Source organism: Camelus bactrianus, chromosome X (assembly GCF_048773025.1).
Source record: "Camelus bactrianus isolate YW-2024 breed Bactrian camel chromosome X, ASM4877302v1, whole genome shotgun sequence".
NCBI lineage: Eukaryota > Metazoa > Chordata > Mammalia > Artiodactyla > Camelidae > Camelus > Camelus bactrianus.
In genome coordinates, this window is record NC_133575.1 from 31,180,214 (window position 1) to 31,251,442 (window position 71,229).

Genomic DNA, 71,229 nt, shown 5'->3' on the forward strand with positions numbered 1-71,229 from the left:
GCCAATAATCAGATAGAAGTTGTTTATGAAAATCACTGTGGAATGTCATTACTCATAGTAACAATAGCGAACATTTATTAAGCATTTATTACATGCCAGGCACTGGATGTGCTCGTGGGAGCCCCACAACCACACTCTAATTAGGGGACAGGCCTGTCATTCCCATTTTACAGATGAGCGATCCAATGTGATCCAAGAGGTTGAAGCAATTTGCACAAAAGTCAAATACAAGCAAAGATTTGTCTGACTGATCTGCCTTTGCCCTCAATCACTACGCTGCAACATTTGTGAATGTGAAAAAGTTCAGCTCACCAACAGTGGCATGGAATGGTTAAGGAATGAGTTTCGAAGGTGAGGAGGAGGCAATGGTAGGGGGAAGAAAGTCCTGCTTATCCCCCCGAAAATAATTGTCATATCCATAAAGAGACCATTCTCCCTGTTTCAATGATCTACTATTGTATAACAAACAAAAAAACAAATTACCACAAACTTAACAGCATAAAACCCCATCCATTCACTAGCCACAGTTTCCATGGGTCAGAAATCCCGGCAGAGAGTGGTTCAGATGGATTCTCTGCTTAGAAACTCACAAGGAGGTAGGGGTATATAGCTCAGTGGTAGAGTGTGTGCTTAGCATGCACAAGGTCCTAAGTTCAATCCCCAGTACCTCCATTTAAAAAAAAATTTTTTTTTAAAGAAGCTCACAGGGCTGAAATCAAGGTATTAGCAGGACTGATTTCCTTTCTGGAAACTCTGGGAAAGAATCCACTCCAAGCTCCTTCAGGTTGTTGGCCAAACCTAGTTCCTCCTCACATTTCCCACCTGCCCCCTCCGTCGTCAGGCCAGCCAGGGTACATCAGGTTCTCCCCCTGCTTTGACTCTCTAGGATTTTTTCCTTCTTTCTCTTCTACCACCACCCAGAGGAAGTTCTCTACTTTTAAGGGCTCGTGTGATTAGATTAGTCCCATCGAATCATCTCCCTTTTCTAAGGTCAGCTGTGCCACGTAACATAACCCAATTATAAGAATGAAAGCTCACTACATTTACTGCTTCTGAGGGGGCATGGGATCTTCAAGGGCCATTCTTAGGAATTCAGTGTCCCTCATCCCCAGACCCAGGGGTCAGCCCTGAGAGTCATGTCAGTGAGTGTTTCTGATGTCCAGCTTCAGCCCAGAGCCAGTGAGATAGAAGAATATGTTTGCCCAGGATTTGGGAAAAGAACTTTTTCTCTTCTACAGGATTGGGTGCTATCTGGGCAGAGGTTCGGAGGTACCACCATCAGAAAGCCACAAGGGGTGGGCTGGAAGCCAGCAGGGGCAACCACAGAGAGCCAGAGGCGGAGTCTGCCCAAGGGTGCAAAGCCAAGAACTGGGGTGGGGGGGCTAGCATCACAGCCCTGAATCAGGCTGCTCTGGAACCCCACTCTCCTTGTTGATTTTTCACTCACAGTGGCCCAAGAAGTTTGAGTAGGTTTTTCCTATCAATTTCAATTGAAACATTCGTCACTGACTCAGGAGGTGACGTCACTAACCTGGCTGGAGTGTTTCTAGCTCCTGGTAAACTGTGTCGAACAAGCTCCAAATAAGTCCCTCATTTACAAAAAAAACGGGGCTCTGAACCCGTGCTTGGCTACCAACAATCCAACGGCAGGAAAGATTCTCTCCTTCAAGGTCGGGAGAGAGTGACGCACTCTCAGAGAGCAGCCAGTCTCCTACAGATGCCGAAAGCCTGCCCCGCTAACGTGTCCACTCCCTTCAGATGGGGCAGCCAGGCTGACCCGAGGATTAACAAGCAGAAGAAAAACAGTGTGCTTGGCCTGGCTCGCCGTCCTTTCTAGAACTTCCTCACGTCTTTCGATCGCTTGCCCATTCTCTTTTCCAGGGCAGCTTCAGGAAGAAACTTCTCTCGGAACTTGAGCCTGGTGCTGCAGCTCTGCCCGTCCCTATGGGCACTGATGGCTCCGGGGCAGGGGGCGGGGGTAAGGAAAACAACACAAAACAACAGATGACTCTTGGGGTGCTAAAACCTCACCTCTAAACAACCAGGCTCTTCATCTGCCCAGAATATGAACTGGTTCAGTGTAGAGGGAATCCCCATTCATTGAGCATCTCTTACACACCAGAGGCGCTACGTGATGGGAGAATGCACACACTTAAAGTGCTAGAAACACACAGACACAGCAAATCCCTACAGCCCCTGAGTGAGGACGGGATGTTTTCCCACTCCTTTTACAGACGAGGAAATGGAGACTCAGAGAGGTGAATTAACTTGCCCTGGGACTCAAAGCAAGCAGGGGCCAGAGCAGGATTCACACCGAAGGCGATCTGACTCCAAAGATAGTAAATTCCAGTGCCCCACTGTGGCAAGTTACTCAATTTGCCTAGTTTAACCCTCCCAAGAGCCCTGAAAACTAGGTGTTATGATTGCTGGCCCCGTTTTACAGATGAGGAAACCGCTTACATAGTAATTTTTCCAATATCATTAAATGAGTCAAGTGCAGAGTTGAGTTTGAGCCAAAGGCTGGTATTTTTTCCTCTGGGCAATACATGATGGGAGAGGAGGATCAGAGCAGAGCTAGACAGGAATCTGAGGTCAGAGATCAATCATGCTCAGGCATCATTCATCCACACATTAATTAATTTGCTTGGTTAGGCATTGAGTTATTTATTGAACACTTCTGGTGTGTTCTGGGAGAAAGGCTCGTATCACTGGTCTTTGCCCTCAAGAAATTTACAATCTATTAAGGAAGATGATTTATTTTTGTGCCCAAAAGGAGCTGGAATTTGGAAAGAGTCATAAAGGAGAGGTAGGATTTCTATAGGTGAGAAAGGAGCCTGGGGTACGTGAAAAACCAAGGACAGAACGTTCTAACAGGGTGGGAGGCAGGGGAGGGATGGCAGGAGCAGAATCCAGGGGCAGGGGGATGGCAGAGTTCACTGCAAGGAACAGAGGATACAGGGAATGGGGTGCTAACCACATCATTGGAAGTGCTAAGAAGATGCTGGTGCAGGAGTGACCCCAGGACACCACAGAGTTGACCCTCTAAGGGAGCTACTCCTTCGGTCACAGTGAGGAAAGTGGGAATCAGGAGGTGCTGCTGGGACTGCTGAGTTCAAGGACATAGCTGGAGTTTTGCTCTAAGGATCAAAAAGCCACTGACACCTAGTTCAGGAAGTTGAAATGTGGAACCTGACTGCCACCACCACTTCCCACCACCCACAAAGCAGAAGACTGGATAGCGGAATGCCACCACAGAAAACCACGTCTCCACAATCTTGCTTGCATACAGAAAAGCAGCCAAAGGCACAGGAATACAACTGCCAGCTCACTTCCATTTTCCAAACCTTGAGCAGTCAGGGTATGTGCATCTAATTGGCATAACCAGAACCGAGCTGCAAGGGATTCTGGGAAAGGTGTCTTTGTAGCTTTCGAGCTCCCGCTCTCCGGGGAGGCTCACAGATGGAGGCGGTAATGGATGCTGAGCACCGACAGACAGTGGTAGCTGGTAAATCACCAATCCCTCAAAACAAATTTTTTTAAAGCCTTGATTTGTAGCATTTGCCAATTTTCATGGTGTAAATCCCCTCTTGGTGGCTGCTTTTAAGCAACCAACATGACATCACTGGACTCAGAGGTGGAAAGAGATGGATACACTTGGCTTTCTCAAGTTGGTATACACCGCTCCAGCACACCACTGCTGACAGATCATAGCCAATGTGCGGCAGAGGCAGTGGGGAGAGGGGACAGACGTGAGGGAAGGACTCAGGAGGCCATGTTTGCTCCAGTGAAAGCAGTCTCCCCACTCTTGTCCAACGTCCCCCTATTATGGCTTCTTAACTACCTTACCTTTGGTCTCAGCTGGCTTAGTTCTCAATGCTAAGAATCTGATCTGTGTGGAGTATAGCCCTGAACAAGGACAGGAACACAGCCAGTGAAATCAGAGCTTCTCCACAGATGGAGGACCGTCTCCATGGCCCTGGCAGCTTACATTCCCTCATTCTCCATTCTGCTCTCAAATGTTCACAAGTTGGCACCACGAGGAAGTGGAGGACCCCCAAGTGACAGAGCCAAGAAGAAGGCCGTGTGCTGGCCAGTTTGAAGACTCTTAATCAGAAGGGGCAACCTTCTGGACTCTTTTTTTGGTGGAGGGGAGGCTTTTATTTTATATTGCATTGGTGAAAAATCCTCCAGTTCAACCACTGTGAAATATTGAACCAAAGAAGATAAATTTCAAAAGGAACCCCTTTCCGAAAGGAGCATGAAAGGCATGGGGAAAGAGGGGGAAAAAATGATAAAAAAAAAAAAAAAAGAGATCTTAATTTAAGTTGGACCTGTGATCAGAGGGAGAGAAGGCAGTGGCTTTCTTTTTTAATTGAAAACACAAACCCTTTGTGGCCGGAAGCAAGAGTTAACACAAGATAAGATGGGACCTTGCTGAGGCCTTCCCGACTGACTGGCCACGGAAAGACGGCCTGGCCTCCTCACTGCCTTCTAATTGGCTTAGGCCAACAGTAGTGTGGGAACCAAAGAGGGGGGTGCCATATATAAAAAGTTACGGGACAGTTCATCTACTTCAAGTATCTGACAGCGCACACCTCTTGAATTTTAACGACCAGAGTTACGACTGGGCAATTAACCCCATGTGCAGTAGCCCTCCACCCAAGACAGCCGGAGACAAAAGGCAGACATGGCCGTAGTTCGGTCAACGGTCAGGCCTCTACCCTCCTCCGCCCGGGCAGAAGTGAATGGCTTTTCTTTTCACACCAGGATCTCCAAAAAAAGCACACAGGCAAGGGAACTACTATATACCCTATTGTCAGGGGAAAAAAAAAAAAAACTATACTGTTTCATTCAGATGTAATTTTAAATGTTTAGTGGACAAGTGGTTTTAAAAAAAAAAAAAAACTTTAAAAATCCGAAAGACCCGAAGCAGGTTTTAAGCTGTTAAGCATGTTGGCTACTTAACGACCATAATTAGCTATTCAATGCAAAAATCACTTTTCTCTCCAGGCTGGCACAACAGTGAAGAACTGAAAGAAGTTAAGAACCTAGTTTCCAAGGAAATCCTTCTGCTTGCTGGAAGGCCGCTTTCTGGAGGGTTTGTACAACATTTTGGAAAAGCGTAGCATTTTACCAATTGTGCTTCACCGACCCCAGCTCCAATTCCCTTCTAATCAAAGTAGGAAAAGGGAAATGGGGACTGCCCGCTGCTGACCAAGCGCCTAGGAGCAGAGGGCAGCTGCAGCTCTTTTAAAACAGGGGCGACAAGGATTTGAGTGGATCATTAAGATGGAGTTGAAGATGCCCTCATTGCTTGGTACCCAAGCTGTCATGAAAGCAGTCCCCGAGATGGAAGGAGTAGGACCATGTGTGATCCCAATTCTCAGGAAGGAAAAAAAAAACAAAAAAAAAACAGAGACATTAAATCGTGATTCCAACCCCCTCAAGTCATGTACCATATGCTCTGGAGTCTTTCTTCAAGGCCCTGCCTGCTCTTGTCCTTCTTGGTTATCCACCACCAGAGACTGTTGGGGAGGGGGAGGGGAAGGTCAGTAAATAATTTATGTGATTGTTTTAATGAAAAGCTCACTCTCTATAGGAAAATCAATAATGGCTACATCATGTCCTACTACTGTCCAAGCGCGAGCTGAATCTATTCTCTTGGACCCCCGCTGCCCATGATGGGTATTCAAAGTGGCTGGGCCAGAACTCTGAGTTGGAGGCCAAATACTGAGGGCAAATAGGCAACCCCTCTAAAAGCAAGTTTTGCAAAACTAAACCTTTGGAGCATTCATCGTATAAGCAGGCAGGGCCGGTTCTGTGTCCATGAGGCCAGTGCTGTCACATAGGAGCCTCTGGGCTCAGAAGGGTCCTGTGTTAGGGATTTAAGGCTCTGCAGTGGCCTTCTTGAAATTCTGAACAATTACATCTTTGGATTTTTGTTTTGGAAGTGTCTGATAGGACAATAAAGCATGAGTTGGGGGACTTGGAGCCTCAGTTCACACACAGTCTCCCTTTCTTGCCCATCGCCCAGCAACCACAGCGGCTCTCCATCCCTGGTGGGAAGGCCGAGGTGAGATGGGTTCTCCCAGGACAGAAGGTGGGGCACAGTGGAGGCCATGCCCACCCCAGGCGGGTAGCACCACAGGGTGTCCAGCAGGCCAATGAGGCTGGGGAGAGCTCTTTACCTATTGCCTTCTGGATACCGAGCACATCCCCGCATGGAAGCAGCTTAGGGTATTCCTGTGGGAAGAGGACACTGACTCCCCTGCCTGAAGATCACGTAGGTCTGGCTGAAGAAAGGGGGAACCCGGTAGCTGGTGGGCCAAGAGTGCAGAACCCGGAGGCAGGATCTCTTGGCAGGCACCTGTGTTGGTGCACTCTTGCCCCAGAGCGTATCCCTGTACCCAACGGCACACAACATTAAGTAGCACATAAAAAACATGATTGGTTGAAAGAGAGACTGCCGAGGAAAGAGAAAAATTTCATATGTTCGTACCTTTAATGGCACCTTTTTTCCTGCTTTTTGAATAAGGGAACTTGAATTTTCATTTTTGTACTGGGTCCCCCAAATTATGGAGCTAGTCCTGTCACCATGTTTCAGCCATAGTTTGATCCCAAGTTTTAGAACCGATTCTAGATTGGCCATCACTGACTTCAATCAGCATTGGGCCCTCTGGCCTGGGCCCTGACCCTCCCTGTCTGGAGCCTCGCCTGGGTGCTCCAAGCGGGGTACTGGCTGATTAACAAAGTTTCTCCAGGGTGGATAGGCACGATTTGTAGCCCCAACTTGTGCCCATTTCTGTGATGTAAACACTCCCACAGTAGGCAATTTCAAGAAGAGATGCCCAGTATCTGCCGTGTGTGTGTGTGTGTGTGTGTGTGTGTGTGTGTGCAGGTGGGAGCTGCCTCCGGCACCCCATGCAGCCTCTGAATCCTTGAGGCATTAAAGCAGGGCCCCAGGAAGCACAGGGAGATAATGGAACAAAAGAGCTTTCTCCTAGATGCAAGGTTTTTCATTTGGAATCCCCCAGGGAGCTTTAAAAATGCGTAGACCCAGACTATATCGCAGGCCAATTACATCAGTATGGGGATGGGGGGGGTGGATTGGGCTGCAGTATTTTTAAATCCCCAGGTGATTCCAAAATGAGGCCAAGGTTGTAAACCTGGATGGATCAGTGGTTCTCCAACCTTAATGTGCATCAGGGAGGTGGGTCTAGCTCAGTGGTAGAATGTGTGCTTAGCATGCACAAGGTCCTGGCTTCAATCCCCAGTATCTCCATTTGAAAAATAAGCACTATGGGGTGAGGGGAGGGGGAGGGGGAGGGGGAGGGGGCAGGGTATAGCTCAGTGGTAGAACGCCTGCTTAGCATGGGTGAGGTCCTGGGTTCAATCCCCTGTTCCTCTACCTAAATAAATAAATTAAATAAATGATTACTCCCCCCTCAAAAATTCAAAAAAAAAAATAAGCACTACAGTGTTAACATAAATAAAAATGAGGATTTTGTTGGTGAAAAATATTTTTTAAAAAAACAAAAAACAAAAAAACTTAGTGTGCGTCAGTATCCCCCGGAGGGCTTGTCAAAACACCCATTACTGGGCCCCAGGCCTCGAGCTTCTGATTCGGAGGCCTGGGGTGTGGCCCAGGAATCAGCATGTCTAACCAGTTCCCAGGTGATGCTGAGAACTAAGGCTGCTGGCCCAGCGACCGCACTTTGAGATCCACAGTTTTAGAGGGAAAAAAAAAATCTGCCTGGCGTCAGCCACCTGGGGTTCACCCTGATTAAGAAGGTGCGAGGTAAAAAGTTCTTACTTAATTGGAGGCCCTGGAGTTGGGGTTTACAGACAGCCTCCCTCCCGTGAAGAAGCTATTTGTTAAGAGTGAGAGGCAGGAGCCCGGTAGTGAAAGGCAACTCAGCTGTGACATGCCACCTGCTTAATTAAAAATGCCGACGCAGAGACAGAGGCCAGGGCGCTCGGCCCTAGATGGTCACCTTGAGGGCTTCGCTGCTGGGTGGGCAGGGGCCAGAGGAAGACGCAGAAAGAGGGGCTGCTGGCTGCTTGGCTTGGTCGCATCCACTCCAAGGGCGTGTCAACCCCAGGACACGGCTTCTAAGCTCCCTCCGTGAGTCCTCTCCTGCCCGTGTCTATCTCTAATTCACCCTCATCAGCTTGTGCACTGCAGCCCCTTTCTCAGACTAAACTAGGGAGCCTCGCTTGGGAAACAAACGCTGGTTTTTATTAATAATAATATCAGCTTTTTTTAAAACTTCGGGACTGGAATTCCTGCTGTCTTGTGTCTGGAAATTCGTTCAGGTGAGACTGGGGAGGCAAACATGGGGAAACCTTGGTTCATGAAGCAGCTGACTCAGCCTCATTCTGTACAGAATCCAGCTTTTAAAAGGTAATTGGAACTAAATGTAAACACAGGCAAATATTCCAATCCAGGAATTCCGCACCTAGGCATATCCTAGAGGAAGGAGCTGATACACCCACCCGAAGCCATGTATATGAACATTTGTGGCAGCTTTCTTCATGACAGCCAAAAAGATGCAAGCAATCTGAATTGCCATCAACAGGAGAACGGGTAAATAAATTGTAGCGTGTTCATACAATGGAGCAGCACCTAGCAAGGCCCGAGAAAGAGCTGCTGACACGTGTAACAACGTAGATGAACTTCACAGACGTTCAGACTGAAAAAAGCCAGGCATGAAAGTGTACCTACATTCTGATTCAACATACATGAAGTTCCAGAACAGGCAAAAATAATCAATGTGATAGAACAGACGGTGGTTTAAAAGGTGGGGTACTATTGACTGAGAAGGGGCAAGAGGGAACTTTCTGGAATGCTGGAAATGTTCTGTATCTTGATCCGGGTGGTGAGTACAGGAATCTATACCTATGTCAAAATGTATCGAGTTGTACCCTTAAGATTAGTGCACTTTATGACACATAAGTTAAACTTTCAGTTAAAAATAATTATTTTAGGCCATGTGACCTCAGGCACTAGATTTTGATACCTGAGAACTGAGGTTTGAAAAAGTTTGACAAATTAGCAAAGATTATTTTTCTTCTACTTCTTCTTCTTTCTCTTGAATTGGCCCAGATAAAGAAATGGCTCTCACCAACCCAAGACCCCGAGGGCCACTGGGCTTTGGCCACTAACACTAGTATGTATCGAATGCTTACCCTGCGCCCAACCTCCATCCAACACTGTATGAATGACCTCACCTCGCAACAGCCGGGAAAGGTGGGGACAATTATTATCCTATTTCATGGACAAGAAATCTGAAGTTCAGAGAGCTTGAATAACAGCTGAGAAGGGAACCCAGTCCTGTTGTCACCAAGGCTGAGTGCTAACCATCCCATCAAACGGAGACTACACTGGAAGGCGTACTGTGTGCTATATGGAGAGCCATCCCTAAGAAGGGGTCCAGGGACTGGGTTTAGCTCAGCGGCAGAGCACATGCTTAGCACGCACAAGGTCCTGGGTTCAATCCCCAGTACCTCCATTTATAAATAAATAAATTAATTAAGTTAAATTAAATAAAAAAGAAGGGATCCGAACGTCTTACACCATGGTTCCCTTTGGAAGCCACAGACTGGCGAAGCTAATGAACTCCTCAGAATAGTGATTTAAATGCATACAATAAAACACCGTGGATTGCAAAGCAAGCCAATTATATTGAAATAGGCATCCAAATATTTTGTGACCTAGCCATGTATGTGCTTACTCAATACATTAAGTAGTGAGGCAAAATAACTGCTAGAATTTCAAAATAATGATGAGGGTAAAGGATATTTGGAGCTATCTGCAAATAACTGTAATGTGATATGAAAATATCTGTGATTTTTGTTGGTGACAAAGTTACAGCAACTGCCAATATCACTGTGGTTTCTCTCCTCCGACCATTAAAGGCAATGCTAGATTTCAGCTAGAAGTTAGTGCAAATAAAGATGTAATTTTTTTCCCATCCAAGTTCACGGACCTCCTGGCGTCTATCAGTTTAATAATCCTGCCTTCCAGGAAGCAGCAGGAGGCCCTGGAAGGAGCAGGGGCAGCTGGGCTGGCCTTCCAGAACTCGCTTCCTCCCTCTGACTGGTCCCCTCCTCTGTGGAAGAAAGGAGGTCGCACTTTAGGCACTCTTCGCAGCCCCCGGCTGTGTGCTCGTCCCCAGAAGGTCCACAGCTGCCTCTGGGGCTGTCTTCAACCCATCAACACATGTTTCATGTGGGCTCACCCCGTGCTAGAAGGCTGGAACCCCCTGAGGGGCGCCCCTCTGCTTCCCAAATGCAATCGGGCCGCCCCTCCTGAACCTGGGAGCCAGCGAAAAGCCCCAAATGCACTTCCTTCCTTCCTGGCCAGCTCCCCTCCAGGAGTCTGGTGCTGCTCCAGAAACCCTCATTGCCACCGGCCTTGTGGCCTTGCGGCCTTGCAGGCCTTGCATTCGAATGATCTTTGGGCGGCTCTCGCCTCCCCCAGCCCACCTGGGAGGACCAGGAACGTCCTCCTCATCTCAACGCCCTTCCTTCCCAAGCGGCAGCATTTTGCAGTTGGAAATTCTTTGTCGCATTGATCCTGCACCCAACGGAAGCGGGGTTAAGTGAGAGGAGAGAGTATATAACCCGACAGCAAGTCAAAGCAGTAAACACCCGGGGAAGATAAATAATAATGCAAGGGTCAGATCAGGCCCAGGAAGGGGTGATTAATTACCAAACACCCACTTCCAAAAGCTAGCACGTGGCCAGAGGGAGCGCTCAGTGGAATCAGACCCTGCGTCCAGAAGCCTTTTGCAAATGGAAGGGCCAGAGGTGGGCCTTGAAAGCTGGCAAGATGTGAACTGGTCAAGGGAGGGGCGAGGCCCAATGGCAAAGGTCAGTGGGTCAGGACCCAGGGCACAACGGTACCTCCCTCCATCGGCTGCTGCGCTGGTTCCCCTGTGGGCCTCAGACCTGGCCGCACAGCAAGGTCACCTGTTTTGTGTTTGTGTTGAAGCCAGAGCTGCCTGGGTCCCATCCTCAGAGATGCGGATTTAATTTGGGTGAGGTCGGGTCCAGGCACGGGGATTATTTTTAAGCCCCACCGAGGAGTGGAAAGCAGGGCCGGGCCTGCGGACCCGTGCCAGCGGTGAGGCCCCCGCCGCAGCAGACCGGGAGTACGACCCTCTAACACGGCGGGCGTGGGAGGGGCACTTCCAGGGCGAGATGGCCCTCCAGAAGAAGAAACGTGCAGGGAGGCCAGGGGGCCGGCTAGGGAGATGAGAAGCGAATTCAAGTGAATTCACTCTGAAGTAAGACTGCCCTTCCCGCTTTCACGGGTATCAGCCAGTGTAGACACACGGTGTCGTGTCTTTTTCCCTTTCACTCAACTAAAACGGAGCTAAAACATCTGCAAGGGCCTGGGTTTAGGGGTTGCGGTGGATATAAAAGGGTCTGCATGTGTCTGGCCTTATCTGCCAGTGTACATAAAGAAAGTAGCCGCAGCAGCAACAGCAAAATGCCACAGTCATTCCTCCACCCAGCCCTCGGCTGAGTGCTGGCCAGCGTTCCGCGGGGGGCCTCCCGAAACCCCCAGGGGGCCTCCCCAGTGCCCAGCATTGAGCTGTCTCGTTGAGCTGTCTGCTCTGCTTGGGGGCCCTCCAGCCATGGTGGGAAGAGGGGGGGCCTTCCTGCCACCACTGCATACAGGACACCTGGGGCCCTCAGGGCGGCCAGGCAAGGCCTCTGTCAAAGACATGGGGCCTGGGGGCAAGGGGGTGGGGGATGAGGGAGTTGGAGGCCTGGGTGTGAGTTCTTTCTCCCACTCTGGCCCCACTTTATTACCAAGGTGTAATGCCAGTCTTTGCCCCAAGTCCCAGACATTAATATATTCAACAAATGTTGAGCACCTACTGTGTGCCAGCCACTGAATTAGACGCTGGAAATACAGTAAGAAACAACACAACAGCTTTTTTTTAATTAAAAAAAAAAAATCTGTCATCATGGAGGCCACCATTCTGGTGAGAGTAAGGCCAGAAACAAGATAACCGAGTAAACGATACAGGGGTTCAAAAAGTAATAAATGGCAAGAAATACAAGAAACAGGGAGGGGGGACAGGGTGTACATTGTCAGGGTGGGAGGCGGAGGGAGATGGCCAATAAAATCCTCACTGAGAAACTGACATCTGCACAAAGACCTCAAGGGAGGAAGGGAATCAGTCAGCACTGTGGGGAAGAATATTCCAGGCACAGGGAAGAGGAGGTGCAAAGGCCCTGAGGCAGGAGCTGGCCAGAGCAGGCCTGCTGAGTTCTGGGCAGTGTGCCCAGAGCAGAGATATCAAAGAGGAGAGACCAGATGAGGTCAGACAGGTGGCAGCCTGAGTCATGTAGGCCTTATAGGACACCACCAAGGGACAATAGAGTGGCCATAAGGGCTGCTCTCACTCTGAGTGAGCCGCGAAACTTTGGACGGCTCTGAGCAGAGGACTGACATAACCTGACAGGGGCCTGCTGTTTCTTCACTGAAACTCAACTGCAGGGGGCAAGGGTGAAGCCGAGAGGCCAGCGAAGAGTCACAGCAGAGAGAGGATCAGGGCTCGGCCCAGGCTGGTGGCAGCCACCCATGAAAACAGTCTGGGAGTGTTTCGGAAGTGAGGCCAACAGGGTGTATTAACCAAGCAGATGTGGAGTGGAAAGAGAGAGAGAAGCGAAGGGAACTGCAAGGGTTTGAGCCTTTAATGCAGGAAAGGGGACCTGTTTCCTGAGATGGGGGGAGACTGCAGACAGAAGCAGAGGTGCTGGGGAGGGGGGGGCACCAAGCCACGCTGGAGGAGCCTTTGCGGCCTCCTCTTCGCGACGCCCAGGGAGTTGAGCGGGTGGATGACTGGGCTTCCACGCCCTGTTACTGAGCTTAGGACCCTAAAACCACGCTCCCCATCCTGGGCGGGGACTTCGGTAGCTCACACCTCTCCATCCACCCGAGTCTTTGCTGCTTCCCCCACCTCCAAAGAAAACAAAGCCCCCAGACCCATCAGCTCCTACAAATACTGAAGACTTGTCTCCTGAGCTCAGCGGACACCGGGAAAGCCTACTCACCGTGAAGCCACTTCAAATGGAGATCAACGTTCCCATGTACATATGGGGAAAAAGTTTTAACTGGGGCTTGATCTCAAACATGACACTTGAATCATAAAAATAAGTTATTTTACCTTTGATTTAACCAAACAGAGATTCTAAGTGCAACTGTGCACTAATTTTTAGCAGTAACAAAGTGCCAACAAGTTTGGTTGGGTGTTCAAAGCTTCTCTCGTGCCCCCCCTCCCCCTCCTCACCGAAACATCTAGCGGCCCGATGGCCTCCAATTCACCCTTGACTTTCACACGCCGTCCTAAAGACGGTCATTTGGCAAAAAGGTCCAAGGCCTCCATGAGTTCTCCCAAGTCTCTCTTCCGAGTCTTTGTTCTTTGAAGGGTCCTCTTTTGGAAACTCCCATCGTGCTCCCTGCTTCTGAATCATCTCTCCGCTTGAGAATCCAGCCAGCTCTGCCAGGACCCCAATTAGTGGCTTCTTGTGTGATAGGAGCAATTCTCTGGCATCATTTTCATTGACTTCAGGAAATCCAGCCGCTCTTGACTTCACTTTGCAATTGCCCTGCGCTGTATCCAGTGACGCAGGAGAGACCTAGCTGATAAGCAGGGAGGGATGGATGCATACGTAGGGACAGATTTCCTGCGGTCAGTTCATGACTGAATATTTCTCTAATATGTGTAACAACTTCTGCTTTCCTGCCCAGTCACACAGCTGCAGCGACCCAGAGAGTTCACATTGGAAGAGTGAGGAGCCCCCGTACGCGACCAAGGGCGCTCTAAAATGCCTGCATCTGTATCCCATTTCTCACTGCGCTAGGCCACCTCAAAGATTTACCATCTAAGACGTAGAAAAATGCACGGAAGTTTCCCATCCGGCAGCTACTATTCTGCAACCCCGAGTCTTTCGAAACCACAGGCTGCATTTTCGCCTTTGTTTTGCTGTGTTTTTCTTCGCAACTCCAGAGGCAGGGTATTACCCGTGCAGAGCTCTGCCCCCACAAAGCCACGTTTATGTAATCATTCCAAAACTCACAACTCCTGAAAACTTTGAGGAATGTTATTAGGCCCTGTAGGCCAGAAGGGCCGTTTCCAGGGTAACAGCAGCTCCGCACTTAGGAAGCAAGGCCTTTCCTGTCCTGCACGCCTCTTGGAGTTCAGGCCACTTCGCAGAAACACATGCCTGGAGCCCAAGGGACACTTCCTGTGGTCCTTGCCCAAGGGGCCAGAACCCACGGGGAGGACACACCACTGGTCCCTGTGCACCCGAGGACCACACCCCTGCTTCTCATATCTCTTCCTGTTGATTTGCCAGAAATCCACCCAGTCTTCTCCGTCAGCACGTCCCAATTTGTGGTCTGGAAAAGTCGGCGGAGATTTGAAAGGGACTCCTGCGCAGAGTTTGTTTTTCCACCATGTAGCTCGAGGCCAGCCGCCTGGCTTTTGTTTGGAGCAAGGTGGAAATGAAAACTGTCTCTAAGGCAAAGAATGCTCCTTCCAGGTGCTTGAGCGACTCCAGGCCCGGAGAGCTTGACTGCGCCCTTTTGACCTTGGCGCGGAGATAAAAGATCGGTGTCCTTCTAGCCTGAACAAGACACATTTCCCCCATCTGATAAGGAACCTTGGAAATGAAGAGCGAGGCCCGCAGGCGAGCATTTGGAATCACTGTCCATGTAAGGCTTCCTCCCCTATGCTTGCTGGCTTTCTGTACTGCTTAATGCAGCCCAGCTCTGGCAGGACCATGAAGGGGGGCCACGTTCAGCCGTGTGAAAGACCCCCCCACCGTGGGACGCCTGACTTCTCGGTGAAGTGCAGGAATAGGGCGATAAAGCCCATGGGGCCAAGGCAGGTCATGGCCACCGGCTGTTCCACCCTCTCCCCCTTCCTGTCTCTCTGCACCCCACCTCCCCTGCCCCCATCGACACCAAACTCGGCCTTGGCCTTGCCTTGGCTTGTAAGTTTCTTACTCAGGAAAAGTCTGAGCGACAGCTGGAAAAACAGATGTTTCTGCCCATGACAGTGAACTTCCCTGATTCATATGGAGTCAGACCTTCTGACTCCTCGCGCGTGGAGAAGAAATGACTAACAGGAAACCCTTGGGCCTTCACCCTTGGGAATGGGAGAGCCCAGCGGAGAGAGAAAATGAACACAGGTGACAAATAAGAGGCAAAGGCAACGCTGAATGGCGCTATTTAAATTCAATAGCGATTCAGAGAAGGCAGCTTTCGGGGTAAGCCAACCTGAGAAGGGAGGGCCAGGCGCAGCTGGGAGTGCCCGTGGCCTGTGTGAGCAGAGAGCACAATCCACCAAAAAAACAGGCTTTGCTTACTTCATTTAGAGGATTTTCTAACACGGACTGGAGCCACTCAACATTTACCAGGCAGTGACTCCAGGGGACCAGCGGCAGGGGTTCCGAGGCTGGTTCAGCAGGACCAGAACACACCGAACAAGGACAAAGGACTGGAACAAAGTGACATGTCATCTGAATGTGGGTCCCCTAGTCGCTGCCACTGAGACAAGGACCTGAGTGCAAATGGTTAACCTGGTAATAGGCAGGGGAACTGAAGGCAGCCAGGAAGCAGGTTACCCTGCGGGCAACTGAGACAGTCCCACTGAGGATCTCTGCACAGGGCAATCCCTCCGGAATGCTTCACCACAGGGTGAGGGAGCTGGGGTGTTTATGCACCAGCTGGCAGCAGTCATTGGTTGAGGGCTGCTCCCAGGGAGCATTAATCCCCCGGCCCTTCCTGCCTCCTGGGTGGTTAGAGACAGCCTCCAGGTGTGGGGACACAGGCGCTGGCAGCTGGGTGCACAGATGTGGTGAGCACAAGGGGCTGCACGTGCGGTTGAAAGTGGGAAAGAGGATGTGGATTTGTGGCCTCAATAAAGACATCAGGACAGAGACGGGTTCCCAAAATAGTCCTCAAAAGATCCTCCGGGATTCCATATTTCAGTAGAAGCGGGTGGGGACGAGGAGCACCATTTCGCATAGATGGAGCAGCAAGAACAAAGACAGTCAAGCCAGGGTCACATCTGGGGAGGCCGAAGGGTGCAACTTAGCTGATGCACAGTGGCTGGGAAGGGCGGACAGGGGGGACCTGGGTCACCTCATGGAGAATGCAAGGCCTTTATGCCAGGCAACAGCTTTATTCCTCATTCCATAAGCAATGGGGGAGCCACTGAAGGTGCTGGGGCAGGGACGGCATTGAATTATGTTTGGGGAACGTTAACCTGGCCAAACAGCAAAGAAGTGGGGTGACGAGGTAAAAAGTCGCCAAATGAACCATTTGTTTGCCACAGCGGTGATTATTTCGCTGGGAAGAGGGATGAAGAGGGCTCCCTGTGGCTCTGGCCCCAAGAGAAAGGCCCTGAAAAGAATCGCGTGGGAGTCGCTAAAAGGGGGACAAGCCCCTCAGCTGCCCGGCCTGATTGTTCCTTCTGGCAGAGATGTGGGCCCACTCATTTCTCTCCTATTTTCTTTCCTCCAAAAAACACTTTTGGCCTCTGGTTTGCAAAAGCTTTGCTCCGCGAGTTTAAACAGCATCTCACAGCATGGCCGAGCAATAACAAATGGCGCCTGGTGGCTCGCCTGCTGCTGGCTTAAAAAACAATTGATGACTTTTAATCAGCTGAATGAGCCTGGGACAAATGACAGCATGGCCTGAATGCGGCCCAGACGTCATCGACTGACATCAGTGGGGAGGAGGGAGGTGTCCTTCTGGCGAGCTTGGGAACAAACAGGAGCAGTTCCTGGCCCAGGTCCTGGCTCCGTGGGGAGCCCCGCCCACACCCCAAAGCCACAGCTTCTTTCACGCCTTTTGGGGAGACCGGGAGAACCGGCTGCAGAGCAGGAAGGGTAAGCCTCCGGGAATTACAGAAACCTGCACATGTGTCACGAGACCTGGTGGGCAAAGGGCCGGGGCTCTGAAAGGCAGGGGCTCGGGGCCACCAGCTGTCCTTTGTAACCTGCATGAGTCAGTTTCCCCCCAGACCTCAGTTTCCAGCTCTGGAAAATAGAGGCGATCAAGGCAAGCCTGCTTCCACTGTCAGGCTGCTCCCCACGGGGGACGGCTTGAGGAGAGGGCAGAATCTCCAAAGGACTTATGGAGGGGTCTGTCTGCAGATTCTGTCCCCACCACCACTACCAACAACCCCGGCTCCCCCAACCCACACACTAAATGGATACTCACTGATCAAGGGGTACAAAGCAGAGCAAGCGAATCCCCAGTGGCAGGACTGAAAATGAAGGTAACTAGTGAGTTTTTACCACGTGCCAGGCTTTGTGCTAAGCATATATAGCATCATCTCATTACCTCCATGTTCCAGGAAACAGACTGAAGGGTGAAGGTGTTTGCCCCCTAGTTCCACTGCTACCAGGTTGGAGTGTGAGGGATCTGGAGCCACACCTACCTGCTTTCAAAGCCTCGCTCTTCCTCATTTTTCTGGCTCAAATCAGGCACAGCAGCAACCTAAGAAAGTAAGAGGCCGGGGGGTGCTCAGCTCACTGCAGGAACATACAAATTGTATTAAGAAGAGCTCAAACGGTTCTCCTAACATGCCCTCCCTCGTCTGAACTTACTGTCCATCTCTGTCCCCAGCCCATCACACACCTGGTCCCCAGGCGCAGAAGGAAATCCAGACTCCTCAGTGTCACCCCAGGTAGCACCTGCTCTCCGCCCTCCGGGCCCATCCACACACTGTCTGTCTCCCTCCGAAGGACTGTCCGTCCCTCCCTCCCTCTCTCCCTCCCTCCCAGGCTGGTGTTGGCTGGAGGGTGCTCTTCGGAACAACGCCCATGAGGGATTGAGGGCCACAGGGTGGGGCCAAGAAGTTCAACTACCGTGCTGCCGCAAGGGAGTCCTCAGCCGACCTCATGGAAAGTTCTGGAGTGGGGATGGCCCTTCAGAGACGTCTCGAACTGAGACAAAGTGGTGAGCCCTTGTACTCCCCCGCCAATGACCAGTCATTGAATACCAGTTGGCCTCCAAGGAACGGGGGGGCATTACGTTGGGCAAGGCAGCTCAGCACCCATCAGCTAAGAGCAATTCTGAGCAGGCAACAGTCTCTCACCATCCTCTGAAGGCTGGATTTGGGTGGTACACCACCGTGTCCACCACCCCATGGAACAAAACTCCTGCTCATCCTTCCATGAGGAGCTCCATCCTGCCCCATCCTTCCCAGACTCTAGCCACTACCTGGGTGCCTGGGACTGGCCACCATTTCAGTACTGATCTCCCTGCTTCAGAAAAGTTGGCGAACTCCTTACTCTTCGTGTCTACCCAGTGAGAAGTAGAGATCACCTTTTCTTCCCGGGGACCACCTGAGCCCAGAGCACTGTTCTTGGCACACAGAAGTCTCTCCCTAAGTGCTGAGTAGATGGATGTCACCCAGGAAGTACCGGCCGGTCCACGGGGATGTTTCGGCTTCCACGAGTTCCACTCTGTCGGTGCCCCAAAGTGTCGACGTGGCTTATGCCAATGACAGGCAGGCACAGAGAAAGCTGGCTTTCACGGCCAACCTGGCAACCTCTCTTGGGCTCAAGCCAAGAAAGTCCTGTCCTTGTTTCCTTCCGGATCCAGCGTTCTGCTGCAAGTCCATTTCCTAGCTGAGAGGACCAAGTGCATTTAGAGACCTCCGTGCCAGGGAAAGCCCAGCGCCACTGCCAACCGTGCTACATCGCCGTTCTTCTGAAGGAAATTACTATTGATCCCACAGCTCTCCTCCCCATGCTGTTTGCCGGGGACAGCCAAGGATTCCCGTGCCAGCTGGGCTCCCACACGGCTCCACTGTTCCTGCACCAGATGGCCAGACCAACACCCTCTGGCTGCCGCGCGCCCCCAGGAGACGAGGCTCTGACGTCTATCCGCCTGGCTTTTTATGCACGGAGGGCGGTGGGGTCAGAGATTACAGGGCCAACCACATTACAATAAAAATCCCTGCAAAACGAGAAGATTTCCAAATCCCAGTCGTTATCAATGTAACCAACAAACCAACTTTTTCTGTAGCTCTGACTTTCACTGCTCATTCAACAGATATCAGCTGAAGGCTTACTCAGCCAGAGGGCTGCAGTGGCACCGAGACAGTCCCTACCCTCAAGGAAGTTACAGTCTAGCGGGGTATAAGGAGTGTGGCTAAATCATTTATTGTTCAAGCCAGGGCACTTTTGAGACTATAAAGGGGGTGCGATTAATAGTTAAATCAAGGTAGTAGGCATCAGCCAGGACTTGTCCCAGGCAAACCCAGGACGCTTGGTCACCCCAGATATAGATCCAACGTGACCAAAGTGGGGGAGTTCAGACAGTGGGGGTGTGGTAGTGTTAGGTTGTGCCACAAGGTGGCGCAATTGAAATACTCGTAGCTTTTGTTTTTGTTTTCTATCTTGATGAAAATTAATTTTTCTTTCCATTGCCACAGAGCAAATAGAAGCCTTCCGTAGTGTGCTGGAGCTGGATAATACCGGTTTATGAGAACCGACCATTAAATTTTCAGGAGTTTTGTAAGCCAATGGTTCAACATAGCCCCCAATACAAATTAAATTAAAATCACTAAAATTAAATTACAATTAAAATAATTAAAATCTGAACATTGACTAAATCATATTAAAAACAAAGGTCATAAATACTCAAAACTCACGCCTTCCTGATGACTTTGCTGTCATTTCTTATTATCTGTGTTTCCAAGTTTAGCAAATCTGTCGTTATCTGTGTGGTGGAAATGCTTGCTACTTAATGGTGTGCTATTGTACATCTCTCCCCAACTCCACGGTCAGAGCCAGTGCCTAAGTAGCTTGAGACTGGCCAGGGTTGGAATATTTACATCATGGAAATCAACAGATGCTACAAATTAGGGACGGAGCCACCTCCCTTAACAACTGAGGCAGCCAGTTGTTAAGCATTTTCCAGCACACTGCTGGAGCCAGCATTTAAGTTTCATAATTTATGTGGCCAGTTTTCATGTACTTTGGGCAGTTTGATCGCATTCCCCCCAAATGACAATGTCCTCCCCCGCCTCAAAAAAAAAAAAAAAACAGAGTTGGGAGAAGAAAGGTCATGTTCCTCCCATAACCTCATCTGGACACACAAGAATGGGGAGCTCGCACAGGTAAGGCAGTTCAGTGCTAATTGGCACAACAGGGGTGAGTCAAGGGGTCCGTCCATAGCCAGTCTCCAGACTGCTGTGAAAAGCTTACCCAGAGGAACTAATGCCCTGGTATTTGCATATTCAAATTGACCAATGGGAAACTCAAGCAATCTTGTCTGTGATTGGTGAGATGACTTTGGGACCGCCTACAGCCCCACTCTTGCTGTCTGCCCGAGTCGAAGCCCCAGCAGGAATGGATGGCACACTCAACCAGAGGGTTAATTGGAAAGAGTTTAGCAAAAGAGCTATTTACAGAGGTGTGGGCAGATTACAGAAACCACAAGGCATGAGGAGATGCCCTGGGACTAGCAGCAGTGGGAAACTGCTCTCAAGCCCTGGGCTGAAGGGGAAAGGGGTGGGGGCTGTTAGCAGAACAGGCGAAAGCTGTAGGTGAAGCCTGCTGTGGACACAGCAATGCAGCCCCCACTAAACTGCAGCCCAGTCAGGGTAATAAATCCCCCAATTCTTGACTCCTCCTGCCAGCCAGGTTGCCCGTCAGTGAATCTCATTGGCCAAAACTAAGCAGGAATCAGTGCCAAGGCTGCCCAACTGATCTGGTACATGAGGATCAGCCCCCTGGGACCCACAGACAGCAGATCTATTCCGCCTGACCCCATCCTGAGGGGAAAGCGGGGTTTCTGGAGCATTGCCTAAAAAACAGGATTTAGGAGAGAAATCCACGGACCATTTCCCAATCTCTTCCTTCTCACCCAGCTCAGGGAGAGGGTTAATAGATAATAGATAGATATTGAGGAGCGGGGGGTAGGCAGAGGCCTTTTGTGGCCGAACACTCTGGAAAAGATTGGCGCTCCCCCACCCCCCTCCGGAAGATTCACAATGTACATTAGCATAGTAAAGGCTCCAGATAAAGAAAACGTTTGGCTTTGTTTACTGTGGGGGTTGCCCGTACTTCCTGGAGCTTAAGCTGAAAGCGAAAGGATGGGTAGGAGTTAGATAAGAGTGTTTGAGGCTGAGGGCACGGCCCAAGCGAAGGCCCGGAAAAGCCCGGAGAACTGGATGAAGTTGACTGCGGCTGGAGGAGCAGGCCTTTGATCCAGAGGGCCCCGGGCGACAACGCTCAGAGCTAGCGCGCCGCGATCCGAGGCAGCTCGCCCAGCTCTCTGCGGACTTGGCTGGCTGCCCCCTCGCATCCTTCCATCTGTAACCGATGTCTGGGGGACAGGCGGGAGTGGACGCGGACTGCTGGATGATCACGTCCTCTTGGAGCTTCTCCTCCATTGCCTGTGGCTCTCTTCACCCCAGACCTGGAGAGAACCACAGTGCCCAGGGGTCCCCTGGAAGTAGATAACCCTGCTGGCCCCTCAGAGAGGGATGCGCACTTCAGGCTGGTTTCCCAGGAACCGAGGAGCGTTTAGAGATACCCCTGATCCCCTCATGACCAAAGGCACTGTCCCCAAAACCCCTGGCTACGGGGCTGCCACCTCGCGCCGCCAAATAGTTTGGCTCCAGGGATGGTAGAAAGGGGTGGGGGACAAATAGCCTTCGGGGTGGCACTGGCCGACTTGGAAGCTCTACAACCCAGGTCACTGGGTGCTGGCCTCAGTCCTATGAGTCTTCAGAACTGCCAGTGACAATGACAGCAGAAATGAGAGTTCACAGATGTATCCTTTTTAGAACGGTTGGGGAGGGGGGTGGACAGAGGTGGTGGTGGAATGACTGGCAGGACATCAAACCTCCGCAACGCACCCCTCCCTGCCACTCTCCTAGTTGAGGGCCTGTCCTTTCTCTCCAGCAAATAGTATCTGCAAACTGCATCTCCCGGACCAGAGTGCGGGCAAGGCTTCGCTTTCCAGCCTCAAATTACCACCCTCCTTACGTCAAATGTAACACATTCTCCAAGCTAATGACCTCTGCTCCCTCCTTAAAAAAAGAAAAAGAAAAAGAAAAAAGAAAAACAGCCCTCCACTTCATCTGTCTTTGGGGCCGGTGAGTGCCTTTCCTGGAGCAGGCGGAGAGTCTAGCAGTTTCTTTGTTTCCCAGTAATGCTTTTTCTCCTTGATTCCCTGCCTTTCAATCTTGATTTTTATTTAGTCCATGTCTCTAAAGAGCAGGGCTTCCCAGGCCCCTGGTTCACCCTGGCATCAGGCGGAAGCCAGTCTGGGGAAACTTTGATTCAATGTACAGATTTGCAGGTTTGGCATTCAGCTCTCAGATTCATGCTCAGAGCAGCCACTCAGAAAGAGTTGAATCTCAGAGCAGTCTGGCCTGGGGACTGACTTTCCAAGAGCAGCCAGGCAAGCTGGTGGGTAGAGTCAGCCTTTTTGGCAGCAGGGGCCCTGGGCAGAGAGGAGTCCGACTGTACCCAGGAGCAACTGGGAGAACAAATACAAGTCATAAGCGGCGTGACATTACAAGTGTGGCAGCTGGCCACCTAGCCTTAGCGGCACACAGGAGAGTTGTCTGGTGCCTACAACCTTCTGGAACAGGGGCAAAGGAGTGGCTGAGAGCCCCTAGCTCCGCCCTTGACTCTACAGGGTCTGTAAACACAAGGGTTCTATCTAAAATGATGGAAAGCCCAGGAGTCTGAGTGTTGATCCCTATGGCATTTGGGGTCTTCCATACAGCAGACAGCAAGATGGAATTAGAAATTCAAGAGATATACTGGGGGAAATGCCTGTGAAGGATCAAAGGGGAGGGAGCAGGAGCCAGGATACAGGTCTGATCCCTGAGAAAGAAGAGGAAGGGAAGGAGGATGGGGTGGGAAGAGCCTCAGACACAGTGCAGCTCTAAGAACGTGTCCACCAGGCCAATCAATGGGGAGCCCTGGAGCAAAGACTGCATCAGAGAAGTCCCGTGTCCACAGAATGGCCTGGCGCTGGTGCCCCCGCCTTGCTGTCATTGGGTGGAACAGCCTGGGTAGGGCGTGGCCTCAGCTGCTGTGGATTCTGAAGGTGCAGCAGCTGGGGGCTGTCCGCTAATAGCTCTCCTCCCAGAACCTTCTCCACTGAAGGGAAGCCTGAGTCAAGCCCTCCCATGGCTGCCACGGTGCTTTTGTGCCAAAGCAAGAGACTGTATCAGGAAGGGGCAACTGGCTCTAACCCTGGTCTCACGACCTCAGACAAACTTTTCCCCCTTTGCGTTTCTTAGTGTGTGGATGAAAAGAATTAGCTATCACCTCCTCTGTCCTGATCTCTATGAGATGTTGAACACCCTTGGAATCTGGTTATTTTAATCTTTGAGCTTCTCAAAGGTAGATACGGAATTGGGGACTGAAGAGCCTCTACCCCGAGAGATAAATACACTCAAGTTGGAAAGGGTCCAGGGTCCTATTTCCAAGTCCAGAAGGGAGGTAGGGTGGACCAAGACCACTAGCTGCGCACTGACTTGATTATTCCTCAAAGGTGTACCGAGCACCTGCTCTGTGTGGACAATCACTACATGCCCGGGAGAGGACGCGAGTCTCCTGAGGACCAGAGCAGCTCAAGCAGGAAGACCCTGATGCCCACTCTTCCCATCCCCCACCCTCACCCCCAGCAAGCTTCCAATTCTCAAAGGTGAGGGGCAACATTTGAGATCAATTCCACTCCCTGAGGGAGATAGATGAAGGATTCAGAAGTTCCCTAAAATGGAGAGTGTAATCCCAATGACCTCCCCACCACCACATACACACACACACGCACACACACACACACACACACACACTTCCCCTGCACTCCTAATTCACAAAGACATGCGCACGCACACACACAAAACACAGAGAGCCATCTTTGGCATCATTAATAATTTATCTTTGTAGAATCCTGTACAGTTTAACAAATATTAAAGCATTATCTCATTGTTTTAATCACAACAGCCGTTTTGGAGTTGCCTCATTCTTCCTGATAATGAAGTTGGGCTCAGAGATAAGATCTGAGCAAGGTGAAATGGCTGGTAGGTGGTTCTTAACCTTCGGGGCTATCTCAGATCTATTTAAGACTCCTCCCCTCAGAAAAGCAAATACCAACTTCAAATTTTACCCAGGCTTTCAGGGCACTACAGTTCCCTCTTCCAAACCCTCCAAAACCGAGGTTAACACCTCCCCATCCACCCACCCCCAGTGGTAGGAGGCCAGATTAAAGTTTTGGCCTGGTGGGGCTGAGGTCCAAGAGACAGCCTCTGGATGCAATCCAGAGAGGAATCCGCATCCCACCACATCAGGATGACGAAATTTCCCAGCCAGGATGGCCATGGAAGAGTTAAAGGGGTGTAGGGTTTTGTTTCTCACCTCTGAGGACTCTGTTCTGGGTCATTAAGAACACACAAGGCCGAGTGAGCATTCCCTTGGCCGGGCCTGCCTCCAGCGCACAGCTCTGCTTCGCAACAAGATAAGTCCCATGCAGTCCTGTTTCCCTGAGAGGCAGATGGGAAATCGCCCCAGATAAGGGCTGTTGCTCCAGTGCTGGAGTCACCCAGGGCCTTTTTGCTGCTAGAACGGCCATCTCAGAGGCTGCATTTCGCGCCGGCTAAGGAGGGAAGCCTTTTTGAGGGGCCCCCTAACAATGCTGTTTTAGGTCGCTCTAGAGGAAGAATCCTCTCGGGGTCCCTGGCGGTACAGGGCAAAGCAGGGCTACCTCCAGGTAGTGTTCCAGCGGTTTGAGGGTGGATGGGCCCCAGCGAGACCTCAGCCACCTCCTGCTGGGCCCCGTACCCGGGGGGCCTTGGAGCACCCCACCCCCCCATCCACCACCCAGGTGGTACCTGTGCCCTCGCAAGTAAGGAGAAAGGCCTGTGGAAAACACCATTACTGATAAGTAACAGCCCCTTTCAGGTTTAATGACACGTTGCATCCATCCTAAAGCTCTCAAAAAAAAAAAAGGGGGGGGGGCCCTCTCGAGGGACAGCGCCTCGCGCCTGTAAGTAGGAACGACAGGCCGGGGCGCGCGCGGGGGGGAGGGCTCACGGCGCGACGCGGGTGTGTAAATTAACTGGGGGCCGCAGAGTAAATACATTACACACGGTATTTATTATGCGTCCGGACCTCGGAGGGGCTCTCCGGCTCCCGGACGTGGCAAATCTTGTCCAGAGCTCCGCAGGCCGCGCTGCCGAGGCCGTTGGCGAGCCGGCCGGGGCCGGAGGTGGTGGTAGGGGGGGCCCGGGGGGTGGGGGGACTTTGGGTCCTGTGCCTGGGAGCCCCCGGACAGCCCCCTTCCCGCGGCTGGAGGTGGGGGGAAGGGCAGGAGCGGTGGAGACGTGGCCCCGGGAGCCGCTGGGGCGAGGGGCCGGGCGGGGAGGGCGGCGGGGTGGGAACGGGAGGCGCGCCCGGCCCCTTAGCATTCCGCCGGCGCGCCCGCCATCGCCGCGTGCGCCCCCGCGCCCCGCTGTAATTACCCCGATTACCAAATGAATCTCGCGCTTTTGTGCTCGCCGGGCGGTGGGTGCGGGGAGGCAGTTCTAATAGTTGTCATTAGGGCCGGGGGAGGCGGGGCGCCGGGGGCTGGGGGTGGGGAGCGCCGGGGTAGGGGGAGGCTCGTCGTTCCCTCGCTCGCTCTCTCGCTCGCTCGCAGGCGGTCCCCGGCGGCGCGCAGGCCGCTGCTGGCTGCTGAGTAATGATTTTTTTTCTAATTGGAGGCGAACAGCGGCCCTAATGGATGGAGCCGCTCTCGGCGCGCTGGCTGCGCCCGCCCCTCGATCAATACTGCCCGCTGCGACCGCCGGGCCGAGCTCCCCCGCCCTTTGTGGTCGGAGATGCCCCGGGGGCCCCCAATCTCCCCCATCCACCGCGCCCCCAACTCAGCCTCGGCCCCGCGCGGGGAGGCCCGGGTCTCCCAGAACACCCTCCCGCCCCTCCCGGACTCTCCAACCCCTCCTGTCCTCCCACCACGCCCAGCAGCCTAGTCCCGATGGCTTTCCAGCCAGGGCAGGTAGTCGGGGAGGTGCAGGGGTGTAGGGGGAGGAAGGACCCTAGATTGCCTGCCCCATCACCCTCCCTCCGCGACCACGCTGCCGCCGAGCGCCCCGGGCCCGGAGGAAAGCCGGGCACGGGCGGCTGCCTCTGAGGGTTTGCGCCGTCTGGTCCGGGAAGGGTTCGCTGAGTCCAATTAAATCCCCACATTCTTTCCTTCGTTAGCCCTTTCCGGCTCAGACCTGCTCCTCCTCGGCCCTTTCAGCTTTCCGTACGAGTAGAACCATGGCGCGCAGACACACACCCTGTTCTCCAAGAAGCACCCCCCGCCCCCCGACGTCTGCTTAGTCCCGAAACTGGACACAGGGAAGAGTCCTCCGGGATGAGGCGTCAGACGTGTCCCCAGTTTTGCGGCCAGGCTCCTGCACTGCTTCTAACTAGCTGGTGACCTTGGGCAAAGACTCAGTGCCTGGGGACCCTTATTCTTACACCTTGCGGAAGTTTGTCCAGCCCTGCCAGCTGGGGGCCTGGGATACAGCATTTAAAGGACTGGCCAAACTCCCACTTCTCCCTGGAGCTTTCAAACCCTCCACCTTACGGAGAAAGTCCAAAATTCCAGGTTCCTGGGGGGTCCTAGCTGCTCCACCTTCTACCTTCCTTCCTTTCTGCACACTTTCTGTTGCTGGCCATCACTCATGCATAGCATTTAACATCACCTGACAATAAGCTCTTGTTTGTTTTTTATCAGTCTTCCCCACTACCACGTAATCTCCATAAGGTTTGGGATTATTGTCCATCTTGTATCCCCAGCACCTGAAACAGCCTGGAACATAGGTACTCAATAAATATCAGTTGTTATGAATGAATTGAAGGAATTTGAACTTGGCCCAAGTTCATCTCCTCTCCCGGAAGCAGATAAGACCTTGGCTTCTCACTCTGGGTTTTGTGGCACATTGTATTTTCCAAAAATAGCCGCAGCAATATTTCTGGTCTCACATGCTCTTCAAGAATCTTGCCACTAGCCCCCTTTAAGGAGAGCAGTCTGTTTCCCCTTTCCTTGAACCAAGTCCGGCCTTTGTGACTACCTCCATGAATAGAACATGGCCCAAGCGATACTGCAGACTTCCTAGTCTAGGTCATAGAAGATAATGTGGCATCCATCTGACTCTCTCTCCTGGGATGCTCAGTCTTGGAATCCAGCCACCACGTTGTCAGGAAGCCCAGGCCACAGGAAGAGGCCAAGGTAGGTTTTCCAGCCAACAGGCCCAGCGAATGTCCCAGCTGACAGCCAGCACCAGCCAGCAGAGAGGTGAAACAGTGAGCCTTCAAACGATTCCAACCCTTAGCCTCTGAGCCGCCCTAGTCAATGCCAAGTGGCGTCATCACCCTTCAGACTGCCTAGCTGACACCGAGGGAGCAGACAAGCTGCCCTGCCAAGCACTGCCCAAGTAGCGGATTCGTGAGCAAACTAAATGTTGATGTTGTAAGTCACCCAATTTGGGGATAGTTTGCTATCCAGTAGTAGATTAGCTGGCTCTCGCACTCCAGTGACTGCTCTTCAGTCCCCTACTTCCTGGGCGCACTGGGGGCTGCTCACCACCATACCCAGGGCCACCCCACCCAGAGCCCCCCGCCTTCTCAGGTGCTTAGCTCTGGGATCCCTCCCTCCAGCCTGCCACTTTTTGAAGGGTCCTCACGTCCCCTCTCCCATGGCCACAGCTGCCTAGATAAACATCAGCCCACGATGAGTCCAAGCTGGCCCTTCTCTGGGCCAGCCCCTGAGAGGTGGCCCAGCTCAATGGGGGAAAAACCACTTTGCCTCACTGGTGGACACCACCACCACCATGCTTACTAATCCTGTGACATCTTCCTAGCCAGCTCTCTCCCCTACTGCACCCAGCTACTCCTCACTCTCCACTCAGCTCCGACTTCACAGGGACCACAGGAGTCACAGACAAGACCGTCCTCCAAGCCCAGCATCTCACCACTGCACATCTGTCCGCACCACCCTATCCACCTGTCCTCCGACGCCCTGGGAAGAGCATCCCTTCACCTATCTCGTGACCAGTCCAGTTCTTGAACTCTGAGTCCCAGGAGCTCAAACTCTAGGGCAGAGGTGTACAGTAAATCTTTTGGTGATGATGGAACTGTTCTAGATCTACGGTTTCCTAGCCACTAGCCACATGTGGCTATTGAGCACCTAAAATGTGGCTAGTATGATGCAAGAACTGCATAGTTTTATTTTTTAAATGGCTTAGGGAAACAGCCAGGCTGGGCTGCCCGTGGAGAAGGCTCCTGGGTGGCTAGTGGAGGATGGAGAGGAGCCCACCCGAGGCTTGCTTGAGCCCAAGCCTGGCCCTGCCCGTGTTCACAGCGAAGCCGCCTTGAGGCGAGGCTGTGGCGGTCAGTAGTGCCCCTCTCTACTGCCTGCTGCGGGGATCTACCCAGTGGTATGCTGGTGAATGTTTAACAACCGGCTCTGGGGTGGGGGAGTCTTAATTTCTAGCATTTGCTGATTTCCATAGAATAAATCCTCCTACCCTAGCCAATTTCATGCAACCTGCTTGTCACTGAATGCAGAAGTGTCCTCGGCGCTTGTGAGCCGGAGCTGGCTCCAACACACCGCTGGGTCCAGCCCCGCAGATGAAGGAGCAGCTCCCTCGGTCCGGCAGGGCCGGCGAGCCGAGGAAGGGGCAGGGGTGAGGGGCTTCGACTGCCTGGGCCTGTTAGCTGGGCTGAGGTCCTGGGAGGGGAGGTGGCACCAGATGCCAGATCGCAGCTCGGGGTGTCGCTGGATGGTCTGGCCCACATTTGTTTGAGGGTGACTCCCTAGGACTCAGGCCTTATACGGGCGCGCACTCACTTCATTTGTGATTGAGAAGCGTCTGCGAGCTTCGATCCGGCCTTCCTCCAGGATCTGTACTGGGAGAGCAACTGGGAAGCCCTTGCCATGGTCTTGGCCAATCTGGGCCGTCGAGGGGCTGCAGGGTCAGACCCCAGGGACAGGGAGGAGAATTGCTCAGGGTAGAGTTGAGTTGGATGAGAGGCTCCTGAACCAAAACTGGCAACAGGGCTCTCCTTCTACAGAGCGACCCTTCGGAGCAGGCCTGAGGTCCTGGAAGCTAGAGTCCACTGCCCGGCCCACTCACCCTCAGACCATCTCCCCCAACTCCCATCCCCTCCCTGCCGCTGCCCGACTGACCCGAGATCCTTTTTCCTTTGCTTCTTCCTTTTCTTTGTACACAAAGGGGAGGGTGTGTCCTGCTCAGACCTGCCCCTCTCCAGGAATTGCTGGGAATTAGACTGTGTGACGCCCACACGGGGCAGAGGACCGGGCTGGTTCCCGCAGCCCCGCGTGGGCACCCCTGATAACCACAGTGGTGACTGTTCTTCATGCTGGTGGCTCATTAGGCTTTCTGGGGCCAGGCCAAGAAATTGCCAAGGACAAGACAGGCGGCGTCTGCCTGCAAACTCCGCGGAGCCCACTCCCCTCAGAGGCCCTTCCTTCAGTGTGTGCGAGGGGGTGAGTTCCGCTGAGCTAGAACCGCGCCTGACAAGTGACACTTTGACGAGAGACGTGATGACGAGTCCCTGGGGAGGCTGTGGAGTCTGGTTCCTGCAGACAGTGTCTCCCCTGAGGCAGTCTCCGTGCTTGAGTGCTGAGTCTGTGTGTGTGTGTGTGTGTGTGTGCGCGCGTGCGTGCGTGTGTACACATCCTGCTTCTCTGAGGAAGATTCTCCAAGCTCCACAGCCTGCTTGACAGAGGCCCCCCTGAACACTGGTGGGGCCCACACACACACAGAGAACAGACACAGCAAACCAGCCACTGGCTGCTGAATTCAGGCAGTCCATCCTGGGGTCGCCCTGTCCTCACCCCCTTGCTCCAAAATGGTCCCCTTCTGAGCTGCAGATCCTGCCCTGTGTGTAGTGAGGGAGCAAATATCCAGCCTCCAGGCGTGTGATTTGCCTGATCATTCCAAACCCCTGGATCGTGCCTGGGCAGTCCACCCTGTGCTCAGCACCGGGCAGAGAGAGAAATAAATAAAAGTGTCCCTTTCTTTAGAGAACTTACAATCCAAGCACTGTCGATGGTAAAGGTCACAGGTTCCAAAGAAGCCAAGGTCACATGAAAAGCTTTCAGAAAGAGGCAGCATTTGAACTTGAAAAATACCTAGGCTGAGAAAAGCCCAGGGAGATGGGACAGGAAGGAGGGCAGGTCTGCCTTCCAGCAGGGGCTTGTGGTGGGGAGGCAGGGTTCCTTCTAGGGGAAGCAGATGGAATAAACGTGGAGGAGGGCATAGAATTGAAGAAGCTGAGCGGGACAGTATGCCAGCCATCTGGTCCCCCGGGTCCCCTTCCCGACACCGACAAGCAGCCTGAGCTTCTCCTTCGTGCCCTCCCTTACTCTTCCCCAGGGGCCCGGCAAGGGCAAACCTCACTCTTCCACCAACAGCCCTTCGAATACAGTTGACCCTTGAATGACACAGGGGTCAGGGATGCCAGACATCTGCACGGTCAACACTCTGCATATAACTTTACAGTCAGCCCTCTGTATCTACAGTTCCACATTCGCAGATTCAACCAACTCCGGATCGCATAGAGCTATAGCATTTGGGAGGAAAAAATACATGTGTAAGTGGACCTGTGCAGTTCAAACCCGTGTTGAGGGTCAGCTACATTTGAAACAGCAGTGTTATGCCTGCTGCTGCCTGAGCAGCACCCCAAAATTTAGTGCCATAAAATAATTGACTTTTTCCTCACAACTGATGGATCCGCTTGGCTCAGTGGGTGGTTCTTCTTTTCCACATCAGCTGGAGTCACTCATACAACTGCGCTCAGCTGGGAGTTTGGCTGGGTCTGCGACATCCCAGCCGGCCTCGTTCCCGTCTTTGGCAGTTGGCGCTAGCTGTTGGCTGAGATGGCTCATTCTCTTCTGCTCGGCCTCTCTCTCCGGCAGGATAGCCTGGGCTTCTCACCTGGCACTTCTAGTCGAGGGAACAAAAAGACGGCTCAGAAGTCACATGGCAACACTTCTCCTGAATTCCAGGGGCCCAAGCAGGTCACAAGGGCAGCCCAGATTCAAGGGGAGGGAAATGGACTCATTCTTGCTTCTTTTCGATGGGAGGAGCAGCATGCACACACAGGGCTGGGAGGCACTGGTGGCGACCCACTTTGTAGGGTTTGCCGGAAACCATCGTGGCCCCTGTATCTCAGCTTCTCCAGGCTGCTCGGCCCACATCCCTTTAGAAGCTCCTGACAGGCCCTAAGTTCTTTCTTCAAAGCCGTCTCTCCCCACCACTCCGAATGCACCCTGGGTTGGGTACATCCCTTTCAGATCTGCCCTAGAACCTCTTTCAGTGGGGTGGGAGGGAGCTGTCTGAGCAGCGGAATATTGAAGGCTTTCAGAAGGGACCTGGGGAGATGGGCTGAGGTCAGAGCAGGCGCTCACCTCTAAGGCAGCCCCCAAATTGACTAGAGCCAGAGGATGGGGCAAGGGAGGGGGGCCTCTTGACTGAGGATTATTTAGAGTTCCCCCCATCCCCGTCCCAAAGGCCCTTAGGAAAGAAAGCTTCCTGGCTGGTCAAGACTCCGGAAAACCTGTCACAGAGCAGAACAAAGCGTTCTTTAAAAACCCTAAAGACTCTCCCTGTCCCAGCTGGTCACTTGGAGCAAACACTGCTGGTTAGCAAACTCGTAGTGCTTACTTGGCAATTAATCACTTAAAAGCTCTATGACGTCCTGCATATTGTTCTGGGTTGTTATTTAACTCTTGGCCGTGTTTGTGCTGCCAGGCGCTGGGTGGAGCCTCTAGGACAGACTACAGACTGACCCAGAACATCTTCTTCCTGGGGAGAGAATCTCTTAATCTCTCTCTCTCTGTCTCCCAATGGTAATTTTATTTCCTCCTTTATATTCTTCTGTATTTTTTTTATGTTTTTCTATAACAAGTATATTATGCTTTCATAACAAGAAAAAAAAATGTTAGACACAAATTCAAGGAGCCCCTGACAAAGATGTTCATTGCAGTGTTGCTTATATCAGCAAAAACTCGGGAAACGCATCCATGTCCAGCAACAAGAAAACTGCTAAGTAAGTTAAGACAAATCCCATGGGGTGTAAGAAAGCTATTTAAAATGATGCTTAGAAGAATTTTCCATGATACAAGAAAATTCTCATAGTAAACCATTTGGTGTGAAAACAAGCCGCAATCAAAAATTTTTAAGGGTTTGATCTAAATTGATATATGGAAATAGGCTGATCAGAGCTTACCTTTATTAAGCATTTACTGTGTGCCAGCGCTTACAGAACCAGCTCATTCCATCCCTGCAACATCCCTATAAGGTAAGGACTATTCCTATCCCCATTTAAAAGACGAGAAAGCTGAGACACAGAGAAGTTAAACACCTTAGCTAAAAATGACACAGCAAATATTACAGGGCGCAGATTTGAATGCAAAGAGCGAGCTCCTTCTCCCACACTCTTAACCACTACGCTGTGTACACATTTATAACAGGCTTGAAGATGTGTTAAAATGTTCACAGTGGTGATGTCTAGCTAGGGGTTATAGGTGGGTTTTATTGTCTTGGTTACACTTCTCTGTAGGTTCTAATTTTTCCACAATAGGGCATGATTTCCATCGATCACTGGGAAGAAATAATAATTATTTTAAAATAAGATTAAAAACAAATGGGGTCGGCCGTCCCGGCTCCCGCTGGTTCCCACTCTTGGCTCTCCTCCTTGGAAAGCCCCGGGATATGCAGCACTCCCCCACCCTTGGCAGCTCTTCATCAGTATTTGACTGGACCTCACAGGTTCTAAACGACTACGGAGAAGCAGCTGCTTCCCCCACGCCAAGCCGCACCCTCATCCTTCCCATCACCCCATCCCCACCCCCGACCCGCACACCCGCCTGGTTTCACGGCCCCAGCATCTGGCAGACACGTGTGTCTCATTCCCACACCTCCTGGTGCGGACCGTGCTTTGCACACATCCTGCTGTCACCCGCAGCAGCTGACGTCTTGACATAGATAACCGCCTCTGAAAACACATCCACCCACTGGCTGCACGACACCGACACCGGAAGCCCAGAGACACTTGGGCAGTGCAGACAGCTTGGGAGGTTATGGTGGGAGGGAGCATCACGCCAGCCCCAGACATCCTACGGGTAGGGGGAATCCACAGAAAAGTGTATGTCTCAGACCAGACGTACCAGAGCCACCAGATGGGCCAGTTTGAGGCAGTCAGGGAAAAAAAAAAAAAGCAAGAAGGAACACCAGAAACTCCATTCCTGCCATAAAACCTGGTGGTGGGGTCTTGCAAGTATTCACAGCGAGGAGGTCATCCTCAGACTCATTGACATTCAGTCCACGCCCCAGTGGGATTCACTTTGTCCCTGTGAATGTCAGCCTGTAGTTATCAGTCAGTCAACAAATATTTATTGAACCCAAAGCAGCAAGTTACAAGGTACTTGGGTTAGGGCAGGGGTTCGTGGTGGGTGGGAACGTTCAGTGGGCCCCTCATCTTCCCCACTCACTCCCCACCACACACGTGCGCGCGCACACACACACACACACACACACACACCACTGGAACCACTAACATAGGAACTTAGGAGGTTGGTTCTGGTAGATCTCATATGGTTTTAACAGCTAGTTTACAGGCTGTTGGACAGAGCAGTAGATGGCTCTTTGTTCCCTGATTCCTCTTTGCTCCCTGCATTAGAATGATACACCCACACCCCTTGACATGTGATGTTGCAGTTTTTCTCACTAGAAGTGGAGTGTATTTCCCCACCCCTCGCCTTTGGCTTGGACCTGTGACTTGCTTTGGGCCCTGGGGTGCTGGCAGATGTGCTAAAAGCAGAGGTTTGCAACGCACTTGCAAAGTGGAGCTAGCCCTCTGATAAGTCTGCCAGCGTCAAGATAAGAACAGGGCCCCGCCAGCAGGCAGGTCCAAGGAGCCGACCAGGACTTCCCGCCACCTCTGCCTGGATCTAGAGCTGCCCTGGCTAAGGCACCAGGCCATGTACTTGAACGTCCACTGTCTTACTCAGTCCTCTCAACTGCTCAACTCAGTCCTCTCAACTGCTCAAATGGTAGAGCCCATTTTACAGATGGGGAAACCGAGGCCCAATGAAATCACTTGACCAAAATCACATGACTAGGAAGGATCTGAATGCAGCAGTCTGGCTCTAGAAACTTCTAGGTGAACCACCAGAGTGAACTGCTCCCCTCACTCTTCTCTGAGTCCCTGGGGACCTCATCACCCAGTGGATTCTGGGCCCCTGGGTCAAGTCCAGCCCAAAGGGAACATTCTCCACCTGTGATGACCTGGAAGCTGTGTTTTATCTCAACCCCCAGCTGATAAAGATCCTGGAACATTCCTGGAACCAGCCTGCGGCACTGAGCACACCTCTGGCCCTGTGACAGAGGTCTTTGAGGTGCTGGGGACTGGCCCCCAGTGGTCCCACCCCTTGTCACACTGGAATTGGAAACTTCAGGCAAAGAATAAAATGACCACTTTTTCAATCTCCACCAGGGCCAGGGCCTGGGGGTTTGGAGATAAGGGTCCAGGATAAGGCCTTATCCCCAAACCCCCAGGCGCATCACAGGACTCTCTCCCACAGCCTGAGAACTGTGAGCACAGCGTGCTGGGTTTCAACTAGCAGGAGAGGACCCTCTCCAGTCTACAGCCCCTGAAATGTCCCTCTGGTTGTCTGACACACGTGTGTCATACAGCTGGTATAGACACAGACGTCATCATAATTTTGGCCTTAAGGTTTTGAAGGGCAGGGCAGGAAGGTGGAGGTACTATCCTCTGCTGTTAGAAGAGGAGATTTATTTGAGCCAAACAGTAATTCACACTGAATCCAGAGAATGGTTCAACAGTCCTTCATTTTTCTTAAAGTCCACACAGAGCAGATGATTAGCAGAGGGTTTGGCTCTGAGTAACAAAGGCCAAAAATAAGAGTGCCTTAAGCGAGTCAAAAGCATAGTTCTCACTCAAATCCCAAGCTAGGTGGTTGGGGCTGGGATGGTAAGCTCTCTTCTTGAATACTCAGGGACTGTGGCTTGTGGTATTTTCCAGAACTGAGCACAGCAGTATCTTTCATCCCTCCTGCTGTTGTATAATGTAACCTTGACGTTCTCCCATCAAGATGGGGAGTCTAAATCCCCTCCCCTTGACCTTAGGCAGGCTTGTGACTGTTTTGGGCCAATAGAGTTGGCAGAACTGATGCTGAGAAACTTTTGAGAGTGGGTCATAAAAGGTCATGCGGTTTCTTCCTTGTTCATTGCACTAGTCCTGCTGGAGGCTCATGGAAGACACACAGCTACCCTGAGGTCGCCATGCTGTGAGGACGCCAAGCCATACAGAGAGGCCAGGCATACATGCTCTGGTTGGCAGTCCTAATCTTTCATCATCCGTTTCAGGCTCCAGACATTCAAGTGAAGCTGTGTTGGATCTTCCAGACCAGCTCTTCAGCCAGCCAGGTACCACTGAGGGACCTTAGCCAACACCACTAAGAGAGAAAGAGTTGCCCAGCCAAGCCTGCCTGAATTCCTGACCCACATAATCTATGAGCACAATAAAATGGCTGTCATAAGCCATGGAGGCTGAGGTGTTGCACACCGGAAGCAACTGGAACAGCGACACAGGTTCCATCTAGTTCGTTGCTCTACCATACCTGGGGAGTGGCCTTGTCTGTGTTGTTCAAAATGGCGTCTAGAGCTCCAGCCATCGCATCCACATTCCAGACAGTAGGATGCTGGGAGTGATGAAGAAAAAGAGCAAAGGGCATGACCCAGCTATCTGTTAAGGAAGTTTGTGGAAGATGTCTCAGGACTTGACACATCCTATTGGCTGGTATTTAGTAACCGTAACTAGTAGTGAGAGAGGGTGGGAAACATCGTCTTTATTCTAGACAACTAAAAATCAGACTGAAAATCAGAAATTCTATTACCGAGATAGATGAAGAAAATGAATATTATAGTGGTTTGCCGCTGCATCCAAAAGTTCTTTTGCCCTCCTCCCTTACCTCGCCCCCGCCCCCTGCATTTATTTCTGTACTCTCAGTCACCTGAACATCAAGGCTGAAAAAACTATAGATCTTCAAATTGAACATCCAAAAGACAAATGAGTGCTTCTCCAGCTAGTACTAAAGGTGCCTCTCAAGGCATAATTTCTGATGCTGACAAAGTCCCTGTCTCTTTTCTTTTTAAGACCCCTTTCAGAGGGGAGGGTAATCGCTCAGTGGTAGAGCACAGGCTTAGCATGCAGGATCCTGGGTTTAATCCCCAGTACCTCCACTGAAAGAAAGAAAAGAAAGAAAGGAAGAAAGGAAGAAAGGAAGAAAGGAAGAAAGGAAGAAAGAAGGAAAGAAGGAAAGAAGGAAAGAAAGAAAGAAAGAAAGAAAGAAAGAAAGAAAGAAAGAAAGAAAGAAAGAAAGAAAGAAAGAAAGAAAGAAAGAAAGAAAGAGAGGAAGGAAGGAAGGAAGGAAGGAAGGAAGGAAGGATGGAAGGGAAAGAAAGAAAGGGAAAGAAAGAAAGGAAGGAAGAAAGAGAGAGAGAAAGGGAGGGAGGGAGGAAGGAAGGAAGGAAGGAAGAGAGAAAGAAAGAGCCTTTCCACAAAAGATGAGAAAGATGGTAGTTAGGGGTGGGGGCGGGAGACCTGGCCTGCCACATATATTAATTCTGCATCTGCTAGCGTGTCCAGCACAGGCTCATCTAATCCTCACCCTCAGACATGGCACTGCCATTGTCTTCATTTAACAGATGAAAAAAACTGAGGCTCAGAACACTTAAGTGACTCACTCAAAGTCACACAGCTAGAAAGTGGCAAAGACAATGAAGCTGCTGCGGCAGCTGTCGCGGCTCATCCCCGCGAGCACAAGGTCAGGTGCCAAGCCCCAGGCGGTGACTCTGTAAACACCAAGTCCAAGCGCCTTCCACTGCGGAGATGCTGCTTGTCTGTCCCTGCAGATTCCTTCCTGCTCCCTCGGGACTGTTGGTGAGTATGCCTGAGGGCAAGAGGCCAGTGTTCTTAATCACCACCCCCTCTGCCAAGAGCAGCCCCGTTGACCCCTATGAAGCAGGCAGGCTCGACAGTGGGGCTGTCGGAAGCCTTGAGCTTGCTGGGGGTGGGGGTGGGGTGGCCACAGCTGAGGCACCGGGACCCTCTTTTCCTTTAGTTCTGGAGCCCCAGATCCCCACACCCCAGCCTGAGCCTCCCACCTGGCCCTCCTCAGAGGCAGGCTCATTGCTGCGAGACAGTCAGGGAGGTGGGGCAACCCCCACAGCTTGTAAATCAGTGAGCCTTGCTATATAAAGAACCATCATCGCAAATGATGAAAAAGTTCTGGAGATGGATGGCGGTGACGGTGGCACAGCAATGTGATTTTACTTAACGCCACTCAACCATACGTACACTTAAAAATGGTTAAAATGGCCAATTTGATGTGATATATATTTTACCACAATAAAAAAAACACCCCAAAACTTAGTGACTTAAAGCAGAAACCATTTATCAACTCATGAGCCTGTGGGTCTACAAGCTTGGGCTGGGCAAGACTGGGCAGTTCCGCCAGACTCACCGGGGCTCGCTCACATAGCCGTGGTCAGCTGGCAGGTCTCCTGCCACTGGTTGGCCGAGGAGGGCTTCATTCATGTCTGGTGGTTGGCGCTGGTTGCCAGCCATCTGGGCCGCATACCTCCAGCTGCCTAATTCAGGCACATGTGGTTGTAACCGAGGTGTATTCCCAGCTTGGCAGTTGCGGGGCTCCCAAGAACACGAATTCGAGGGTAAGCCCAATGCACGAGCACTTTTCAAACCCCTACTAGTCAGTCTGATAGTGTCCCTTTGGCCAAAGCAAATCACACTGCCAAGCCCAGAGTCGATGTGGGAGGAGATGACACCAGGGCGTGAATATCAGGAGATATGAGCAAATTGACAGACACCACTGCCACACGGCTTATCTGTGAATTACCGCTGCTACAACATACATGTGACTGCGCAGGCGCGTAAATTTTCAAACAAGAAAAGAGCTGGTTGCCCAAAGCGGCAGCTACTTTAGTCATTAAAGGCATAAGATGCCTCCAGGCAGGAGTGTGGTTTCAAAAAACGCAGACCAGAGAGAGCGAACATTCTAGCATGAAGTCTCCCCACAGAGACCCAGAACACAACCCACATCTTCAGCTCTCGGGGATTTCTGCTAGTCGAGGGGAGTGAGCCGGGTGCCCCCAGCTCTTTCCCTGCCTGGTTGGTGGCAGTGTCATCCTCTCCCAGCTCACCCCCTCCACTCCCACAGGCAAAACGTGATTCCGAGGCCCTGTCCCCGATGATGCTGATATGCTGAAGGGAAGGGTTTGAAGGTGGTGACAAGCAGGCAGAAAATGACTCCTTCCATTGTTTTCCTTCTGCCGGGCCTCAGGAAAGAACAGCCAGAGAATGGAGGGCTGTTCCCTTTCACAAGTGACTCACCTGTCGTCTGGGAGGAAGGTGGGGGGGGGGGGGTCTGTCCTGCCCCAGTCACATGTGGAAGGCCAGCCACCACAGCTCACTGGATAGCAAGAGAGACAGCCACACACACAGTGCAAGTCAGCACCGGGCGTGGACAGCCTGGCTCAGCGTCACAGAGCACTGCTGAGTGACCTTGGGCAAGTGAGTTCGCTTCATGTGGTCTCCTCGTATAAGCGAAAATGGCTAGATTTAAGCCCTCCAGCGGGGCCATCCCGAGGGTCCTATGCCCTAACCCTTGCATGCGACAGTCCAGAGCACACAGAAGATGCTTAACAACCACAACTTGTCTTTCAAAATGGCTGCCTCTCCCAAGCCACGGGAGCAGAAAGCTTCAGTGACCTAGGCCAGGGGAGCAGGGAACAGAGGCTGTGTTTAAACTCATGTTTGGGCAGCACGTCTAATAGCCTCCCTTCAGCCAAAGGGCCGTTATGACATGATTCCAGACAGCCTCCCTCTCCTCTGCCTGGAAGCCATCCCAAAGTCTTAGGATATTCCAACAGTCCTCGGAAACCCTACTTCCCACTCGCTGTGGCGGGGGTGGGGGAAGTGGCCAGACAGGCAGGAGGTGTCACAGTGGCGGGGAGCAGGGGGAGGTCCCAGGCCACTGTCAGGGTACATCCCTGCAGGTTCCAGGGAACAGGTCAAATCATGGCCCCATATACCTCCTCTCCAAAGTGTGGAAGCCACGTTATTGAAATAATTTTCATTTTTCCCTTCCCTGGACTTTCCTCGACCCCGACTAAATGCCAACCCAGGGGAAGTAGGGACAAGTGAGCATTTTAATGACTTCATGTGGTAGCAGTGTCCTCTGGGACAGAGCATCCTCTAGGAGGGGAAGAAATTAGAATTCAAATAGGCTGGGGGAAGAATCTGAGGCCAGGAGATGGTGTTGTCTCATCCTGTTCCACGAGGCAGATCCCCCTCCCCCGACCCCGAATCGCCACCTCCCACATCACATCCTGTCGATTCACCAGATTTCACTGCTCAGCGTGTTCAGCTGTCCTGAGCTGACCTGCAGCACACCCCAGGTTACCCAGGTGCTGGAACCTGGGCTCATTTTGCATGTTGTTTCAGCAAGCGTTGCTCCCACCCGTTCAGTTAGTTTATTGCAAGATCATTGGTCTCCCCACCCCCACCCAACTCCATACTCCGTTATTTATTTTTATATATCAGTGACATAATGTTTTCCTGCTCTTCCATGAGGCAACACAAAACATCTCTGCCTCCCAATTTTCACTTAGACTGGGGGGGAGGGAGGGAGACAAGCGATGTCACCCTAACACCAAGGGACACTTGGAGGCTCCCTCCCGTGGGCTGTCCCACAGGGGCCAGGAAGGATGGACTTCCTCCTTTTCCTTTTGGGTCAGGCTGGGAAGGCTGCAGGCCTCCTGCAGGCCCCTGTGGGCTCCCTGCCTCCTCGTGGCTAGGGAAATCCAGCCATTGTTAAACTGGGGAGGGAGCACATAGGTACGGAGTCGGGGCGGGGGCAGGAGAGGACCCTGATAAATCCCACCTGGCTATGAAGCTCTAAATAGGAGCTACCCTCGAGGCCCCCTTTCTCCAGGTTCAGAAACCTGGACAAATAACTCTCCGCCTCCCAGGGCCGATGCCCAGATCCGGATGGAGGGGGAGGAGAGAGTGGGCTGCAGGAGGGAGGGGGTGGCAGTGCCGCTACCGCTGCCGCCGCCGCCCCCTGTGTATAAAACTCCCTTTGTATGCAGGTCGCCGGCTGCTCCCCATGCCAGGTGCAGCTGCCAGGATTCTCAATGCGGTTTGAACACAATTTGCCAGTGTTGGTTCAGCTCCGCTGGCTTCCAGTTGGGGGGCCATATGCTGCCTTTAATCTGCCTGTGCGATTCTCACCGATGTCAATAGGCGCGGGCGGGTGGGTGGCTCAAATGGCCGGGGAGCCGGGGCTGGGGTGGTGCTCTCACTGCTGCCAGGCGGCCGGGCTCTCCACGCCACTGAGGACCACCGGCGGGTCCTCGCGGGAGGCCGTGGCGCTGGGCGGTGGGGACAGGCGGGGCTGGCCGCTGGCAGCTGCCCCTGTGTTTGGCTATGGCGCGTGGGAGCCTCTCTGGTCGGCCATCCCCATAGCCATCATTGGCCTGCCCCTCCGCAGAGATCCCTGCCAAGGAAGTCGGCCAGGGAGGTGCCGGCACTCAGTCCAGACTTCACATTTCCCTCATTCTTTCTTTAATTGGATTTTTGGTCCTGCTGGGCAAAATAAGCTTTCCACTGGCAAAGCACTCTTGCCTCTTCTGAACGCACGATGGTGCCCGGCGGCTCTGGGCAGCTCTAGGCAGAGCGTCGTCTTCCTCCCCTGCCAAAATATTCATTCCTTCTCTCCAGGGACACAAGAGCATGGTGTGCACACACGCACGTGCACACACACACATAACCAGCCACCACATGCACACACACCCCTACCAAATGCCCACACACACCAATACCACCACATGCACACAGACACCACACGCACACGCATGCACACACACACACACACCCTCACCACCATATGCACACGTATACACCACACATACACACACACTACATACACACACAACACACATACGCTCTGCCAGGTCCAGGCAAACTGGGCATCCCTCCAAGAACTTGATTTTGAGGACTTCTTTGAAAACAGTGATTCTCACCAACCAGGTGAAGATCCCTGCTCCGAATGGCCCAACACCTGGCACTGTGTTCTGAGCTGGGGCCCAGAAGCCAGGTGCACCTTCAGTGGCTGTGCTGCCTCCTCCCCGGTCGTTAGACTCTCCTTCACAGAAGCCCTTAAAGTCCCAGTGCTGTGACCCAGCCACAGATCGAAGTGCCAAGAAGCCATTTCCCGTCCTTCCTGGATCACCAGGCAAGCAAGCTTAGCTTGTGGGGTTGGTGGAGGGGGTGGGTGTGGGGGCACTGGGGGAGAAGTGGGCCGGCAAGCTGGAGTCTAACGGAGAAGTGGCATTTCACTAGCAACACGCGACAGAAGACATTTGGATACTCTAAGACTTGGACTGAGCGTTAGGGAAGAAAGGGAGAGGAGGGAGAGAAAGAAGGGGGACGATGGGGGAGGAGGGGAGAAGGAAGAGGATGAGAAAGGGAGGAAGAGGTGAGGAGAACGGGGAGAGGGAGAAAGGGGGGAGGGGAAGGTAGAGAGGAAGGGAAGAGGAAGGGGGAGGGGGAGGAATAGGAGGAGAGGATGAAAGGGGAGGAAGAGGAGGAGGGGGAGGGGAAGAGAAAGGAGGGAGAGGAGAGCAGAGAGGGAGGAGAGAGGGAAGAGAGAGGAAGGATAGAGGGAGGGGAGAGGAGGTGGGGGAAAGGGGGCAGAGGAAGAACAGAGCAGGGAGGAAAAAGAGGAAACGGAGGGGAGAAAAGGAAGGGGAGGAGAAAGAGGAAGAAGAAGGAAGGAAGGGAGGGGAAAAGCCATCCCCCAACCCCACCCCTATCTGTCTTTAAAGGAGGTGTGTTTTAAATGGAGGCAGCTCTCAGGGCCAGAGGAGTTAACCGCTCCCTGCTCCTGGGATGAGCCCAGCATATTAAGGAAATGCAGCTCCTGGGATCCTCAGTCCCACGAACTCCCAGAGCCCAGCAATCTACAAGTCCGGACTCCGGAGGCCTCGCAACTCCCTGTGGCTGGGCCCTTCCACCCCGAGCCTGTGAGAGTTGGAGACCTCCAAGGACGACCTTAAGCAACCCTCGCCCGGGGGTTGTGCAGCCGCCTATTAAAATACACCGCGATCATCCCCAACTGAGGCCCGGAAAGCTGCTGACCATCAAATACATCACAATATTTCAGAGTCCCTGTTAACAAGGGCCCATTAAAATTTGACAACCAGGTACTAGCGCAGAAAGCGCTCATTTTGGGGAAAAAAAAAAAACTTGAGTGCTTTCTGCTGGTTCAGCAAGACAAAGCCGGTTTACCTGTCCCTCGCATTTTAAGCCCGGAGCATGGAGGCCTTAGCTCCTGGGTGCTGCCTGCTTAATGGAATGCGGGGTGTTTATTTGCCAGGCCACATCTGAACCCGGCTTGTTAATGAGCCTGCCGTTGGAAGCTGTCAGTCAGCCTGCCTTTTTTTTAATCAAAAGATAAAACAGTCGGTTATCAAGGATTAATGACTCTTACAGCATCCATATGAGGCTCATATTTATCTTTTAAAAGAAAACGGAAGGAAGAAAAATGACGAGATTTTGTTTCAGTAAGCAGTTTAAATCTGCTCTGGTAAGTTGAATTCATTCATTCATTAATTCAGTCATGTGTCTGGGAGAAGCCAGCGGGAGCCCCTTCCATCGTAAGAACTTCTGACTGTGAAATAAACCCCAAGTAACCAGATTAACTATGAAGTATGTCTCCGTCAAGTTTTAGGCATTAGTTCAAGTGTAGTTTCTGGGTGTTCCGGCTTATTGTAGCGAGTTGCCGATTCTGGGATTCCAGGCAGCCCTTCAGGAGGAGAAAGAGTCTCTGTTCCCTGTCTCTGGTGTCAAAATACAGCTCATGTGTGCAGTGACATGATTGTGCGCTATTGATTTAACTGAGAATATCAATATTTTAAATAGATTCCTATATGATACATATGTTTTTGCATAGCACAGAGCGTGTAAATATCTCTCCACGTCTGAACACACAGAGGCATATGGGCATGCGCACGTGCACCTGTAGCACATACGTGCACGTGACTATGCAGAGAATATGGCCACCGAAATACTCATTTAAACTGGTAGGGTCCTTTGTTTACAACAAATAGTATGATACTGGGGTCTTTTAGTTAGTAACCCAAGATACAGTTTGGCCCCAAATAAACCTACTGGTTTTGCTCTCGTTTGAAGTGGGCCCTGTCATTTCCTAAGTTGGCTGTCTCCGTATTTGCCTCTTTGTATTCCCTGTCCTCTCTCTGAGTGCCTATGTGCTCTGGGGGATGGAAGCAATAACTTACATGAAGATACTTGAAATCACAGCCAGAAATGTCAGGGCGCTCCTTCCCACATCACCAATGAGACACACTCAGGTTATGATGCCTGCCATTTTGGAAATTCAGTGATATTTGTGGCGGTGCAGCACAGCATTCTATGCTTCAAAGAAAGGCAAATGCTGATTCTGCATTGGGCTGGGGACCACAGACAAATTTAGAAACCTCAGTGAGGTCTGTCTAGGGTGATTTAACCTCTCCGGTCTCAGGTTCCTCGTCTATAACATGGTGATATTACACCAGATCTGCCAGCCCACTGGGGAGCCTGGAGAATTAGAGGAGAGAATAGAAATTCAAAGAAACGCCGAAAGGGGATGATTTCAAGGTGGGGTAACAGTTGTGGGAAGGGTGTCACCTGGAAGACCTGGAACCCCAGCTGCTTTGTAGATTTGTGTTCTGACCTCTGGGTTAGGAAAGAAGTCTGCTGTGGGAGGGAGTGTGGAGGAGTCCCAGTGAGAGGTTCCAGAAGCCCTGTCCTCACTAATAAAACTGTGACTTCCTGGAAGACCTTCTGGTCAACCTCATCTAGAGGGAGTTGGCAATGCAGGTGAGGGGCCATTCTGCCTACCTGGTGCCTGCTATTCCTTTTGGTGACCAAAACTCTCAAAATAGTAAAGGTTTTGCCCACAAGACACCTATTAACAACACACTTTCCATCGGAGAAACCTGGCAGACATCCCCTTGACTGAATGATGGCATCAACAAACCAGCATCACATCATGTGCCTCCAGAGACAAACCATCGAGGACACAGCATTGTTTCTGCCGTCTTCTTGCCCAACATGCAGAACCTGAATCATGAGGAAACATCAGACAAACCCAAGCTGAAGGACATTTTGCATAACAACTAGCCTGTATGCGTTAAAAAGGTGAAGGTCAAGAAACTCAACTAAAGACTGAAGAACTGTTCCAGATTAAAGGAGACCAAAGAGACATGATAATGAAATGCAATATGTGAGTCTAAATTGGATCTTGGAACAGAAAAAAAAAATGTTTTTCTCTTGCTGTACAGAACAATAGCGGGACAATTGAAGAAATGTGAATGTCTGCAGATCAGATAACAGTATTATAGCAATGTTAATTTCCTGATTTTGATCATTGTATTGTGGTTACGTAAGAGAATATCCTTGTTTCTTAAGAACTCTACCAAAATATCATCGGTACAGAGTCATCGTGTCTGCAGCTTATTCTCAAATAGTTCACAAATATCTGTATCTATGGCTATTTACCTACCTACCTATCTATATATGTCTAGAGAAAGAGAGAGAGAATAAAGGAAATTGGTACAATGCTAACCTTTGGAGAATCTGGGTGAAGCGTATATCAGAATTCTTTGTACTATTTCTGCAACTTTTCTGTGAGCCTGAAAGTGTTTTAAGCTAAGGATTAACAAATACATAAAGGACTTTGGGTTTCTCTTTGGAGCTGTGAGGCACGAGGGGATGGGGGAGGGGGCTGGAGCCAGGCTTCGTGAGCATGAGGGTCCTCAAGGGTCAGTAGACATGGGTGGCCATGACCCAGCAGAGGAGAAAATGAGAGAGACAGGGCCCAGCACTGATGCTGACCTCAGCCAAAAGTGGCCTCTGGGATTTTCTGCAACATGTACACTGAAGCAGGCTGGGAAAGTGTTCTTTCTGGCTCAGCGCCTGGCATGGGGCTCACCACTTAGTAGGTGGTCAATCCAGTTTCCTCGCTAAATGAATGAATGAGTGAATGAATGAATGAACATGTTTCTCCCTACGCATCACTGGGCATCAGGCTCTACAGGTCTGAGCAGGGCGTTCAAGGAAGCTTGCTCCTGGGTTTAGTGGCCCCAGTTGGGTGAGAAGGCTTGAGTGGCAGTGGGAGTCAGGCTCCCTGCATTCATCCGAATGCTTATTCGAGATTCATTATTTAAGCGACAGCACATCCCCCAAATAAACACGTGCGTCTTTGCAGCCTGCAGCCCAGGAGCGCTATTAAACACACAGCAGCGAGAGGCCCAGGCCCTCTCGCTGCTGCGTGCAATTTCCAGCCGGCTCGCTATTCTTTTGTCACCGCCTTTTTATTGGTTTTCTCAAAGTGGTTACAATGCTGTTATTGTAAAAACCCTCACACCAGAAGAGCGAGGGAGGCGGCAGTGATGGGGAATGGAGCGATTTCTGCAGGGAGAGTCTGCAGACCCGGTGGGGGAGGCTACCTAGCGAAAGGGCTGGGGGTGGGGGGAAGCAGAGCCCTTTCTTTGCTCTGGTCCACTTGACCTGCTCGTAAATCCACTGGGAGCCAGGGCAGCCCTTGAATTCCCTAGAGAGTAAATGGCCTTGGTGCTTTCTGCCCCTGGGGAGGCCCCTGTAAAGAACCTCACAGCCCTTCCCCCTTCACAGCCCACCCCAGCTTCAGCTTCGGGATGCTCGGGCCGGCCTAGCCCCAGATCAGGGGAGGGGGGAGGCTGGAGAACAGAAGCCAGGCTCTTGTGGGCTGTGACTTCGCCAGTATCCCCACTCCTTACCAGCAGAAAAGACGTTTTTTTTTTTCACCCCATCCCGTTATAAGTCTTGAGGTATAATTTACATGCACTGAAAAGTGCATATTTTAAGTGTCTGGACATCTCAATGACTTTTTACACTGCCCAGCTCAAGAAATAGAACAGCGCTGTCCAATACCACATTCTGCAAAGTTGAAAACATTCTGTATCTGTTACACGTGGCTGTTGAGCACTTGAAATATGGCTGGTGTGACTAAGGAAACAAATTTGTCATTGCATTTCATTTTAACATACCTAGCCACGTGTGACTAGTGGCTTCTATATTAGCCCAGGTACAGAACATTCCCATCATCCCAGCAAGTTCCCTGTGCTCCTTCCAATCCCCAAGAGGTAACCAGTTTTCTGACTTCCATTGCTGAAGTCCCGGGCTATTCTACCTCCGATTGACATTTGGGGACAGACAATTGTGGGGCCGAGCTGTGCTCCGTAGAATGTTTTGCAGCTCCTGGGCCTTGACCCACTAGATGCCAGTAGCAGTCACCCCCAGTGTGACAACCGAAAATGTCTCCAGACATGGCTAAATGTCCCCCAGTGTGGGTGGTAGGGTGGAGACTGACTCTTCTTTTTTAGATTTTTGTTTGATAAAAGCTGCAAAACCTTCCAGAGGAGTCAGATTGAAAGTGCAGTTACAGTGTTTATATCGACTTCGTATATTTCCTCTTAGCCATTCTATCCTAGGAATATTTTACCATGAGCTGAAAATGTAAATGAATAATTTTGTTTAAAAAAAAAAAGTGCAGCTACAATAATGACAGAGTAAAAATTGGCAGGGGCCTTGGAGACCCCTGGCCTTAGTGAGTTAGGAGTCCCGGGAGCTGAGTGTACCCAGGAGCCCCCACCGTGGGGGTGCAGCTGGTGGCTTCCCCCAGTGCTCTTTCTGCTCCAAAGCTTGTAAGAGGGGAGAGGCCACAGGTGGTTCCCCGAGGCAGGGAAGACACAGACAAGGAAGACAATTCCTGGAAAACAGTTCGTAACACAAAGGAGAATCGCACCTAAAATGTGTTCTGTAGGGAACCCTCAACCCCTCCCCCTCCCCCAGCCCCACCCCACTTCCAACGCGCACACCCCTCCAGTAGTGACACAGGGCAGCAATTTGTTCTTTGCAAAGCGGAGGGGTGACATTGATGAAAAGGAAGCAAGAAGAGGTGCTTGGCTGCTACTTGGGGAGTTCCAAATGGTTGGCTAAGGACTTGCCAACTTTTGGAGGGCAAGCCCTGCGAATATTATAAATTAGACCCTAGGAGATGGGAAATATGTCAAAGAAATAAATCCCAATCCCCACCTCGGTGCAGCTTCTGGTCTAATTTTCGATGGAAAAGAAATAGCGCGACTCCGAAGGTGGAGATAATATAATGCCACCAGGACCTGGACACAGAGCGCTGCCTGGGTCGGGACTGACAGAGTGTGACAGGTTAATCCAGAGGGCTTACCGGGGGAAGTCGGGAATCTGAAGAGAGGGAGCGCCTGGAATTAACCACGAGACAGAGGAAGCACCCCACCCACCAAATCAGAATACGTGTCTTAACATGCTCTTTTGTTTGGGGCTGTTTCTGACAGCCTCATTAACGCCAATGCTCTACTCAGCCGTTATCTTGGGGAAATGTTTCACCCCCCCAAAAAAAAAAAACCTATTAATCTATTTTTAGAATCATAAGGAAGTTCCCAGTCATGAAGCAACCTACACCCACTAGTACAGGAAGTGTCAGTCTCTTGTGGGTCCCGAGGGAAGGGCTCTAAGGATATTATCCTGTAGAAGTCAAGGTGGTCGGGGGGGGGGTCGGGGAGGGACAGCGATACGGGATTTAGGGGGGTCCCCTGGAGATGGCATCACCGGTTCTGTCAACGGCTCGGAAAAGAATTGGCTGAAACTGAAAAGTGGCCCCTTCTGGCACTCAGAAGACGGATCTTGGTCAACCTAGAGACAAGACTTGGTCTAATTCTCTTGGGGCTGGAACATTCTTAAGGGCACTGTCCCATGATAGAGCTCCAAGTTGGCATCTGCTCAGGGAGAAGAGACATTAGCCAGCCAGGCAATCAGGGCGGTGGAGGGGAGGGGTGGACATCACGCTGAAGATTGTAAGCCAAATGCTCCAGGTCTGTGTTTGCGTGTTTTCTCTCATTAAAATGTGAGCATCACGAGGGCAGGGACTTCAGCTGTTCTGTTCACAGCCGCATGAACAGCTGCAGATGTGCCTGGCACGTTTCTCACCGCATGTGTTGAGCAGCCGAAGAGCAAAGCCCTCATTTAATGCTCAGGCTGGATTGAGCCGAGCTACTCAATCATCAGGGACGGCACAGTATTTGGGAGCAAAGAAGGCCGGCTCAGGGTGTGGCAGAGAAACATGAAGTGCCCATGACACCAGCGTGACAGTCTCAGGGGTGACCAGAGCAAGGAGCCCAAGGGGAAGATGGCTTCACTGAAGTTTCAAGGTCCAGCCGTGTTCTCAGCCCTTTGGTGCTAATTCAGCTTTTCCATTGCTGGTTTCTGTGGGGCAGTGACTCTCATTAAACTCATCACTGCCTTAATGTGGCCTCCTTCATTATCCAGGCCCCTGACCCTTCAAGGCATGAAGACAAGCAGGTTTCCAGGAAGGAAAGGCTCCAGAGAGGCAGGGGCAGCCGGACCTCCAAACTTCCCTCCCGGAAGGTCCCTTCCTCTTGTGGTTTGCTCCTAGCAGGCTTGGCCACCCCCAGGAATGACACCCCTTGTGACTGGTCCCTGAAGGACAGACTACTTTTCTTTGTTCCACTTCAGCAGAGCTGAGACAGGCAGACATTTTATTTATGCATTTAAAACATAACTTTTATTATCTTTTTTTTTAATGGAGGTACCGGGGATTGAACCCAGGACCCCGTGCATGCTAAGCACGTGCTCTGCCACTGAGCTCTACCCTCCCCCCAGCCCTCCCACCCCCCACCATGGCAGACATTTTTTAAATGAGCTTTGCTAATGGCTGAAGGAGGAGCAGGAGTACAAGTAACATAAAATCACACTCATTTCCCAAGTCCAGACTCCAGGAGGTAGGCATGTCCAGACGCAGAGGACCACCCTTGGTTCCAGACCCGCCCTCCGGACTCAGATAAGGGAGCTAGAGTGCCAGCCAGCGGCCCTGACTTTGCCTCAGTCCCCTGCTCCACTCCCAGCCTACAGCAAGCCAAGGCCACCTTCCTCCAAGACTCAGACACCAGTCTCTGATCCAGGGCCTGCAGGAGTCGTTTCCCTGTCCTTCTGCCTCGGAGGTGGCACCTCCCGACTCCTCTCGGTCTCTCCCACATGGTGTGAGGGTGCAGTGAGCTTGTGGACGATTTGCAGGACAGCCGTGCTTGACAGCCAGCAAATAATAGAGCGCCCTGCCTCTATGTTATCTAATCCACCTACCTCTGGAGCTTCCCTTGGCAACTCATTCAGGAAGCACCCCTCCCCCCACACCATCTGGAAATGGTTTTTGAGAAATCTACTCATTATTGTTAAAAAGCAACACATAGGCTTTTGCAAGATACAGTTGCAAGAGCAGCCCCTAAACTGTAAGTTCCTGGAAGGTAGGGATTTTTGTTTTGTGCCCCGCTGTGTAACCACCACCTGGCACATAGTAGGAGATGGAGAAAAGACAGTGGAACGCATGAGGATGAATAAACTTACAAAAGGATATTCCAGTTATTTGTGCATAACAAGTCACTCCAAAATTGAGGAGCTTAACAACCATTTTATTATGCTTGTAGTTTCCATGGGGTGGTGTTTTGGACAGGACACAGCAGAGATGCCCCATCTCTCTGTCTGCCCCACGATGTCTAGGGTCTCAGTTGAAACAAGGTGAAGGTTTGGGAGCTGGAAGCATCTGGAGACTCCTTCAGTCACATGTCTGGCACATGGGCTAAAATGACTCAAAGTCTGAGCTCAGCTAGACTGTCAATCTGAACACCAGTGTGTGGCTTCTTTGTATGGACTGGGCTTCCCCACAGCATGGCCGACTCAGGGTAATCAGAGTGCTTACATGACAGCCACTCAGGGCTCCAAGGTGGAAGCTGCCTGGCTTTCATGACCCAGCCCTGTGACACTCTTAGTTGAAGCTGTCATCAACCCATCCAGATTCAAGGGGAGGAGAAACAGACCCCACCTCCCATTAGAAAACATGTCAGGAAACTCTGGGGTCATGTTTTTAAACCACCACAAAGGCTGAAAGATGAGAAAGCCCTGTCTCCTAAGGATGTTGCATTCATTTCCTCAACAGAATTTATCTTGTGCATCCACCATGTGTCAAGCCCTGGGTTGGGTGATGCGTAGGGATTAAAGGAGTGAACAAAATAGAACCAATTTTCCCCATACGTGCGTCCTTCCTTTCTGGGGAATTGACTAGGTTTGAAGAAGCCCTGTGAATTGCTTTGTGGTAACTTAAGGTGGGCCAGCCTCTCTGCCCTCGTGTAGCCTGCATTCCACTGGAGAAGACAGACATTAAACAAACATGCAAACAAATGCATAGTTATAGATCATGATGAGCGCTATTAAGTGGGGTGGCAGGGGTGGGGGGGGGGACGGGAATTGCCCTAAGAAAGAAGAGGGAGATTTCATTTAGATGGTAGGTACCTTGCTCCTCTAGAAACAAGGTTTTGAGGGCAAGCAGTTTCTTTAGAGGTGATTCTTGGAATCACCATAGGGCAATGAGGGCAGGAGAAAGAGTGGGTCAGGAAGCCGGAGGATGCTACCACTGTGGGTGAATGGGTCACTTCTGGTTGACAGTGTGGAACACACCTCAGACTGTCCCACTGGAAGGACAAGGATGCTGGGGCATCTACCCACCAAATCCTAATATAGCTGTAGTTGGGGATGCTAGTGCCGGCTGCCCTCCCCCGTCGGCACTGTCCATTAAGGCAGCCACAGAGAGCCTCGGGCAAAGGGCCCCAAGTGCTGGTGGAAAGACTCTCACTTGGCTCCGGAAACAAAGGGATGTGGACGGACACCAAGGTGCCTGCCCCAGGGGTCGGGGGGCCCTCTCTGATCAAGCGATCTCTCAAAGAAGGAGTTCAAGTGTTAAGAACACAGGATCTGTAGATGCTGTGTATATTTCTCTGTGTTACATGTGGGTTTTCACCAAACATCACCCCAATGCCAGCACTTAGCACAGTGCCTTGGATAGCAATGCATTTGGGGCTTTCTTCCTAATGACTAAGGGTTCACAATGACTGTCCATGCTGACCACCTGGCCCCCACCCACCGGTCCTCCTTTGTGACTAATGGAAAAACATTAGCAAAACGGCCCACGGGCAGGCAAGGTGGAGCCATTTGTGCCCAGGAGAGTTTTTCTTTTGTGTGATGTTAGCAGCCAGCAGTTGTGGGTGCCACGCCCTGCAACTCTGACCTCAGCTGAGCTTCGCAGCAGAGAGGCTGGCCCACCTTAAGTTACCACGAAGCAATTCACAGGGCTCCTTCAAACCTAGTCAATTCCCCAGAAAGGAAGAATGCACGTATGGGGAAAATTGGTAAGCCCCACCCTTATCCAGGGGTGGTCACATTAGCCGGAGACCATGCTCTTAACACATACCGGGTTCACAGTCAAGGCTGGCAGGTGGCTCTCCAGCTCTGGACCCCTTAGTGAGTTTCCAAGAGAACACCCGCAGTTCGGAAAAGCTTTGCCAGGCTAGCTCCACCAAATCACAAGGCAGCCTCGAACTGGGGGGTGATGCTCCAAAATGGCATTTAATAAATTAGAATAACAGGAGGAAAAAAATCACTGAAAGGAAAGGTATTTTTACTAAGACAATATAATACCTTTTTATTTTCAAATTGCTAAATAGAGTATCTGTAAAATGTTCAAAGAGCATTTGTCTTAATGATCCTTTTAAAGCATCCTTTTCCAATTCCGCAGCTACCAAATATCAAATATATGCCATGCCCTGGGTTAAGCAATTTTTTTAAGTTAAAAATAATAATAATGATAATGGGTGACTGAAGTCCGGAAGCTGTTGGCCGCTTGTCAACGCGTTTCCCTGCTGTGTGTGCTGCGGTCACCTGCGGCTTACCTGAGGGGCGGACTCACCTGTGGGCTCCTCAGTGCACGCCTATGCAGCGGCCCATCCCTGTGTCTTGCCTGGGTCACTGCCACCCTGAGGACAGCCAAACTGTGGGGGTGTGGGAGGCAGGGAGAGGGAGGGTGGGAAAGGAAGGGGAGAAAGGAAGGAAGGAAAGGGAATGGGGGGAAGGGAGAGGGGAAAGAGAATGGAAAAGGGGAGACGAGAGGAGAGAGCAAGGGAAGGAGAGAGTGAACTTGAGAAAGGGAGAGGAGAGGAGGAGGGAGAAAGGGGGGAGAGGAGGGGAGGGATGGAAAAGCCAGAAAGTCAAATTCCTAAGCCAGTGATAAATAGAATCCCAGCTGCACCAAGAACAGAGCAGTGGTAAAATCATTCACACTCGGAATTCCTGACAGTGGAAAATAAACTCATCATTGTCGGTGAATGGAAACTTCAGGGCGATGACGTCCGGGACTCCAGACCCCACATCCCGTGTCCCCGGCATAGGGTGCAAAAGCCTTAGTGGGTTGAGAAAGGGGGCAGGGGACCTGCCTGAGGAGGCACCCCTGGAAGTCTTTGGATCAAGTTGCACCAAAATCCAAAAAGGTGGAGAAAAGTTGGAGGTCAGAAGATGGGGAAGAGCAGGAGGCAGCCTGTGTCATGGAGGGGCACGGAACTGAGGCCAGAACCCAAGGAGCCTGGTGGGTGGGGTGACCTGAAGGCGAGGGCACCAGTCAGGGATGAGGAGTGGAAGGAAGGAAGAAGGTGCTAGGTTGCGGGGAAGGAAAATAAAACCCGGGGCAGGCATTATGAAGCCTTTGCAGCAGCAAGGATCAGAAGCCTTGCCTGTGTGGTGGACAAGACTCTGTCGCTGGCAACCTGGGTCTGTGCCCCCCTCACCCCGGTACCCAGGGTTTGAGTGTCCCCAGAGGTTGGGCTTGGCCAGAAGCTCCTCAGGCTTCGGCATCCTCCTCACCCGCAATCCCTCCGCCTGGTGTGAGGGGAAAGGCCTGGGCAGTGCCTCGCCTCCTGACCCCAACCGCCTTCGTCTTCCCTGATGCTGAAGCTGAGCTCCTCCATGGAGGGCTGCTGGCCACTGATGCGAGGGGAGGGACAGACCCCCGGGGCCCCTTCTGTATTATAAGCTCCCCTCCCCCAACTTGTGACAGCCGGCACCTGTGACTCTCTCTGCAAGCTGCCCTCAGCTCCTGGAGCAGCTCATCCTCAGAGAGCCGGACGGATCTAGGCGTTTGAAGCTCCACTCCCAGGATCTCCCTGAGCCGCCGCGGGCAAGACCAAGTGAGGGAGGAGGACAGCTCAGCTCTCTTGCCTGGAGTCAGGACAGGCCGTGAGGTAGGACTTACCCTCCAGAGTCCCCCCGTGGGGTCAGTCAGAGGCTACCCTCTGCAGCCGGCCTTTGTCTGAAATTCCTTCCTCCCCTTCCCAGTCCTGCCTCCCCCACACCTTCCGGGCATCTCCTGGAAGCCCTTCCGTAAGAAATCACTTCCACACAAATCTTCGTCTCATGATCTGCTTCTGGGGAAAGGGAAGTCACAGGGCCCACGGGCTGGGCAAGAACAACAGATACCGTGGATAGACATGTTACAGACGGCCCCTCAGCCAGTCCTGGGAACCAGACAGCCACGCTGGGACTGAGCGTGTTGCACAGAAGAGGAAGCGGAAACTCGGTGATCAGAAGGGACGCTCCCCGGGTGGCACAGCTGGTGAGCAGAGCAGCCTAGATTAAACCCAGCTGTTGCCAGCTCCGAAGCCAGCATTGAGTCCTTGACGTCCCACTGAAACGAGATGGGGGCCGCAGACTTTCCGGTGGGGAGCCCTGTTGCTTCGGAAAGGAGCTAACATCCCTGAGGCCCTGCTGCCAGGGGCGATCTGGGGCCAGCCGGGTGCTTAGGACGAGTGACCAAGGAGAGAGCAAAAGGTCCATTCCAGCCCTGAGTTTAGCAACTGCCATCTCCGCCTTCACCAGCTCACCCGGACCCAGCTCCCCAAAGCCCTGCTGCATTTGCCAAGCACCCAGAAGCCTTCAGCTCGGGCGCCCGCTGGTTCATCAAGCCTGCCGTTCTCCATGTGGTTTTTTTTAAGACAACCCCCTAAAGCTGGCACTACTAGGAGGAGGGCAGAAGCTGCCAAAAACACCCTATGAATAAACGTTCAGGGTTCCATCCAGAGACGCCCACAGTGACTGATGAGTCATCAGATGACCAGCTGTCACCACGGAGCGCTATATATAGAAGGGGAAGGCCGGAGGGGTGCCTAACCTAGTGCAAGGAGGAGAAACATGCCTCCAGGAGGCGGGGCCCCAGCCGGGGGTGGGGCAGGCCTGGGGCACCTGGAAACTGCACCCTCAGCTCCCCCAAAGATCCAAGTCAGCGATCCCCCAGCACAGCAGGCTGCTTGCGCTAGAAACAGGCAGCCACAGGGCCGGACGCAGGCGATGCCAGCGCACTGATGATGATTACTGCTAATGATGGTAATGGGAGAATAATCGCTCAGAGAACTTCCCGCACATCGCCGCATGTTCTTCCCATCACACGTCCAGACGGAGGACTTACCAACAGCGCTGCCATTTCAACAGCCTAAATTGAGCTTCCGGCCCCCAGGCTTGGCTAGGCTAGACCTGCGCTGTCCGATACCGTGGCCACTGGCCACGTGTGGCTGCTGAGCGCTTGCAATGCGGTCAGTCCTCGGCATAAAATACACACCAGATTTCGCAGACTCAGGTTCTGAGAAAAAAGAATGCAAACGATCTCATTAATAATTTTTTCTTGACTACATGTTGAAATGATACTGCGTGGGATACACTGGGTGAAATAAGAGATTATTAAAATTAATTTCACCTGTTTCTTTTTTTAACCTTTTTAATGTGGCTACTACAACATTCCAAAGGACGTATGTGGCTCACATTTGTGGCTTGCATTATATTTCTATTGGACAGCACTGGGTTACAGGCTAGAGGCCAGAACCTTCAGGAAATCCTGGCTATGCCCTCTCCTGACAAATAAAGCCTGCTTCCTGGTTCAAGGCTGAGCGAGGCCAAGGCTGCTCTCCAGACAATGCCAGCGGCCAGTCACAGCTCCACATATTGGTCACAGAAGCCCCAGGTGGCACCCAAAAGCCCCCCACCCCGAGTGTCTGTCAATCAATCTCAAACTTGCCCCCTCATAGCTTCCAAAACCCCAGTCTTCCTGGGGAAGGTTGATGAATTCTCCCTGGCTCTGTCGGTCTTCTCCCATCCCCCACTTCACCCCCAGGAGAGTTTGAGTTGGGAGGGAAAAAAAAAAAGACTCATAAAATAAGGCAACTTCACAAATGAAGCAGCCCTTTCCCTTGCATATGCAAACAGCAGAGTCAAAGAAAGAAAAGAAATGAGAAACAGAAAGAGAAATCCTCACCGGGACAATTCACACCAAGAGGGAGAAACTGTCCTGGAGACAGACACACAAACGTCACACGCTCTGCCCACAGAGACAGGGGGGCAGGGCAACAGGGCACGTGCGTGAGTGCGTGTGTGTGTGTGTGTGTGTGTGTGTGTGTACACGCCATGCGTGTGACTGTTGAGCACGAGAGAGCCCCAGAGAGAGGTTCAAGTTCCAGAACAAGGCAGACAGACAGAAACCCAACAAGGAAGAGAGCAACGCAAGAGGCAAAGCCAAAGAGAGGTTCGGGATATGTGTGTGTGTCTATGTGTATCTGTATGTGTGTGTGTGTATCTGTGTGTGTCTGTGTATCTGTGTGTGTGTCTGTGTGTGTGTTTGTGTGTCTGTGTCTGTGTGTGTCTCTGTTTCTGTTTGTGTGTCTGTGTGTGTCTGTGTGTGTGCCTGTGTGTGTGTCTGTGTGTGTCTATGTATCTGTGCGTCTGTGTCTGTGTGTGTCTGTGTGCATATGTTTGTGTGTCTGTCAGTGTGTATGTCTGTCTGTATGTGTCTGTCTGTGTCTGTGTCTGTCTGTGTCTGTCTCTCTGTGTGTGTCTGTCTGTCTGCGTGTGTGACTGTGTGTGTGTGTCTGTGTCTGAATGTGTCTGTGTAGGGTGGAGGGGAGAGTTGACAGCCTCCCCTTTGTGGCAAGGGCTGCCCTTCCTTTCTGTGTCAGTTTAAATTATTCACATCAGGACAATGGAAAGAATATAGCAAAATAAAAAATGCATCGGGGCCAGGCGGGCCCTGGATTCCTGTGTGGTGGAAACAACCCGGGGCCGGGGCGGGGGGTTGAGGGGAAGCCGCCTGCCCCACACCCAGGAGCGGGCTGGGCTTCAGGTGGCTTTGGTCCCTCTGGTGTTGACAGGGCCCAGGCCTGGGAGACTTCGGCAGTTTCGTGAGGAACTGGTTCTCCTGTCAGGCAAGGCCTGGAGGGCCCCGGCAGACCACAGCCCCTCTCAAGCCAGGCCGGGGGCCGCCCTGCTCCAATGAAAAGAATCTGAGGGTCATTCACAGAAGCCCTTACAAGGTTAAAAAAAAAAAAAACTAAAAACTAAAGGAAAAAAAAAGAAAAAGCATAATGGCAGACTGCATTTTCCAGGATGGCCACAACACAGTTTCCCATGCCACATGCCCTTCGTCCAACCCAATGTCTCTCTTCCCATCAAGAGCTAGGGTCTACGGTCCCTCCCCTGGAACCTGTCTGGATCTGTGACAATGGTTGAAGTGCCACTGTGTCACTTCTAAGGCTTTCTCTCTCAGGATACTCACTCCTAGAAACCAGCCACCATGCTGTGGGGAAGCCCAGACTACACAAAGAGGCGTCACGGCGATGTTCCAGCTGACAGCCCCAGCTGAGATCCCCGCCAACAGCCGGCATCGATGACCGGACACAGGCGCGAGGGAGGACCTCACCCTCAGGCACTGTCTGATGCACCAGCCTGAGACAGAGACACAGACAGAGACTGCGACAGAGACTGAGACAGAGAGAGAGCCGACTAGCCGAGGGCAGACAGCCCCCCAAAACAGCAGGAGAGAATAATAATAGGAGAATTGTTTTTTAAAGTCAGTAAGTTTCGGAGTGATTCATTATGCAGTGATAGATAACCAGAACACAGGCCAAAATACACGCACACGCACACGCACGCACACAAAAGCGCCACTTCACAGGACCTGTTAGAAGCCCTGGGCGGCAGGCCTGGGGCTTACCATGTAGGCAGCGGGGCCAGGCTGCTGGGATCAAATCCCAGTCCCGCCACTTCTGCTCTCCAACCTTGGGGGAGTAAATTGACACCTCTGCCTCCGTTTCCTCATCTCTGCACGAGGAACCACACTCGAGCCCTCCACTCCGGGATGTTGGTGAGGATGAAATGTGATAACCCACATCTGGTGCTCTGATTGGCGCCGGGCATGCAGTAAGCACCCAATAACTGCTGGCTGTGTGATGATCTTAGTCGACTTCTCTCTTTCCACTTCCTAACAGGTGGGCTGAGAAACATGCCATTTCTGGCAGACACTCTGCTGACTGTCTTTTTCCATCACACTGAGGTCACTGGCTCGGGCCCCACACTTATTTGTTTTGTAAAAATGTCAGCAGCTGGGCCCCGGTCCCTTCCCCCAGCCCTTGTGGGAAGTGAGCTCCCCTCCCCCTGCGGTGTTTGAGTTCTGTTCCCTGCCACTGTCATCTCCCTCCTTTGCCTTGCAAACCCTTGATTAGCAGAAGACCGAACACTGGCTCACAGCTGACCTCCATACCTGTTTTTAAAGTCCCTGGGCCCGGCCCAGCCACAGAGCTGTGGGACACACGTTGGGCGGACAGTGGATGACGACAGCCAGCTGGCTGCTCGCCCCACCCTCTCCTTTGGTGGGGTGGCTGAACCTTGCAGCCCGGGATGCCCAGTTCTTCTACGCGCTGCTGGCAGCTGGGACCCAGCTCCGGGAGGCAGCTCCCACAGCGCGCAGCGGACCAGGCCGATACAGATCGGCTCCTGCTGGAGCAAGCACTCCTCCCTGCCCGGCCCCCTCGGGTACCAACAGAGGCAGGGGCCAGGCCCCTCCCATTAAGAACTGGAGAAGCCAAGGGCGGAGCAGAAGAAAGGCAGCTGCAGGGACCTTTTCTGTCCGGCTGAGGCTTGCCTGGCCTGCACAAGGGCCTCCGGTGCCTGGATTCTGCCCCACCCTAAGTCCCCTATCTGAGACACCCGTGTTCCTCTGACTCTCTGGCTGTCTTTCTCTGGGGGGTTGGGGGACCCAACCTCACAACAAACCACCCACGGTCTTCTCTCTCACCCTCTGTTGGTGGTAACTGGCTTCCCTACATAGCATCTCCCCCCTCCGCCTCCCCCCGCCCCCCTCCCTGCCCCCTCCCCCACAGCCCTCCAAGTGGCCGCCGCTGGGCCTCAGTGGGTCCTCGGGCATCACCTAAGCCTCTTTGGGCTGCAGGGTACACAGGCAGGCTTTTGAAGAGCTCACCAGCTCCCTTACTTGGACGACTCCCTGCTCCAATCGTTTGAGTCACTTTGAAAAATGATTCTTACTCTTTAACGAACCGATGGGGTCTTTAGAAAGGACACCTGGAACTTTCTCTGCAGCTACTAGCTGTGTCAGTGGAAGCACTACTGATATCTGGGCCTGGACAAGTGTCCATTGCATTGGACACTTCCCCCCGCCCCATTGTAGGGTGTTAAGTGTCCTTGGCCTCCCGCCCACTGAATGCCAGTAGCACCCCCTGGTCATGGTGACAACTAAAAAGGTGCCCCCATTTCCAAATCCACGCAGCCCTCCAAAGCAGGGGAATGGCTCCTGAACGGGGAAGCAGCGTTCATCTCCAGATAAAATTCCTTCTACTCCACAAGCATCGCTGAGCTGCATCTTCCCGCAGGATCGCTTACGCCCACTTGCTCCGTGCCAGCTCCCTCCCACCGCAGCGCAGCAGCTCCTTTCTTCCGTTCCCACGCTCACACGCTCACACGCTCACGCTGCGCACTCCCTACCTCTATTCCCCTTCATTAAGGATTAATCCATGGTGTGGGTTGCCCCTGATAGATCATATGCAGAAAAGCGTTTACTGAGAGATCATTTGTATAATTCCACACCTGCCCTTCCATTCCTGGCATCACTTAAATAAGTAGATAGATAGATAGATAGATAGATAGATGGATAGATAGATACATAGATAGATAGATAGATAGATAGATAGATGGATAGATAGATAGATAGATAGATAGATAGATAGATATTGTTGGCAGAGTTCCATGGGAGCTGTTTGTCCTCCGAAGTTCTATTGAGGCAGAATTCCCAGTTTAACCCCAAATGCTGAGCTCCTCTGCCTCTACTGTGAGGCTGTTTGTACCTTAACAAGAGAAGAGAGATCTAGTCTTCTAAAGAAAGAGAAAGGGGAATAAAATACTCTTCCCTCTACAGTGTCTACAGGCTGCACCCACTTGTCAATATAACACAGGGACGCTAGAAACTTTCATCTGTCCCTTGAGCTACCCTCTGACCAAAACCCATTACCAGCCTGGCACAAAGTGTCCATCCCTGGATCAGCCAGGAGAGGAAACATCCATTTTGACAGGGACAGAGCTTTGACACGCCTGCTGGCAGTGTGGCATGTCTGTGGGTTTAGCTGAAGTGGGTCCAGATATCATGGGCGGTTTTCCTCCTTGGCACAGCCGTTCCTAACACCAGTAGCTTCCCGCTGGTGTCTTAGATTCCCGATCTCATAATGACCGTCTAGGCCTGAGAGTGAAAGGGGGGTTAGTCTTCTGGAGTCCAAGTTTACAGAGCTGGTGGAACATATGGCCTCTCTTCCCAGAATAAGACATGCACATGGACGTGTGGGGTGTGCCCATTCCTGGTCACACATAATTTTTGCACAGAAAATTCAAAACAAAACCAGCCCTGGTTTACCCCAATGGGGTATCTGACGTCAAAGAAGCTCTGGGGACACACAGAGATACGATTCAGTTCCAGCGAGTAAGGAGACCAACACTCGAGCATTTCTTCCCTGAAAAGAGCCAAGAGCCTTAGAAAGATGACGGCCACTGTAGACACAGTCACTGGTTTGCAAATACAGCTAGAGATAGTGAGAGAAAGTTCCTGGAGCCCACTGTTGCTCCCAAACACACCAAAAAAGTACGCGGATTACTTAGGAGAGAGGCCATAAAACAAAATGACCTTGAAAAACTCTAAGCCCAGTGCCCCCAAAATGAAATAGTTCATGCTGGTGGCAGTTCCTGGAGCTGATAACACTGCGCTGCCTTCCATTTGTACCATGCTTTGCACAGTTCACGTTGCTTTCATGGCCATTACTCCATCATTCTCTCAACCACTCCGTGAGGAAGGCAGGACTGGTATTCTTGCTCCCATTAAGAGGTTACAACAAAAAAAGGAAGACTCAGAGAGCCGAAGTGATGCCAGAAAGGACATGCTGATTGGTAATGGCAGGTCTAGAAGGAGAACTTGGGGGTCAGCTGACCCCCAAGTCCAACAGTCATAAGAATTGGAGGGGCTACTAAACCACCAGAGGGTAACCAACTAACAAGAAAAATAATAACCACAGTTTCCTTTTGTAAGCCAGACCCCTAAAATTCTGTCCCCGGTGCTTAGCCTCCCAAACAGTTCATGAAAAGGAAGAACTCTCAAGGTCCTTTTCCGGAATTGGGGCTTGGGAGCCTGGAATTTAAACTTGTGCCTGTAATTCCAAATATTTTCTCGTCTCTTACTACTTATGGATGTGGATATTTATTGGCAGGTATGATCCATTGGGGGCCATATTTGTAACAATCGACCACACATATGAGCAAATTATCTCCATACCCACACGGTGCCTGAAATGCCATAATTTACCTTTCAGATTTTTGACCCAAACATTGCCCTCTTTTGGCTTACTCTTTTAAAAAATCAGGCATGGTTTCATTGCATATCCTGTGACCCAGCAATTTCAAGGCATATAGCCAAGAGAAATGAGTGTTTATGCTCACCGACAGCCATACACACAAATGCACGTAGCAGTTTTATTCAGAACAGCCCCAAACTGGAAACAACCCCAATGGCCACCAAGAGGAGGGCAGATAAAGTGACCATGATGTAATCATACGCAGGGACACTACACGGCATTGAAAAAAGAACAAATGACTGCTCCATGTGACAACATGTATGGATGGATGGATGGATGGATGGGTGGATGGATGTCCCAGGCCATGTTGAGTGAAAGAAGCCAGACCCACAAGAGTACATACTGTATGATTCTAGTTAACGGAGGTTCACAAACAGACGAAATAAGTCTATATTGTTAGTAGTCAGAATAATGGTGGTCTCCGAGGGAAAGTCAAAATGTCAATTGAGAGGGGGCATAAGTAACTTCTGGGGTGGGTGCTGACAATGTCCCGTATCTTGATTTGGGTCATCGTGGATCTATACTTATGTCAAAAGCCATAGACTTGCACACTTAAGACTGGTGGACTTTACTGAATCTATGTTAAATCTGTAATTCAGCTTATTTATTTATCTATTTCATTAGTTAGTTATTTTTAATGAAGGTATTGGGGATTGAACTCAGGACCTCGTGCATGCTAGGCATGCACTCTACCACTGAATTATACCCTCCCCACTTTAAATCTGAATTGTTTTCAAAGTACACGATTAGAAGTTAAGACTAGGTTTCCTAACCTGGTGGCTCTGGACAAGGTGGCAGGCAGAGGAGGGGCCGTGAGGCGGGGCAGGTAGGAGCACCTGACCCCAGCCTTCACCTTTGAAGCCAGCAGGGAAAAGACCTTGCTCGAGCCCCAAAGAGGTCCCCATCTCCAACCCTGGGTAGGGGTACTTGGGGCTGAGACCCGGTGGTGGTGGCCCTGCGGGCTCCTACAGGGAGGGAAATGCTTTGATGAGCCTTTGTTCCGGGAATTGATCAAGGAAACGAGCTGGTAATGAACAGCAGAAATAACAATAATTAATAATGGGTAGAATAAAAATGGATTTCAAATCCTGCAGCTAATTTGCCAGGAGACTTATTTCTGCAGCAGGCAGCCCGCTCTCCTCCACAGACTGCTGAGTAAACCAGGAAGTGGCAGGACCCAGCCTGCCAGCTCTGCGTGGTGGGGGCCGGGGGAAGGGGAGGGAGGGGGGAGGGCCTGGGAGTTGCAATAACTTTGCATCGCGGGAGTGAGCAAGGACTCGTCTGGGTACTGAGCTCAGTCATGGGCTCTGCACCCATGCTAGGAAAGGTATGAGACCCAAGATTTCAAGGATGCCTCTCAGAGTCCAAGCAGCCTCCCTTCCCCCCATGACAGCTGCCAAGCCCCTGGGAGCCACCCCCAGGGCCACCCCTCGGACTCTTGGACCCTTGGCATATATCCCCTCCCAATACTGTCCCCCTCCCAGGAGCCAAGGTTGTAGGGGAAGAGGGGCAAGACCACAAAACAGTAGAAGGAAAACCCTTGTCAGAGAACAAAGATTCTAATTGGAGCCCTAAATGCTCCAGAAAGATTATCTTTCCGGTTCCTGTTGCACAGAAAGCAACTAATAATCGGCCTGCCCTCGCCGCCCTTTCCCCCCTGCCCTACACAGCCTGACTGGGATAACTTTTATCACTCCATTCAAAAGTGAGCGCTCGGGGATCCCTCCAGCTTCCCCCAGGATGGGGCAAAAGGCTGCCCAGGCCTGCTCTTTTGCTTCTTAGTGCAAGATCTTGGCAGGGAGTGGGGTCAGTGCTTGCCTGCGAGAGTCAAGTCTATTAAGACCTGTTCGCACCAGTGTCTTTGGCTGACCAGGTCCGTGGCCCTTCCCATCGTGCCCTTCCCTGGGCACCCCCAGCCCCCTCTGGCTGTCTCTAGCTTTGGACAGCTTCTCAACCGCCCTTCCCACTAGGGCCCAGGCTCCAAGCCCACTGTTTGCCGATAGCATCTACCCTCCTTTGTCTCAGGAAGTGCTTATCAGGTGCAGAGGAAGCCAAAATCTACGTGTACATCTGTGTCTTTGACCACGAGTCATTGGAGCCACGATGTCTTCCCCGACGAGACCGGTGGACAAGCTTTGGGGGGACTCCTCAACTCCCACGAGTGAGTGGCTGCCTACACTGACAAATGGATCTCTCTCTCTTTTCAACTTTAGCAAGGTGGATTCTTCTTGCTAAAGGCTAAGTACTCGCTGAGTTGCAAGTTTTCGAAAATGAGGCCATTGTGAGGCTATTTCTGAGGGAAGGAAAGGCCAGCGGTGCCAGTGCCAGCCCCGTCCACCTCCCACAAGAATTGGGCACCATTATTTTTACATTGGGGAAAATTCCATCTCTGGATTCACAAACAGCTGAATCTGGCTTCATCTTCTGCAGAACTATACACCGTAGAGAGAGGGCGAGGGCGGAACTCTTGTAGACAGTTCAGAGCAAGGGACCAAAAGGAAGTTTGGGCTGATGATGACGACTTGGCAGCATCTAGGGAGGGCTTTGCTGGTGAAGCCCATAGGTTAGGGTATCAGCTACGGGGTTGATGGGGTAGGAGAGAGACCCTGGGATGGCAACGTGCTGAGAGCACAGCGGGGCTCCGGGCACGGAAGACAGGCCCCGAGGAAGGGGCAAGGAGAGGTGGGGTTCCTGGTTTTTGAAACAGTTAATATTAGTCGGCTGGTGCTGCTGTAACAAAGAGCCACAGGCTGGGGAGCTTAAACAACAGAATTTTATTGTCTCATGGTTCTGGAGGCTGGAAGTCTGAGCTCAAGGTATCAACAGGGTTGGCTGGCTTCATCCTGTGTCCTGTCTCCCTGGCTTGTAGGCGGCTGTCTTCTCCCTGTGTCTTCCCTCCGTGTGTGTCTGGGTCCTAATCTCCTCTTCTTATAAGAACACCAGTCAGATTGGATTAGGGCCCATCTATGTAAACTCATTTTACTCAATTACCTTTTTAAAGACCTATCTTCAAATACAGCTGCATTCTAAGGTGTACTGGGAGTTAGAGCTACAATATGTGAATTTAGGGGGAGACACAATTTACCCACGTCACCAGTATAGGGCTTCTCTTTTGCTTCCGTAATCACAACCTGTTCCAACTCCAATCAGTGTAGTTGCTGGGCTGGGAGAGGCTGCTGGGCTACAGACCCTACATAAGAGGGTCCTTGTCTGCCCTCCTGCCAGGCTCCTCTCTGTACAAATTCACCTCAGCAACCAAGTCCCACCTCTTCCAAGAGGCCCTCCCTGACTGCTAAGCTCACTCGGAGCTTTTCTTTTGTCAAACTCCACTGCACTACAGGAAGGGCTGTTAGGGTCCAACCCTCTGTGCCCTGAGTAGAAATCTGCTTTCTGAGTAAGATCTTTGAGGACATGCAACGCATGCCCACCCCTACCCCCTACCACACACATACACACACATACACACACATATACACACATTGCCAGTATTTATTTCCTCCCTTGCCCCTCCAGGCAGTTTGGAGAGTTAGGGTTGGCAGTACCCCCAGCTCCAGGTATCAGCCTGACTTGCTTATTCAGAGGACACAGATGACCAAATGGGTCCAATCAGAGTGAACATCAGGACTTTTGTTGGGAATGCTGGTACCCAGTCTACTGGATGGGTTTGGTTGGGGGAGAATGCCAGGCTTGGAGTACACAGTTGCAACTAAGGTAAGGGAGATGGGGCATGGCAGGGTGCTAGAAGTTCCAGGGATTTGGATGGGGCAGGGCAGGGAATAACCACTGTAGCCTATCCAGAGGAAACAAAGCAAATAATTGATGCTACAGTTATATTTAGGTCCTAGATCAAGCCATACCTGAAGTGGGTTACCCCTGGACCATTGAGTAACATAAATCCATAAATTTGTCCTTTTGCTAACATTAATTTGGGTTGGGTTTACAATGGAGAGATCACGAACTGATACCATTTCTTTCAGATCATCCCAACAGCCTACCCCCATGATAACAAGGACACTTAATAAATACTACATAATCACGAAGTCACGACCCGTGAAGGCTCTGTCAATGAGGAAACTGGGACCAGGGGTGAAGGGATCTGCCAAGTCTCGTGGCCAATTAGTGCCAGAGCCTGGATGACAGCCTAGGTCCCCAGTCTAGTGTGGTTCCCACTACACCAGAAGGGACGAAGGCCACCTTGTCTCCTGCCCTCCCCCCCAAACCTTGTCCCGGGGGGAGAGAGAGGGGCCAGAGAAAACCAGTGCGAAGCCACAGCACCCTCAGCCCCCCAGACAGGAAGACTTGGTTGCAAGCCAGGAGGACAGAGGGGAGGGGAGGCAGGAAATTGAGTGGCTCCCTGTCAACCACACATGCCAAGTCACCTGGGGGCTTTGAGCAAGAAGCTAGTGCAGAAATGGGGAGCAGCTGCCAACCCAGGCAGCAGGCATGTCAGGGACCTCAGGACCTCGGAGGGCCCCAGCACATACTCCTAAGAGCCCTCTCCCCTCAGGAAGGCTTGTCCTCAAGTGGAAGAGTGGGCTGGGCAGGCTCCAACAGGGGCAGAAATATGTGGTCCCTGGAATAGAATAGTCAGACATTTGTGATGGACAAGTGCTTATGGCCATTTGCATAGCAGTCAGATGCCTTGGATTTTCCAGACCAGTTGGCATTTCAGTCAACGGATTTTAGACTCCAGAAGCCATCTTGGGCCATGAAGTGACTTTGGGAACAAGAGCTGAACGAGTTATTCACCACTATGTAACAAATCACCTTGAAGCCTAGTGGCTTAAAACAACATCAGTTGAGGATTTTCTTTTGTTTTGTTTTTTTCTCCTGATCCTGGGGTTGACTGGGCTCAGCCCAGCGGTTCTTGATCTTTTGTGTATTTGTGGTCAGATGGTGGCTGGGGCTGAAATCATCTGAAGCCTTCTTTACTCGCATGTCTGGTGCCTGAGCTGAGAAGACGCCAACGTCTGGGGCTGGGGGTGCAGAATCCCTGACGGAAAACTCATGCATCTCCCTCCAACACGGCAGCTTCAGGGTAATCAAGCTTCTTACATGGCAGGTCAAGGTGCCAAGGACCTGTGAGGACAGGTGGACAAAGAACCAGGTGGAAGCCATATCTCCTTTTTTGACCCAGCCTTGGAAGTCCCACAGTGTCACCTCTGCCTCATTGGATTCATTCAAAGAGTCTGGCCCGGTGCGGGAGGGTAGAACTCAGTGGTAGAGCACGTGCTTAGCATGCACGAGGTTCTGGGTTCAATCCCCAGAACCTCCATTAATAAACAAACAAACAAACCTAATTACCCACTACCCCCCACCAAAAAAAAAAACCCACAAGTAAAAAAAGAAGGAAAAAAAAAAGTCTGGCCCATATATAAGGAGAGGGCACTGAAACTCCACCCGGTCAGAAAGACCGTTGAGGAATGTTCAGATGTGGTTTAAACCACCGGAGAAGCCATCACTGGCAGAGCAACAAGGTCAAGGAGCCCGGGTCTCTGACCCTGGGCAATGGCAGGGCTGCCTGGGATTGCCTGAACCTGGCCTTCCTAAATAAGAGCGAGAAATCGAATAGTCTGTTGGGAACAGACCGCTGTCAACTGGGGTTTTTCAGTTACTCTCAGCCCAACCTAATCCTAACAGAGAGTACCAATACAGAGAGTACCAATCACCATGTCAAGTTCCTGGCACGGAGCAAACCCTCAAAGGGAAGGGGGTTAGGGGGTGCGTGGCAGGGACGAGCAGGACATAGAGCTCAAATACACTATTCCCTTGCCCCATAGGTCCACTTACACTTATTAGGCTGTGTCCCCGTATAGATTTGTAAAAATGAGAAAACATGCGAAGGAAAGCTAAAGAAGTAGAGTGCAAACAGTAAGCGCCCAGCAATGGAATCAACAAATGAGTAAGTACAGGGTATAAACGGACCAGAGAAGGTCCCCAAAGCAAAGGCTCTCAGATGCAGCCGAGGCGCCCAGGCTGCCTCTAGGCTACATTATGAAAAAGTCATTTGTCTTCGGATTTGTCTCTCTTCCTCTCCTCCTCCCCCTCTTTCTCCTCTTCTTCTTTCCCCCACCCGCTGTCTCTCTTCCCACACCCACCTAGCTCATATTCTTCCCAAGGAAACCAGGAATTTTCTGATGCCCTGGACAGAGGAAAGAGAAAAATCAATTTCTCCATCCATCTCAACTCTTTGGCAAAGCCAGGCGGATGTGGTCCCAGCCTCCGTCCACCCGCCCCTCCCCCCACCACTTCCACCCATGCTCTGGTCACCTCCCCACATTCTTGTCCCCTCCCTGCCTTTGCACACACTGTCCCTTCGGCAGAGATGACCATCTCGTCTCTCTTTTCTGTTCTGGTCAACTCCTGCTTGACACTCACCACCCAGCGCAGATGTCACTGCCTGTAGGAAACACCCCCATCCAAACCCTTCCCGAGTGCTTCCAGGAGCCCGTGTTGACCTTGTCAGAACACGCATCCCACAGGGTTGGAACAGTCTGTCTTGGTCTCCGCCATGATGGTGTGCTATCACTGCAGATCCTCTGAGCATCCGTCTGCCAGAACACCTACAATAGCAGCTTGAATGGCTTACTCTTTCCTGGATGACAGCAAAGACTAATCCAGAAGGGGCTGTCTCCTGTGTTCCAATACCTGGAGTGAGTGCCTTCCTGGCATCTCGCAGATCAAGGCAGGTGGGCGGCCCCTATCTGGACCTAAAGGAGCCCTGGGAGTTCCTTAGGCTGCTTCCCTGGAATTTGACTTTTTAACATATTAGATCAATGTCTTGTCCAATAACTCCCTGGATATTTCTGTTATGATCGATTGTATTTTTCAAACATGGCACAGCAATATTTCCAGTCCCGTAAATTCTTCCAGAATCCCGCCACTCCCATCAAGAGGTGGTGTCTTCCAACCAACAGAATATGGTAGAAGTGATGCTATGTGAGACTTGACGCTAGGTCATAAAAGGCAAACAGCTTCTACCTGTCTCTCTCTCTCTCTCTCTCTTTTGGGACGCTCACCCTTGGAACCCAGCTGCCACACTGTGAGGAAGCCCAAGCCACATGGAGAGGTCACGTGTAGGTTTGTGGCCCATGGCCCCAGCTCAGCTGACAGCCAGAATCACCTGCCAGGCATAGGAGCAAAGTCCGCCTCCCTCCAGGATGCGCACGCTTGGCCTGACCAGCAGGCTCCCCCAGTGTCTGCAGCAGCAGAGAAGCCCCGGGCACAGATGCAAGGTTGACACTTCAGGTGAGAGGCTGTCAGCGAGAGCTGAGTCGAAGCCCTTGTGGAACTGTCGGCCACCGCCACTGCTGGAAGTGTCGGTCAGACCGCGGGGAAGTGAGCCGGGGCACCAGAGGCAAATGATCCAGCAAGTTCTTTAACTCCTCCATCTCAGTTTCCTCGTATGCAAACTGGAAATCAAAACAGGGCAGTTGCGAGGATTAAACTGGATAACCATGCAAAGTGAGAGCCGTGCTGGAAGCGCTCAGTAAATGTGGGTCTACCGGGATGGAAAAGCTTTCCGCGGTCCCACAAAGACTTCTGTAAACCTGCAGCAGATTGCTCTTGAGAGCCACGAATTCCCAAGGCAAGCGCCAAGGGCTCGAGACAAAAAGAACGTTCTGGAATTCTGCAAACGTACCTTCTTAGATGCCTAGGATTTGGAATGTTGATTCTACACCATACTATAGAGAACGGAGAGGATTGAGAGCAGTTTTCCTGCCACCGGGAAAGGGAATAAAGGTTCCACCAGTTTGAGAAGTTGGTTAACCAGTGGAAAGGTCTCCACGCTGCCTGAGGCCCGGGACAGGCCTGAGGCTCCTGTGGTAGAGACAGGAGAGGCACGGAAATCCCAGAGGGGTTCACTGGCATGGAGGGGAGAGAGGGGCCCAGGACTTGATCCGCAGCAGCTCGCAGAAGAAACTGCCTGTCCTAGAGAGAAGGCCCACAATTAGCATGGCGCTGCAGGGGTAAGGGGGCCGAGGCTAAATGAGGGGCCTTGGCAGTGGTCCCGAGGGTGGCCCAGGCTCCGCACACCTCAGCACGGTGCAGGGAGTGGCCAAGAGCACCCAAGTCCCCACAGCACCCTGAAAGGGCTGACTGATGGGGCCCACCAGGTGCATGTGAACAAACAGCATTCAGGGCCTCTGGACCCAAGGCCGTGGCCGCCTAGGACATCAGGGTCCGTGTTCCAGTCCACGCAGGACAAGCACTGCTCGTCCAAGGTCAGTGAGCCCACTGAGGGGGGCAGGCAGGGAACAGGGCAGCAGGTGGATACACGCCCTATGCCCGGACTCCCTCCCCAACCCAGGGCTGCAACTCAGACCGGGGCAGAAAAGGCAAGAAGGAATCCGTAAGACACAGCTTCAGCCTCAGAGTGATCATCGATTTCAACCGGAAGTGACTGTTACTTTGACTTGGCAAATTCAAGCTGTCCACCATCAGGAGAAAGAAACGAGGGGCTCAACAGCCCAGCGAAGGGTGGGGTGGGTGGGTGTAGAGCTCAGTGGTAGAGTGAGTGCTTAGCATGCACAAGGTCCTGGGTTCAATTCCCAGTACCTCCGTTAAAATAAATAAATAACAACCTAATTACCTGCCCCCTCCAAAAAAAAAAAAAAAAAAGAGCCCAATGAAGACTGCAGTTTGGGAAAATTAGAGAAAACCTACACCCTAGCATACCTGAGCGTCAGGACAGGAGAACTTCACCCCGCTACGTGAGTCGTCACTCCAGGCTTGGGACCAACGGGAGGGAATGAAGTCAGAGCATGGCTTACACATCAAGAATCCAGTGGAGAGATGCGACTTGCCCTCCAGGGTCCAAGTCCCGGTAGGGGGCACACCCAAGGGAGGGGGCAGGCAGAGGAGGAGGGGCAGGATGTCAGGAGTCTGTCCAAAAGACAAAACATGTGGGTCTCCTTTTTGGATCCTGCTGGCTCGCTCAACAACTCTTAATTACCAGCAATCAGCTCTAAATTACCTACAACAAGAGAGACCAGAGAAAACACAGATAAATGAAATCCATAGATAATCCCCAAACCCCAATTTGGTCGATAACATCAACCAGCTTCCCCAAGCAGCCTCTTGCCGGGACTCCTGATCTCCTGACAAGTTGCCGAGCAGAATGGTCCCCAATTCCCCGTCTTGCTTTGCCCTTGCCCCCTGGTACGATGAGTGAGCCCTCAACAATGGCCACCTCCATACCACACTCTCTCCTCCTATTCCCGTCCCCCGGAGGCGGCTGTCAGGCTCTAAGCGCTGGCCTGTTTTCACTGTCTGTTTGCCCAATAAACAGGAAGCTGGCTGCAAATTTAAGCCACCTTGGAGGACAGGAAGGGAGGGCGAGGGCCTCGGGGACCACAACCGTCCAAGAGTTGCTGAGGACCCGGGGGCCTCTTTGTCTACACCTGAGGCAGGATGGCCACCCAGAGAGAGGGACCCAATTAAGGCAGGTTAGAGCCTCCAGCAAGAGCAGGAAAGGGGGCAAGATGGCACATCCCGGGGGCTCCCTGTTTCCTGACTTTTCCACAAAGATTCTTAAGTGTTCCTTCCTCTTGAGTGGGCGGGCAGGGCAGACACCTCAGGCCCCATGCCTGGGCCAGCAGAACCCCGGGAGAGCTGCCTGTTCGACTGAAAAAGAACGTCTTGTGGTCATCACGTTGGGAAAAATGTCCAGTCGGGACCCAAGGGCACCAAAAACTGTGCCCAGTATTAGTTCAAAAAGAAAAAAATAGACAACAGGGCGATGCAGAGAATGAACAACAGCCTCCCCCACCGACATCTACCTGCTCCATCCGCTCTCCTTCCCTGTGCCCCGCGCCCCCAGTGCCGGCCAAGGCAGAAGTCGGCGGGAGTCCAGAGAAGTAGTGAGCGTTGAACACAAGCCTGAACACTGCTCTCCCTTTTCTGAATTTTCCTTTTTCCTACAGTCCAGTTAACACAGTGGACAAGCCAATCCTCGTTCCCGCAGGCCTCGTTAATGAACCTGCAGTAGCAAATGCGCCTCGTTATTGCTGGGAACCTGGAAGCGGCACGCTCCCCACCAACGTGCAAATACCACACAGAAAGACCCCTCCCCCCCTCCCCTCCCCCTCCCCCGCCGGGCCCCCGCCTCTCCCAGGGCTGTTCACGAGGCTAATGCCTGCAGCTGGATCTTCCAGTGCCAAGAGTACTGCTGGGCTGCCTGTCCCCAGCACACCACCCGCCTTGGTCCCCATCCCCCCTGCGGCCCATCCCCATCCCCCTCCCCCTCCCCCTCCCAGATTTCTCTGGACTTTTGTAGCTTTCGAGTGGGCGGCACACAGGGAAACCCAGGAAGGAGGCTGCCCACCTGAGGAAGGATGGG

At 51.9% G+C, this 71,229-nt stretch overlaps 1 long non-coding RNA gene across 1 annotated transcript; it reads right to left on the reverse strand.

Moving 5' to 3' along the window:
- Window positions 1–29,908: 29,908 nt before the first annotated feature.
- Window positions 29,909–57,478, reverse strand: LOC141576269 (uncharacterized). The gene is made up of 3 exons (XR_012504578.1): window positions 57,197–57,478; window positions 54,626–54,796; window positions 29,909–31,031 (listed from the first exon to the last, which is right to left on the reverse strand). It is a non-coding gene; the product is annotated as an uncharacterized LOC141576269 (long non-coding RNA).
- Window positions 57,479–71,229: the final 13,751 nt, after the last annotated feature.